Genomic DNA, 70,793 nt, shown 5'->3' with positions numbered 1-70,793 from the left:
GAGAGACAACACAAGATCAGAGGATCTGAATCTACAGCTTGTGAGGCAGCAACAGATATGACAACATTCTGAGCCTCCAGCCTCTGAGGAAAGAGACATTAACCAACACTACGTTCAGACAGCACGTCCCGAGTCTCCATGCTAAAGAGACCAGAGCAGATTGACCAACTTCTGAGTGTCTGGTCCAAAGAGGCAGAAGACACACAGAGACATTTACAACAAGGTTAAGCTCAGGAGAGCAAACCTTCACTTCAAGGTTCCTTCGTCTGCGTGTTCCAGATTAAGGACCTTCTGCACCTACTTCAGGGCCTCATCTGCTTATTTCAGATTTTAGGACCCTTTGGTGCCCCAGGAGATCAGCATCCCAGAGATCTTCGTGTTCAAGGCTGTTGAAACAGATTCCAGCTCCTTTCTTCACTGCACTGTCTCCCAGCAAAACCAGTGGAAGAAGTCATTACCATCAGACTGCTTACTCAACCACGTGGAACGTAAATATCACATAACCAAACCTCTTTCTAGAGACCTTGGCATTGTTGTATATTCTCAGTATATGATTTTCTAATTTACATTACAAGTAATATAACTGATGCTTGTTAATAACAAATAACCCTAACCCTAACCCTTCCCCTCTCAACCCCTTCCCCTCTCTTCCCCTCTCAACCTCTTCCCCTCTCTTCCCCTCTCAACCCCTTCCCCTCTCTACCCCTCTCTTCCCCTCTCAACCCCTTCCCCTCTCTTCCCCTCTCAACCCCTTCCCCTCTCTTCCCCTCTCAACCTCTTCCCCTCTCTACCCCTCTCAACCCCTTCCCCTCTCTTCCCCTCTATTCCCCTCTCAACCCCTTCCCCTCTCTACCCCTCTCTACCCCTTCCCCTCTCTTCCCCTCTCAACCTCTTCCCCTCTCTACCCCTCTCAACCCCTTCCCCTCTCAACCCCTTCCCCTCTCTACCCCTCTCTTCCCCTCTCAACCCCTTCCCCTCTCTACCCCTCTCTTCCACTCTCTTTCCCTCTCAACCCCTTCACCTCTCAGCCCCTTCCCCTCTCTACCCCTCTCAACCCCTTCCCCTCTCTTCCCCTCTCTTCCCCTCTCTTCCCCTCTCTTCCCCTCTCAACCCCTTCACCTCAGCCCCTTCCCATCTCTACCCCTCTCAACCCCTTCCCCTCTCTTCCCCTCTCAACCCCTTCCCCTCTCTTCCCCTCTCAACCCCTTCTCCTCTCAGTCCCTTCCCCTCTACCCCTCTCAACCCCTTCCCCTCTCTACCCCTCTCTTCCACTCTCTTCCCCTCTCAACCCCTTCTCCTCTCAGCCCCTTCCCCTCTCTACCCCTCTCAACCCCTTCCCCTCTCTTCCCCTCTCTTCCCCTCTCAACCCCTTCTCCTCTCAGTCCCTTCCCCTCTCTACCCCTCTCAACCCCTTCCCCTCTCTTCCCCTCTCTTCCCCTCTCTTCCCCTCTCAACCGCTTCCCCTCTCTACCCCTCTCAACCCCTTCCCCTCTCTTCCCCTCTCTTCCCATCTCAACCCCTTCCCCTCTCTTCCCCTCTCTACCCCTCTCAACCCCTTCCCCTCTCTTCCCCTCTCAACCCATTCCCCTCTCAACCGCTTCCCCTCTCTTCCCCTCTCAACCCCTTCCCCTCTCTACCTCTCTACCCCTCAACCCCTTCCCCTCTCTACCCTCTCTACCCCTCTCAACCCCTTCCCCTCTCTACCCCTCTTCTCCTCTCTGCCCTCCTCTCTGAAGACAGGGGAACTTACCTTTTGCCTTTTTATTAAATTGCAAGGAAATTACATAATGATAAATTACCTCATGATAAATTTCATCCTGATAAATTACCTGACAGCACCTGTTAAGTAACTAAACATACCGTTTGATTGGTCATCTGAGATGTGTGAAACTCCTCCTTCATTAGTCAAGTTTTAGTTTCACCTGACTGTCAATTGCTGTAATAAATGTATCAAATGTTCCAAGGGATCCATATATGGTATTCATAGTATTATGTTCTTGACAAATTTTGACAATTGAACAGACTATTGTGCATGTGATGACTTATACAATGAAAAGACGCTGATACGTTTTGGAGTAAACGACCATTAGACTGCGAATCAAACAATTAGTTTAGCTCAACCAGACCTATTCACTTGGAAATTGTGCTAAATGTAGGCTTCCTATATTTAATCATATGCAAAGAGGGTCTGAGACATTGAGACATGTACTAAGACATTTACAATTTGATGAAATGAACGAGAAATGCTATTCTGTTGTGAACAATTGCCAATTGGTTTGGAGATTAGTCCATGTTGTTTTGAGAATGTAATTTCTGTTTCAAGAAATGAGCCAAACCAATGGAGAAAAACTGTAAAACGTGAATGAAATGTAACTACATTTTGCAGACATGCAATAGAGTTCTGATGTTCCAGCAAACAACTGTGACAAGTGAACTTACAGTTTAGAGAATATTAAGACTGTTTCGAAAAAATGTGCCAAAGCAAATGAGAGAAACTGTAATTTCCCAGATTGCATTACAATTGTGGAATCCAACTTCCTGTGGCATGTGGCCAGTTTAACTGAAACCCACACTCATCAGTATCTCTGATTTAGAATTTTGTACAGGGTTCCCCTTATTTAAAAAAAAAAAAGACTAATTTCTGTATTAATTGGCACTATGACGAACGATAATTTGTCTTTTACAGTGAAATCAAATCCTTAAATGATCCCCAGGCCAGTGCTCTGTTCTGACTTGAAATTTGTGCCTAATGGCAGATTCCCATAAATACCTCTGAGCATATCTCTCCTGGCCGAGTTTCTGAACCCAAGCACAGCTTAATTCAGTATCTCCCTCTTGAAGAGCCAGCATTCTTCTGACTAATGCCCCTTGACACCTTGAACTCCATATTGTGTGTTACAAATTCCCTCCTTAATTTCTGAGAGAGGAAAAAGAAAGACAGCTCACCATAAAACATCAAAGCTCTCTTCTGCCCTCCGAGAACCCGAAACTAATTTCTCCATACTTAAATTGCTTAAAGCCTTAAAATGGTCCGAACGTTTATTTTAAATTAGCCATAAATGGAAGTTTGTTGAGCATTCCCGAGACTCGACAGCACTGACATAGACAGAGCAGTAGATTTGAAAGGTGAAAGCGATTTCATTTGTTCTGGGTATCAATTGCAGCTGACCTGCCACCAGGGCTTATTGCTAATAAAGACAGTGTCTTAATAGCTTAAATGCATAGATAGATAGATAGATAGATAGATAGATAGATAGATAGATAGATAGATAGATAGATAGATAGATAGATAGATAGATAGATAGATGGATAGATAGATAGATGGATGGATGGATGGATGGATGGATGGATGGATGGATGGATGGATGGATGGATGGATGGATGGATGGATGGATGGATGGATGGATGGACGGATGGATATTGTTAGACAAGTGAACTGAAAAAATTATAACAGTAGTGATGATGATGATGATGATGATGATGATGATGATGATGATGATGATGATGATGATGATGATGTTATCTTGGTAAGAAATTAGAACACTTTCCTGTTAATAGACAACTCTATGATGGGATGCAGTTGTCAGATTATGTAAATCATGCACAAAAGCTCTTGGCTCCCTTGAAGACTTCAAAGTAGCGGGGTTAGAGAGGGAATTAGTTTGCTGGCTAATCTCAGCTGAAGGAATGGAAGTTTCACTTTGTTAATATAGCTGCATTCTTAATGGGAGAGAGGGAGAGAGAGAGAGAGAGAGAGAGAGAGAGAGAGAGAGAGAGAGAGAGAGAGAGAGAGAGAGAGAGAGAAAAGAGAGAGAGAGACATCAAAGTGGAGCAATATTAATTTTTTTTTCCCAGAGACCTTCCCTTTGATTTGTGAATGAGGTTGCTCACAGGCAGCATTTCTTATTCTATAACATTTATGCTGCCACTGTTAAATCTAGAAAAATATTATTTTATGTACAGGATTTAATGAAGGATTTTAGTCACAGCTAATCTAATTGTTAATCTTACAAATTACTTATGAAAAGGTCTGGAGCCAAACTGATTTTTCCACTGTATTCTAAATATTCATGCTACAAAATAACCAGCGTTTCACAAAGTATCTGTGTCCTAGAGGGCCATTTTCATTTTCTCTTTGTGCAATTTATAAAGAGCCCCTAACTGAAATTATTAGAAGGCCATTTCCATGTAGCTAGAACAACACAAAAATACAGACTTTTTAGACGCAGTTTCAATGTTCCTGAGCATAGTTTTAAGTCTCCAGTTGTGAGATAGACACTTGACATTTTATTATATGAAGAACATTTTCTGTACAGGGTTGAGGCAATCCATTAGATAATCATGTGACCAGTTTAATAAGTTTGACCCTTGAGTTCTAGTTCTATAAATTAGTTTCACGAGTTCACACTTACAAATAATTCAGATAGAATAAATAGTATGCGTATTTGGCGTGCTGTCCGAGGAGAGGGCTCCGAGCTCGGTATTTGGCCCGAACCCAGAGTACCCCCCCCGTATCTCTGGTTAGGAAAGTTAACCAGGTGCGTGTGAGGTAGAAGGGGTGGTGGAGGGATGCTGCAAACTTTGTCAAGGAACATTGGTGAGTTGACTGGCTATTTATGTGATCCTCTACTTGAGCTGATTGGTAGACATGATGATTACTGATTGTTGACAGCTGGTTGGAATGACATCATGATTAGGTAGATCATTTGCACGTGCTTCTCCCGAACTTAGTTTTTTAAGAAACATCATTTAATGGCAAGGACAGCATATGGCACCTCTATGTGTCATTTCACTATTATGAAAGTCCAGTCTGATTGTGCTTCAAAAATGAATATTGAAATTACATTTTAAAACTACATAACATAGTTCAGGCTATATTCACCCTGGTATCCAGGTTTCTGTGGCAATGCAATGAGTTGGTGAGCATACGCCAAAAACAACAATATAAAACAATATAAAAAACAACAACAATATAAAATATTTGATATATATAAAAAAAGGTCATGGTAATATAAGAATGTCCTGTAAGTTTCAGAGCTGAAAACTTCATTGTTAGTTAAAGAAAAGTTTTTATAGACACAAGGACCAGAAAACGATCGCGCATGCATCTTTGCGTCATCGCGCGACGAAACACGCCTCTACAGAATGATAAGCATGTGTAGTTCAGTAGCCCCGCCCACGGACTCATGGAGGTGATCGGCTCGCGCTAGCCAGCAGCAATAAACGTGCCGAAAAAGAACACAGTCGCTGCATAAGCTTCCTTCAGGTCCTAATATTAGGAATGTGGGGTTAAACTTTATTTTTAATGAAGTTCAAAGCTCACGTGGGGAAGACATGTTCACCTAATTCACTGCGGAATCGTTTGTAAACAAATCTCCAGTTGATGCTGGATTTGGATTTGACAGGAATAGTGCAACACACTTATGTGAGTAAAACATGTTTTTAGATCGTTTTGCTCATGTGTACTTGTATAACAGAAACATACCTTTAGCACACTGGACTCAGACACGTATGGGCCAGGGTTAGAAAAGCCTAATGTCCCAGGGCTGTGTGTGTGTCCAGATGGACGACCAAAATAGAAGCCCCTCGGCAGGCCAATGAATCTCATAATATTCCTTCCTTGATCTGCGCTATTCAATCTCTTTTGACTTGACATTTGAAGGGCGCATGCGGTTCACGCTTATATCGACCGATCGTGCAGGCCATGTAATACAAAAATAATAGTCCAATCAATCGCGGGTGGGTGAGAAATAAATCATTGTGTTTGTTTGATAAAGACGTTTACGAGCCCTGTGATTGAGATAATCAATCTGGTTGCCACTTTCTCCCTCATCCGAACTGAAAGGGGAGCTAAGCTCATTAAATATGCAAATCTTATCCAATCCTAGACGTGGGCGTTTACTTCCTAGTCTACAGTGAGTTACGCCCATCAAAACCCAGCGTTTTGGAGAGAGCCTCAAAACCAGTGTAGAAAATAGCCTATTACTTATTAGTTTTGATGTTTTTGAATGTAAAAACCACAGAAACATCATTAGTTGGCTCAGTTCAACAGTTTAGAAAAATTAAAAAAAGCCAGTTCATGACATCTTTAACATGGCATGAGAAAGTCACATAAACTACGCAAAATCCTATCAGGGGGTCAGACTGAAAAATCTGATTTTGGCTAACAGTGTCAAAGTAGCCTCAGACTGTCAGTCCAAATTCGATTTTTGTGCATATCCGATTGAAATCCGATCAAATTACAGCAAAAAAAAAAAAATCATGACATTTTTACAAATACGTTTTGATGTGGAAATTTCACATTTCTGGTTTCATTCTGATAAAACAAATAAAACAAAACCACATGATTATTACATTTAATTTTTGTATTAAATGTTTTTTATTTTTATATTTGTAATCTACTAAAGAGATTACAAATAACTACCATTCTCTTCTCTGATGACCTTTACTGGTGCTCGAGTGGGACAACCTGTTACTCACCTGAGGTCACAGTAATAGCAAACCTGAGGTGCGTTTCCCAAAAACATTAGCATATTAGCATTGTTAGCATATGGTTGCAAGTCCCATTGAATTATATGACAGAATAATCCAATCAATTCCTTATGGACAAAATTAAGTCCCTACATGATTTCTTGTTCGAGAAGCCATTTCACTTGGATATAGACTGATAAGGCATTATGCCATTATTGTGTTGGTCCCCCTTTTGCTGCCAAAACAGCTCTGACCCATCAAAACATGGACTCCATTCGACTCCTGAAAGTATGCTGGTACCTAGATCCAAGATGTTAGCAGCAGATCCTTTAAGTCTTGTATGTTGTGAGATGGGGCCTGTTCACCACATCCAATAGAATTTGGAGGCCAAGTCAACACTTCAAACTCGTTGTTGTGCTCCTCCCATTCCTGAACCATTTTTGTTTTGTAGCAGGGTGCATTATCCTGCTGAAAGAGGTGCATAGTCTTTAGTGCATCCTGGTGCCATGTGTTCCCCAGGTGAGCTACGCACATGCACCCGGCCAACCACAGGATGTAAAAGAAAACATGACTCATCAGACAAAGCTACCTTCTTCCATTGCTCCGGGGACCAGTTCTGATGCTCATGTGCCCACTGTTGGCCCTTTTGGCAGTGGACAGGGGTCAGTATGAGCACTCTGACTGATCTGCAGCAGCCCCATACGTAACAAACTGTGATGCGTTGTGTATTCTGACACCCTTCTATCAGAAACAGTATTAACTTCTTGATTTGAGCTACAGTAGCTCGTCTGTTTGATCGGACCACATGGGCCAGCCTTCGCTCCCCATGTGCATCAATGAGCCTTGGCCGTCCATGACCCTGTCGCCGGTTCACCACTGTTCCTTCCTTGGACAACTTTTGATAAATACTGACCACTGCAGACTCAGAACACCCCACAAGAGCTGCAGTTTTGGAGATGTTCGGACCCAGTTACAATTTTTCACAAAAACCTTGTCAAACTCGGTCAAATCCTTGACTTGCCCATTTTTGCTGCTTCTAACAGCAACTATGAGGGCAGAATTTTCACTGCCTAATCCCACCCACTAACAGGTGCCGTGATGAAGAGATAATCAGTGTTATTCACTTCACATAATGTTATGCCTGATCGTTGTATGTCACAATAGGGAAGAAAATACTATCGCGACTTCCGTTTCATGCAGACTTTAACAACAGATGGAAAAAACAACTCATATGATCTAGTCTGAAAAGATCATGGAATATTTGGTTATTACATTAACCTTAAATGAAGCAATGTGGAACAAACGATACAGTCATTATGAGAGGACACATCAGAACAATTTTGTTATTGCATAAAAGTATGTTTTCTGAGAACTTTGAACTGTAACCAATTCATCATTGTTTTGACATTTAACAAGTGCCAGGAAAAAAGCTCTGCAGTCACAACTACAATGGGCTGCGACACTATTCTGTTACATCATTTCATAGTCATAATTAGAGCAAAACTGACAGGAGGGATGTCTCTTTTCATTTGTGTGTGTGTGTGTGTGTGTGTGTGTGTGTGTGTGTGTGTGTGTGTCCTTATTAGTCTCCCTAATAGTTCATCATACAACATCTTGTCAAAGCACATGGTGGCTAGAGTCTTTTTCAAATCCATCCTGGTTAAAAAAATCACACACACACACACACACACACACACACACACACACACACACACACACACACACACACACACACACACACACACACACACACACACACACACACACACACACACACACGTACGTTTGTTTTTGTAAATGTGGGGACATTGCAAATGGTTTTTATATTGTACAATCTGTATTTTCTATCCCCTTACACTGCCCCTACCCCTAAACCTACCCATCACAGGAAACATTCTGCATTTTAACTTTCTAAAAAAAACTAATTCTGCATGATTTATAAGCCTTTTGAAAAGTGGGGACATGGCCAATGTCCTCATATTTCACCCTCTCCTTGTAATAGCCTACCTATGTCATACCCATGTCATTATACCCCCCCCCCCCCCCCCCACACACACACACGTTAGGTTTTTGTGAATTGTGGGGACTTTCCATAGGCGTAATGGATACCCCTAAACCTACCATCACAGGAAACATTCTGCATTTTTACATTTTCAAAAAACATTATTTAGTATGTTAATAAATCCATTTACATTGTGGGGACGACCACTGTCTAGTGACATTTGGTCCCGATATAAACAAGTACACACACGCGCGCGCGCGTGCACGCGCGCACACATTCTGTTTTTCCATTATTTTGTTTTGTATGAATGGTCATTTAAATGTCCTCATTTGCATGAGTCTGTCCTTATCATCAGAAGGGGACTTCGAAAGCAAGGTCAGTAGTGCTCTCATTGTCACGACTCGAGGCACTTCAACCTTCACCACAGTATGCAGGAAGCCGTTATAACTCCATTTTTGTTCTTTTATTCCGGGCAGTGTGGAAGATCCAGTCGCCATGGTTTCCCCCATCTGAAATAAAGGTAGACTAAAAACACAGGGAAATGTGACCATTTACAGACACGGACAGCTTAAAAGCCTGTCACATAGCATAATTATCTATATTATGTATAATTTTCCACAGCAATAGAAATAGGAAATAAGTCAGAAACAAAGTGTCTGTAACTACATGAGTGTCCACCCTTATAGGAGTTGTAAACCAGTGTCACCCCCCCCCCCCCCCCATCCAAATCTGTTTCTGTCCTTAGACCCCAAAACAAGATACAAAGATTATTTTCAAATCTCTCTAATGTTCACTTCTGTCTCCAGGGGGAATGTTTTTGTATTTGGTCCCTCCATAATGGCCTTGTGATGCATTAGATGACGCACATTAGAAAAAGGCTAATAAGGCCGTGACCCATTTTCACTCTTTTTTTTTTAGCAACTTAACTTCTATTCTACAGTACAATTCCCCATAAACTGCGCTCTGTCTTCTAAAGGATGTGTTTTTTACCCTAATTCCACTGAACAATGAGAACCATGAATAATCTTCTTTAATAACAGATAAGACTGTTCGATTGTTATCACGAACACATCCAGGAAGCTAGCTAAATTTCCTGCAGAGAAAGAAATGGGAGGTGTGCTAAGATTTGATTTAAATAAAACAATACAGCTTTATTAAGGAACATACTTTGTACTCATATCATTTGTATTCCCATGAATGAATGGGTTTATGAAACATACTGAGACATAAAGAGAATTGAGAGAAAGAAAATTAATTTAGACCTAATCAATTTAGTGACGTTCATATTTGCTCCTCGACTTTTGATGCTGCAGTGACATCTGCTGGTTAAGTCATCAAACGGATTTTTCATGCTAAACTGAGAAACATTGACTAATTGAGTAACTGATTTCATTCAAAGAATACAGAAATGGTACACATTATATATGTTTATGTAAGCTTTATGAGGGACATAAGATTCATCATATAAGATCAAGTTCTATTGGCAGCATGAATATAGTAAACATATAGTAACTCATAATGGAATAACAGCATTTAATGTAATAAGTACATTATTATTGTACTAAAATGTTGATAATGTAATAATTTTCTCTAAATGTAATAAGACCTTGAGCTCATAATGTAATAAAAAATTTTACATTATGAGAAAATTGTTACATTATAAACTCACATAGAAATTAGTATTCCCTTACAGTATTTTAAATAATATAATAATTGTATCATAATGTAAAAAAAAATGTATGAGCTCCACTTTTTTTGGAAAGGTATTAAATTATGAACATTTTATTACAATAATAATGATATACTTATTACATTATGTGCAGTTATTACATAATGAGTTGCTACACACTATATTATTAATAGCTTTCACATCTTCTGACAATCCTGCACTTTGAATGACACTGCATTTCTTTTAGCTGCTATAGACCTCAGTGGCAGACTCTATCAGACAAATCTTAAGGCCAGGAGTTTTCCACGACAGAATCTATTATCCTAATTTTAAGACACATAATTTAGCCAGACTCCTCCCCTTTGCCTCAGGGTTGTATAAATGAAACATTGGCACTGCCTGCAACACAGCCTGAGAGGCCGAGACTGTAAAACTATGAAGAAACTTGGCATGATTCTGTTTGTTACGTTGCTTGCACTTTTTGCAGCGGGGAATGGTAGGATTTCTTTGTGGGTAGGGTGGTTGCATGTGTGTCTTTGTGGATCAAAGTGTAGGATGAGATATATGAATTTATAATACAGAGAAGACTGATTTTATACATTTATTATAATAATGCTTCTTAATGAGTTTGTAAAAACATTGCTTATTTGAGACAAGTACGTTTGTACGATTGTGTTTTTAGCCATGACATTAGTTTGTTTTAACCAGTAACATTAAGACTTGTGTGCACAAATGATACTAACATTTTATACATGTACAACAATACATTTTGGATATGATTTTGTCTCAGTGCATAATGCTGAAGAGCAGATTCAGAATTGGACTTGTGGCTATGGAGGACTCTGCCGTCGGTTCTGTTTTGACCAAGAATACATTGTTGGTCACCATGCTTGTCCACGCAGATACAGGTATAGAAAAAGACAACAAATAACTGAAATGTATTATATAAAATAGTGGTAACACTTTAAAAGTTTCACTTAAAGATTTATTTATCTTTGTTAATGTTTATTTTAACACATTACTAATACATTATTAAAATCTGGTTAACATATTATTTTAACTAACATTAACAAAGATGAACAAATACAACAAATGTTATTGTACTGCTCATCATTTTAGTTAATACATTAAATGTTTACTAATGAAACCTTACTGTAAGTGTTACCAAAATAGTATATAAATATGCAATATATAATATTATATATGGTTTATAAACACAAAAGTTTAGGGTTTAATTATTTAGATTTTTTTTTTAAAGAAGTCTCTTTTGCTCACCTAGGATGTATTTATTTGTTAAAAAACTCAATATTCAAAACTTAAATTGTTGATAACAATTTAAATAACTGCTTTCTGTGTTGATATATTATTTATATCATTTGAATTTTCAGAATTACTCCAGTCTTCAGTGTCACACAATCCTTCAAAAATCATTCTAATATGCTGATTTGAAACATTTCTTATTATCATCAATGTTGAAATTTCTTTTTTTTTAAATGGAAACCGTGATACATTTTTCAAGACTCTTTGATGAATAGAAAGTTCAAAATATCAGCATTTATTTGAAATATAAATCTTTTGTGAAGTTATTTACTGTCACTTTTGTGTTCAGCATTTATTAAACACAAATGTAAAGGTCATAATTCCTAACAATGATTTATCCGTTATTTTTTCAGATGCTGTGTGCAGTGCGTTTTGCACAAAAATAATCTTAGACTTCAGCTGGTGATTGATTTAAAAAACGACATCCTCAGAAGAATGACGTCATCACCAAAGACATCTTTATTTATGTTTCAGTGCTGATATGATTAAATAAACCATGTCTTTATCATTTAAAGTGGTGAATCTTTTTGTATTTAACAATGATTTAGATAATGTGCTTGTTTGAGAAGTGTGAGACTCGCAAAATAAAAAGCAGATGAAGTAATGAGGTGTGGAACAGTGCAGTTACACAAGGGAACGGTGTTTTAGCATAAATATAAACGGAGTAAAGCTGATGGGACAGCTAAAGCATGCCACCACTGTAAATCCAGGATTACAATTAATACATGGTTCTTTTTCAAGAGAGGCATGCCACACATTTCCAACATTTAACTCTATTCATTCTGTGTTTATGAAAGTCAGAGGTTTAAGTGGAGCCGGCTTTGCATTGCATTGCACAGCAGCCACTATAGAGACAATAACAGCCAATGAAGGGTCTGACCCAAATAGCTCTTGTGGAATGCTGCTTTTGTTAATTAAATGTTTGCCAATAGTTTTTACTCTTGTTCAATATCCTGAAATTTTCTTTTTTGGTTATGTACTTTGGTTCTTTAAGACAAAATAAACCAGAATCTATGGTTTACAACAAGTCAGTGGCCATTCACTGTGTGCTCAAATCATCTTTTATTATTCATTAAACTAGGCTATATCTTTTTTTATTTATTTCTTGGGACATATCCAATGTGGAAATATCCAATAGTGTTTAGCCAAAGATATAGAGGTTTTCATCTTGTTGAAGACATTAAAGTTATTAAAAAACATGGTCTATTAAACAATCACTAATAAAGGATTGGTATCAAAGCCACACGGTGTAGTTTTTCTCTGCTGGATGCCGCCTTTTCAAAACAAAGGTGTAGCTTGATGACAGAGATTGAGTGCAGATTCATGGGAGATGTCATCATCTCACCGCTGCATGGTGGAAAAGAATCAGACGGGACTCAGTATCACAGACACGTGCGTACCTATGTCCTTGTAATTGTTTTCTTTCATTACAACCTTCATTACAACCGTCATCCATCAAAACCTTTTAGCTAAATTGGTTTTCTTTATCCAACTGGATTGTGTAGTTTGCATATCCCGTGTTCCTGAAGCGGTTGGGTGTTTTGAGCCGCAGTTTAGTCTGCTATGAGCGAGCAATGGAGAGGAGGAGCACTGAAGTAAAACCCTGCCCACTATTCAATATTCCCTTTCACTTGGAAATAGGCCTTCTCTAGCCTAGAAATCTAGACGCACTCTAGCGGCAGCAAATCTAATCTGCCACGAGTATCGTCTAGCAACTCTCAATACACATCTGAGCTGTAAAACACCAAACTCTAGGCTAGACCTTCCCAACCCCAGAGAAAAGTCAGTTGCAACTTCCTGTTTCACTGGGACTAATTTGAAGTTACTTGCGGCCCTCCGGAGCGTCACTGAGTGTCCTGGTTAAAATAGCTTATTTCTCTGAATTTACACATTCTTTAAATCCAAGTCAAGACCGAGTTCAGAGAGAGCTGAGGCCGAGTCGATACGGAGACCAGAGAAAAGTCACAAAAAACATTAGAACTTAATTTGATTACATTTTTAGTTACGGAGGGCATGCAGAGAATGACTGCATAACAATTGCTGCCTTTTTAAAGCAATATGAATGTGCCGGAGGGAGAGAGGGCAGACGGCCTTCCGTCAGACGTTTTTGGGGGAGATGCTCAATTGTTGAGACTGTCATCTGTCATCGTATCTGTATTCATTTTTATTATTTAATCAAGATTTGTTTTTCTTTGTGACATTTTTGTCCTACTTTTTAAACAGTAAATTATATTAAAATTACACAGTTGAAACACATAATGTAACCATGTGACTTTCTGGAAAGCAGGATCACTACAGGTTGATGGCAGGTGAACCCGGCGTAAAACAGAAGCGAGAGCAGGCGGTGGGAGGGAGAGAACCTGGTGGGAGGCTTTAGACTAACATTAATCATGTGCAGTTGCGCACAAGAAAATCCCAATCATTGGACGTGTCAATCAAACATCAATTTAAAGAATTATTAACATACAGTAATAATCATGAAATATTTTGAATGGGACTTGAGTGGACTCGGAAATAAGTCCAGTTCTTAATATGTTTGACTACGAGTCTACAGAGTCCAAATGCAAACGAGTCCATGACCAGACAAAGACCATTAAAATATGGTTTTGAGACTGACTCAGAGTTGTGAGTATACAGCATTGCAAGTCAACAAAATATATAAGACTGTTCTAGGTATTTTATTTTAGTCTAAAAAATCTTACATATTGCGCCTTGAAGAAGGAAATCTGTATCAGCCATGTCTAAACCTGACAGACTGATAGACCTTAAACCCTATCATGAATTTATATCAGCCAATAAATGCCTTTCAAATTACAATACAAAAGTAATTTTAAGCCAAAACAAAAGTAGAATTATTGATGATTATTTTGAAAGCTTAAAAATCATCTTAGTAGGGGACCAGAATGTGTCACTTTAACCTCGTGCCGCCAGATGGCGACAACGCAACTTGGATTTTTAAAAAACGCATCAGGACTACAGAAGAACATGTCCCGGAAATATGAACCTTTTTTAAATATCTCCAGATGAATAAACGTATGGAGGACTGAGAGGTTTAAATTTTTTTTTTTTTTTAATTATTACTTCTTTGTTCTGTAAGAAAACAATCATTTAGCATGGACATATCCTCCGATGAAGCAGAAGACTGGTTTATGGAGTCTCTAAGCACGTGAGTCTGACTGCAGTACGTTAGACCTGTAACGTTATAGCGGTTGTGTCTGAACGCTCAATTTGTTTCCTACCTAGACAGCATTTTTGGGGATTAGGGGCGCGTTTAATCATCGACTAAACTCTGCATTTTGATTTCAGATACAAAGACCTGCATGTATTTCAACTGGAGCACCCGACAAAAGTTATAGAGTGGACGGGTGACAAAAGTAAAGCATCTCATTGCTTGAATCATGTAGTAGACCATTAAAATATAAAATCCATTGAAGGCAGTTTTCTCTTTTATATTATATTGCAGGTATTTGTGTTGCTGGATACACTGGAGCAAAAAGTGAAATCTTAGAGTTACTTTTGCCTCTTAAGTTATATGCTGGCGACAACCAGGTGAGTGAAGAAATAAAAAACAAAACAAATTCTGGTATGTATTTTGAATGCAATTCAATTCTGCCTATTGGTCACAACTTTAGGGTCTTTGTGCAGAAAGAGACTTCAAAGTACAGCGTGGTGGCTTTTCAGAGGAACCTGTTGAGTGTTTGATACATATACCTAGAACGAGGTAAGAATTAGATTATCTGCGAATGGGCTTAATAATACATTTATCTATTGTAACCATCTAGTTCAAACTATTGAGTGTGTTTAAATACTGCAGGGCGATTTGGCTTAGAAATGTCTGAGAAGTGTCTGATTTATTTATTTTTTTTAAATGAGTAGGCCTTTTTTGTGATGTATGTGCATGATTATATGATTAGTAACATTTGTCTATTTGCATTAAAAATAGCTTTTTCCACCTTTGCCGCCCACTATTCACTAGTTGGGAACCAGTGGTCGAGACTTATTTTTTTCTTTCGTAATATATCAGCTGACTGTTCTTTACAGGTGTGTGGTGACTAGTGGAAGTTCTAGTTCAACTTTGCAGATTTGGGATATTGGAGGCGATGATAATGGTAGGATATCTGTGTAGTTAAAGGGATAGTTCACCCAAAAATTTAAATTTTATTTTTATCTCCTTACCCCCAGTGCATCCAACATGTAGGTGTCTTTGTTTCTTCAGTAGAACACAAATTAAGATTTTTAACTCCAACTGCTGTGTGCCAGTCGTATAAGGCATATCAATGGGTAACGTTAACAATTCTATGAGAGCAAAAAAAAAACATGCTTAGATAACATGCACAAAGAGCCCTGTGACTCATAATGACACATTGATATCTTAAGACTCAAAATGATCAGTTTGTGTGAGAAATCGAGCCGTATTTATATAATTTTTTTATCTCAAATACAACGCTAGAATGCGCTTCACTTCCGGTAAGGTCAATATCCACGCTCTAGCATCATGTACGAGATTCACTTTTGCTGTTGGTGTAAACTACGCCAGATCATGTATACCGGAAGTGATATCTTTACACTTACACGACGCCAGAGCATGCCTAATGACCTTACCGGAAGTGAAGCGCGTTCCAGGCTGTTGGATATAGAGTAGTATACCAATATAATCTATTTTATTTTTGTAATTATTATAATAAATAATCATACGTTTTTGGATTCATGGAAAGTGTCATTTATATCTTACCTCATTTTTAATATAGATGTTATAAAAAGGACTGGAGTCATAAACCTCAAGAGCACATCTACAACAGCCATTAAAATAGCACCTGGATTGACGGACGATCCAACAGTTCTTCATGGTTCTTGTATAAGTGATGTTCAACTGACAGAGATCGCAACAGGACGGGGTCTGTATACAGTAGGTAATATCAAACCCTTTTACTTTAACCTTTTTTTAAATGAGTTTCAAAAGATATTTATTTATTTAATTAATTTCGAAACACATTTTTACATTAGTTAATTAGTAGAGGTTTAATTAAAATATAAGAGTGTATGTATATATATATATATATATATATATATATATATATATATATATATATATATATATATATATATATATATATATATATATATATATATAACATTTTATGCTTGTATAATTATAATTATTATTATAATTGCTAAGTAAACAGTTAACAAAATAAGAAATTACTATTACAATAATATTTTCATTAAAAATAAGAGTATTCAAGAATAAAATATACACTCCTGAACAAAATCTTAAGACCAGGGGATTCATTGCAAGTTTTACACATTTCGCACTAGTGGATCATAACCAGGTTGTGAGTGCTGCTTCAAAATGCCAAAAGAAGAAACAGGAGCAAGAGAAAAAAAATAGAGAGTAGGCAATTTATTGAAAACTGCATTTAAACTGAAACAGGCCGTTCATCAGCTGATCAAAAGTTTAAGACCATAGCCATAAAAAGGTCAAATCTGCACAAAAATATGGCTTTCATGGCATTGTCCTTCAAGCAGTCATATTGTCAAGATCTCCTGATGGCAAAGGCAAAAAGGCTTTCTCTCTTTGAACGTGGTAGGATTGTTGAGCTGCACAAGCAAGGTCTTTCGCAATGCGCCATCGCTGCTGAGGTTGGACGTGGTAAGACGCAGTAAAAAATCCTAAAAGTTATGGGACAAAAAAGTCAAGTGGTAGACCCAATAAGATTTCACCTGCACTGATCCGCAGGTTCCGACGGGTTGTCCGTTAAGACACAGGTCGATCCTCAACCCAAATTAAGGCCCTTACTGATGCTGACTGCAGCCCAATAACCATAAGACGTCATCTGCTAGAGAAGGGCTTCAAGAACAAAAAACGTCTTCAAAAGGCCACGTCTCCTCCCACGACACAAACTTGCCCGTTTAGAATTTGCAAAGGAGCACCAAACATGGGACATTGAAAAGTGGAAGAAAGTTTTATTCTCTGACGAGAAAAAATTTAACCTGGACGGTCCTGATGGCTTCCAACGCTACAGGCATGACAAGGAGATCCCACCTGAGATATTTTCTACGCGGCACAGTGGAGGAGGCTCCATCATGATCTGGGGTGCTTTTTCCTTCAATGGGAAAATGGAGCTTCAGGTTGTGCAGGGGCGTCAAACGGCGACTGGCTATGTGGATCTGTTGCAGCGGGCAACCCTCTTGACCGAGGGCCCCCGTCTGTGCGGTAATGACTGGGTCTTTCAACAGGACAACGCTGCAATTCACAAAGCCCGCCTGACGAAGGACTTCTTCCAGGAGAATAACATTGCTCTTTTGGACCATCCTGCGTGTTCCCCTGATCTAAATCCCATTCAGAACATTTGGGGATGGATGGCAAGAGAAGTTTACAAAAATGGACGTCAGTTCCAGACTGTGGATGCCCTTCGTGAAGCCATCTTCACCACATGGAGCAACGTTCCCACCAGCCTCCTGTAAACGGTCACATCAAGCATGCCGAAACGAGTTTTTGAAGTGATCAAAAAGAACGGTGGGGCTACTCACAACTGAGTCCTTTTTTGAACCTTTTAGTACTGTTGTGCGTTTATTTTTGGTCTATGGTCTTAAACTTTTGATCAGCTGATGAACGGCCTGTTTCAGTTTAAATGCAGTTTTCAATAAATTGCCTACTCTCTATTTTTTTTCTCTTGCTCCTGTTTCTTCTTTTGGCATTTTGAAGCAGCACTCACAACCCGGTTATGATCCACTAGTGCGAAATGTGTAAAACTTGCAATGAATCCCCTGGTCTTAAGATTTTCTTCAGGAGTGTATATAATAATAATAATAATAATAATTATAATTATAATAATAATATTTTACAGCACTTGACAAAAAAGAAAAAACTGCAGGGTTACCTATTAACATGCAGGCAGCCTATGACCTTAAAATCATTAGAAAGGTCTAAGGATTTATTAAAACATATTATATTAATAATTATTATTATAAAAATGTGCTTTTTATCTGTGGTATCAAATTCTTAATTTCTGTCAGGAGGTATGCAAAATCAAGAACAAGTCTGTCTTTAAATTAGTTATGAGTCTCTTATGCGTCCCATGAGTGGGAAAAAAAACTTCTATACACTGGATAACATGAATTGTCAAATTGTCATATACAAATATTTAGAGAGAAGTATTAGTTGTTTTTTTTGTTTTTTTGTTTTTTACCAAAATAGAAAGTAGTAAGCACTCCTGGTGAAGGAGACGCGCTGCTGAAGTGCCGCTCAGTGACAGCTAGGGCTGGGAATCGATTCCAAAAAGAATCGATTCCTCGATTCCAAGGCGTTGGGAATCGAGAGTCGACATCTCGGGGAATCGACTCCTCTTTATTCACTTGTCTCTCGCTTACTAATAATGATTGGAAGTCTATTTATTTTTTGCAAAAGGTTCTTTTGAACACTTAGTTTCAAATTACGAGTTAAAAATAAAGCAATTCAGCGTTTTTTTGCGTCATTGTGTGATGACGTCACTAGAACGTAATTCTAACTACTTATTTTTATGGTATGAAACGTTCAAATCGAGCCATATGAGAACGCATATCGCTGATTATTACTATACCTTTCCTTCACTTAGTTTAATAGTGTTTATTGTCATTGTTTCCTTCTGTGATGCTGCATCGTGGACAAGTTTGCTACATTTTGCACACAAAAACTCCATAATTTTAAATTGTGAAATGGTTCTGTTATCCACAACGGTAGGTTTTGAGCGCTGCTTACAGATGCAGATGTGAGGGTCTTATTTTAATTTTCTATTTTCTTTTATTTTCATTAATCCATTGATAACAGAAAGAAAATGCGCCTAGTACAGCATAATGACCGAGTCTATGTTGCTATAGTAATGAACGCAACTTGCTCGCGCATCTGATTGACAAATAAACTGCGCACTCTTATATAATTTTTTTTCTTTAATATTGTGGTTATTTTACCTCGTACATTCTGTGCAAGCACTTATTTGAATGTAGTCATTTAACTTAACTGTGCACATGCATTTTAGACATGTCATGTAGTTTTAAACATGCAATAAATGCACATCCATGAATAATGTGCTATCCTTTTGATTTATTAGGCTAAATCGCATTAACTTCTGGGCTAAATGGGCCATTTCAGGAGAATCCATCATTTAAAATGCATCAGAGTTATGGAAACGCATCATCATTTTACAAATAAAGTTTCGGAGAAGGATACTTTCTACATCCTTGTATCCTGCGGTCACTCCGGAACTAGGTTCACCATCGATTTTGTTAAAAAAAGAAGAATCGAAAAGGAATCGAAAACAACAGTGGGGGATCGATTCTTGGAATCGACTCCGTCGATTCGGGAAACAGGAATTGGAATCGGAATCGATTCCAAAAATTTCGGAATCGACCAGCCCTAGACAGCAGAGGGCGCTGATGAACTGCAGAATGCAGCCGGTTACCCCGGAAACCAGCAAACAAACAAATAAACGCGTTTAGTTTTTAAAACAGCCATTTGTTTTTGTAATCGCGATGTTGTTCATCACAGCACCAAATACTTAATACTTAAATACTTAATAGGCTTTTTATTTTCAAATTTAAACATTTTTATGTTTTAATCTGGACTACAACATACCCTAATAATTAGAACTGTTCTAATTATTTGTTATTGTTCAGTATAACTTTGAGATACGACTTCATTAGTTAACATGTTAATTCATTATTACCAAACTGACAAAGAATGATTAATTCTTTATAAGTATTTTTCAATGTTAATTTCTTAGTTACTTTTTAATAACATTAAAATCAAAATGAAAATAACTTTTTATGGACCTAAGATAAAACTTACAATGATCAGTATTTCTTAACTAACATTACCAAAAACATTATACTTTCTGCACCAAATGTAGCTATTGCTCAATCTTAGTTAATGCATAAACTAATGAGACCTTATTGTAATTTGTAAGCCTACCTGTTGTTCTTTATAGCCTAATTCTTTTGCACTTGCTCTGAAAAAAATCAAGAGACCACTTAACATTGATTTCTCAATGAGGGGTCTCTTAATTTTTTTTCCAGAGCTGTATATATTTGGTGCATTATTGTATTTAAATATTCAGTTATTTTTGTTCTTACAAAAATAGTTCTTAAAGCTGTTATGCTATGGCAACACTTTTTTTTGCAACTTATTTCAATATCGTGATAATATCGTATATCGTGATAAAACTTCATCAATTAATCGCAACATGAAAAATTGATATCGGCACATGCCTTATATATATATATATATATATATATATATATATATATATATATATATATATATATATATATATATATATATATATATATATATATAATGTATGTAAAAGAGAGCGAGAGAGCTCATTCCATTTGATGTATTTGTTTTTTGTTGTTTATATTTACAGGAAATGAGTCCTTAGATTCAGTGAGTGGCTTACAGTTTGTGAATGCTCATGCATTTCTCATTTGTGCGAGCAATGGCACTCTTCTCATGGGTGACACAAGAGATCCGTCAACTAGTCATTATCCTCTGGAAGGTAGTAAGAGTGGTTTGCACTGGTCATTCGGGTTAAGGACTGATGGCTCCCAGTCTGAACCTTCAATTGCAGCAAGACTGTCATCCTCCGCTCACGTTCTGCTGTCTGACCTAAGAGATTTACAGAGTCCAATTTGTCAAACCAGACTAAATATCCAACACAGTCCACCAAACAATGAGTTTCTGAATGTTTCTTGGGCTCCTGTTCTCGACAGCTGTCTGTCTGTGTCTGGTAAGTAGAGCTTTTTTCATTTCTGAAATGAGCTCAAATTTAGTCTTGCAAGACTGTGTTTGATTGTATTTATGTTTCATAATTTCGACCTATGTAAAGTCCATTGATTACTCGCTGATGACCTGACAATTTTCTTTTTTGAAGGGTTTGATGGAACAGTACACATTTATAACACAACAGATTGGAGCACAGAGGCCCAGAAGCCTCAGCCAATTTTTTCACACAGAGGTCATGAAATGTCACATGATGCAAAATACAGTGGCTCCCCAGCTGTTATCACCACCCATTCTTGGCATCAATCACGACCAAACACTCTTCTCTCAGCAGCTACAGATGGATCTCTACATGTATGGGACTGGGTGGACAAAATCACTGACAGATGATGATGCTGATCATTCAACAAATCTGTTCTGTGATGCATACTTGTACCATATTCATGTTTTTAATAGATTTGCATACTGTTTTTCTGTATGACTAGGAAGTGATATCAAACAATAAAAAAAAAAAAACTAAGTTTTTATAATGCTGAATGAAGTCATAGTTTTTGTTATTTTTGGACCAAAATGTATTTTCGATGCTTTAAGAGATTCTAATTAACCAACTGATGTCACATATGGACTACTTTGATGATGTTTTCCCTTTCTGGACATGGACAGCGTACACTTTCATGAAGGAACAGAAAAGCTCTCGGACTGCTTGGTGCTTGCAGTGGCAAAACTTGGCACTTGGTTGTTTCTAGGCAGTTGCTAAGGTATTCTGGGTGGTTGCTAGGGTGTTCTGAGCGGTTGCTAGGGTATCCTAGGTGGTTGGTAGTTGTCAGGTGTTACTATGGCGTTCTTATCATGTTCTTTTCCTGATTTAGCACTTAGCTAATCACTGTTTAAATAGCATGTAATTGTTCACTGTTTGTATGTGACTGATTTCTATGGCAGTTCAATAAACAAGTGATTAAATCAAATATAAATATACAGCAATACTCAAACATTTCCGCGCTCACTATTAACAAACCACATCTGTTTAAAATATTTAAAAAATCTGAAAAAGAAATTATTTTTATTCAGGAATTATGTATTTACAAAAAGATAACATGATAAAAATAGCCTATTGCTTTGCCTATTGACACAAAAATTGTGCAAAGATGCAAAGGAGTTGTTGAAGGGAGACTGGATTGTCCAGGGAGGGCACTAGGGACTCACAGGGCGGGCCAGGCCCCCCAATGCCTGCCCATGGCCTGATTGCTTTTCAATTTACTGCTTCAGTAATTTTCCATATAATTAGCAGTGTATTTTGTGCTTAATAAAAACACAGCTGGTGTCATCTTGCATCTCAGTTATGGACTTCAGTGTTCATATTATGTAATATTGTTCACTGTTTGTCCAGTCTGACTGATTTGATGTCGTTGTGGACTGTTTTTGTTGGCAAGTATGCAAAACAGAAGAGACCCCATGATATGTGATACTTATTTATAAAGTTTAAAAATGAGGAAACACCTGTTCATGTTACACATTTGAATGTTTATTCTAATATATTTGCTGCAATTTATTGCATTTTAGAAGTCAGTTGCATTTAGCATGAACCAGAGATGAAACATATGCTTTAAATGGCCCATTATATGAATTCAGTGTCTAATAGATCTGTTCAAGAATTTTACACAACATCATTTAAGTTGCTGACAGTGACTATTATGTTGACACCAAAAAGATCCCATTTCCAGATCAGTATGAAGCAGTTTGCAACAAATCAAGAAATAAAAAGTATGTAAAGGGAAATATTAGGAAATTATATTTTCTAGAAGTTTTTCGGATGACATATTATGAATGAAGAAATTAGGAGATACTATCATTTTCATGAATAATATTCTTTTAAAATTGGAATTAAATGACAGAAATTAACCTTATAATAAAATACAAATTTTGTAATAGCTCTAGAAAGTATGTAATGTTATAAATGGGGGGGAAAGGTTACATTATATCCATAATTAATTTAAAAGCACTTAAGACTCTTTATTGACACATTCACATTTTTTTCTCAGGAAGCTCGAACAGCAAAAAGGCTATTTCTTCATTCTCATGTTCTGTCCCACACTCCAAGAGACAGGCGAAATGCCCAGGCTCATACTCTACCAGATCTGAATATGCACTGGGACCATTATGTAATATAAGTAAAGGTTCATCCGACCATCCAGAGGAATCCAATGGGGATTTGTTCACGTAGAGACCAAGATCCACTCTCTTATTTGGATTAGATGGATGAGAGTAGAGCAGCCATGTCTTTGGAGGACTACTCTGGTCAAGAAAACTCAACACACTGCCTTGGCAACCATTACCCGTCTCTATTAGTTTATTTGAGGTTAAAACTGTGTCAAAATCCTCTCCAGAGTTGTTGCTTAGTGCCTCCGTTCTGTGGCCAAGGCGGGTTCGGGCATTGCAATACAGAATACTGGTACCTTTGTCATCTATGATCTCGGCCATCAGACACTCGCATGACTCAACTTCCATTTGATTTCCTGCTTTCCATGTGTGTCCTTTATCATCACTGTAAAATGCTAAAGCATAAGGTGTGAAGCAACAAAATGATAAGCAGCAAAATGATGTGCAAACAGTGTTTCCCGTGTATCGATATGCATAGGCTGGGATAATCAGCCTCCCGCTCTTCATTTGAACACCATGTCCTGGTCCAACAGCAAAGGTGGCCCAGTCCATCTGCTCACCAATCACATCCGCTGTCAAATCAGTAGTTTGGCTCCAGGATTTTCCAGCGTCCTTACTGGTTATGTAACAAAGTCTTCCTTGGCTCCTATTTGTCCGTATTTGTTCGTATTCAGAGACCCCATTGGGAACACAGACAAAAAACAGAAAGAGGGTCTTGGAGTCTCTCTCATAGACCGGACAGGGATTCATGCTGCGGTGGTCTGGTAGACAAGCTGAAGTGAGCAACTCATGACCGCTGACCCACTGAAATAAAAAGCATCATGACAGCGTTCATGGCAGGTTGTGTAATGCATGAAATAGCAAAGTTGTTATAAAAATGATTTTGTACCTCAACTTCTTTAATCTTCTTGCCATCATTCCATGTTCCTCTTCTCATCACAAGCACTTCTGCACTTGTGTCACTTAGTGATTTTCTCTTTTCAGCAAAGGCAAGGAAGGTTTGATCGTCGCGGAGATACACGAGAGCTGGAATTCTGTATGACACTTGTTTTTTACAAAGGCAACACCAACTTTGAGGCTGTTCCTGTTTGTATATTGTTGTTTTGTTTAAGATTTTAAGACAATCTGAACTGCTTCTTGATGATGTCTTGTTACCCATTGTTAAATTTGAGCTGTAGAAAAAGAATAAACAGCATCAGTATCAGCAATTAGACAGAAATCGTAAAAAGATTTGAAGTGCTGTCACTTTATTAAATAATTAACTAGATTAATCAACAACAACAAAAATTCTGTGGTTAATTGTAATTATTAGACAACTGTCTGCGCACAATAGTGGCGCACGTCTTTCTGTGCGTCGTGTGTGTCAGGAGATTCACAGACAGCACACGTTCTCTTTTGTCTTGTCTGACTTAAATGGTTTAAAAGCTTTTACATAAATAAGAGCACAAACATATATTAGGGCTGTCAATGTTAACGCACGCGATGTATATAAGGGCTGTGATAATTCCTCCCGTTTAATGCATAAAATATATTTAAAGAGATCCACATCTTGCAGCCCCAGTAGGTCTTAAAGGGGTGATGAATTGAGAAATCAACTTTCTCTTGAGCTTTTGATGTATATAAAAGGTCATGGTAATATAAGAATATCCTCTAAGTTTCAGAGTTGAAAACTTCCTTGTTAGTCCAAGAAAAGCTTTTATAGACACCAGGCTCAGCAAATGGTCCTGTGCTTCATACTTACGTCATTGCGCGACGAAACACACCTCTACAGCACACCTAATTTATTTTAAAATATGTATAGCTTCCAATTACACTGTATTGTTGAATGGCTACAATTAAAATTATTTTCATCAAGACATCAATAATAGCTGTATTAGAAGGCCTTCATTCATAAAAAGACACCATTAAACAAGCATTTAAAAAATATACAGGGCTTGACATTAAGCATGTTCATGTGCTTGTCCTTCGGACAAGTAAATCGGTCATTCACTTGTCAGAGTAAAAAAATGTGCTTGTCCGGAAAAAAGTTTGATATTTTTTTAATTTTGTGTGTGTGTTGTAACTATAATTTATTCTGAAACAATATCTCACCAGTGTTCAATCAGCTTTGACATATTGAAATCTGCATATTTGTGAATTTTATTTTTTTATTGAATCATTTCAAATTTGTTTATTTTTTTAAAAAAAGGTTTATTATTTTTTACCTTTTATAAAGGGCATTTCCCCCCTAATCTTATTAAATATAGGCTATGCTTCAGGTTTAATTTTATATTGTTAAATTTGATCAATACATTAAATTAAATTAAGACACTATAAGGGCTGTTAACAATACAATGTAATAATTTACACTGAAAAATTACAACTGCATTAAATAATGTTTTGAGATTTGTAGTTTTGAATAGACAAAAAAGAAATGTTGGAAAGTATGTTTAAACATGAAACTAAACCTCCAGTAGGTGGCAGCAGGTGGCCGTCTTAATGAGCGAGTCATTGAGTCGTTCATTCAAACACTAAATCGTTCTCGGATCTGCTGTGTGTGAACGATTTTCGCTGCTGAAATTGAACAAAAGCACTCAATATAGCATCTAAAATGTAAGTGACTTTAAGTGAATGTAAATGTAAGTGAATTTTAATTAATTGTTTATGAAACTGTCATATGAAAGCAGTGTCATTTTCAGTCGTGATCAGGGCTGTGCAGAGACCCTTGGAGGGACAGGTACTCAAAGTATAAAAGGGGCACTTGGAACAAGGCTTTTAATCGGGCTGTGCTCAAAATATCAATACAGCAATATAGTCACACATTCCTTTCTGATAGACGTTTCAATCAAGCCTGCAGTCTCCCTCTCATTTACTGAAGCTTTCGCGCCTCAATCGCCCCCCGGTGACCGGTCCCAGTATAGCCGCCCCTCTGTGTTTTCTAATGGACGCGAGACAAACTAAACAATAAAATTACACTTCAAATATTTTTCCCCCAAAGTTAGTTTATGTCATTGAAGGCAGTTATCATCACGATGATTTCATTTCAAGTGTTCGTTTTTAAAACAAGTTTAGTTTTTAGTTTTAGTTTTTAGTTAGTTATCTGCCGCTTTAAAAACGGGGGGTATGACGTCATGATTGACAGCTGAGACTGACATCTTCTCTGAGTGAAGTTGTCACTGAGGCACTAACGGACTTTTTTCGGAATTTTCGGGAGCAGATTGGTGCTTTAGCTTTAATTTCTACATTTCCATAACTGTTTATTTCACACCAACAATTGTTCTGCATCTGCGAGAGTGTGGGCAGGCTTTTGATATCGCAGCTGTCCTTCCTGCTCTACTTCCTGCGCTCTACTGCGCAACTCCGGTCCCGAAATCGCTACTGCGCAGACTCGGTCCCAAGATGTCAGCGCTGTGCACCCCCGCCTGAAAGCTTCAAATATGGCAAGCGGAAACGGATGATGTCGAGTCGTCCATATTTTTTTTACGGTCTATGGTTTCAATACAGATGTTTCTGTATTGATATGGCAGCAAATGCTGTGATGCAGTTTTGATAAGAAACCTTTAAAAGGTCAAAAGTTTAAAAAAAAAAATAAAGTAAAAAAAAAAAAAAAAATCCACCTATTAATAACTCTGGGATTAGAAACTGTTATACTTATGATTCTGTTATACAGAATAGTAAAGAACAGCTGTTATAGTAAACTGTAGGTAGGACATGGTCATTATTCAAAATCAACGTGGCCCGTTACGTACAGTACAGAATAGTTTTATTTAACGTCATGTCAGTATCTGTTTTCATGGCAAATATGTGTATAATCAAGATAAATCATGATGTAAAAACATGGGCGTTTTTAATATTTCGATATTGTAATCATTTCAGTTACTCTCCAAATTAATGTAGAAACAATTTAAAGATAACATATTGTAAATATGTGTTGTATTGGCATCTTTTTATGAATGATGGTCAGTATCACTGATACTAATGTCTCTATGAAACATTATGACGTGGCATTACAGTATAAATGAAAGCTACTAATTTCAATATTCATTAGGCTTTAAAAAAACACTTAATTTAAGTGAACTTAAAACAATCTTTATATAAACCCATTATAATAAATGTTATATTTACCGGTGGCCTTTTAGACAGAAAACATAATAGTAACACCTTTCTGAACTGCACAAATAAATTAAATACAGATGAATTATGATTAAAGCTACACTTTTCTCTGTGATGAACATTATTGACATGAACATGATTGAAACCTGTTCTGAATCTATATAAAGTTATATTTTTAATGATAATAAAAAACAGATATAGGCTAATTCAGAGGATGAAAAATCAGTATGCCTTTACCAGTGGTTTTTAAATAAATACTAGAATAAAATAATAGGTTAAAGTAAAAATAGTTTTTAGTAAAATAAAGACAAGACTGTGTAACTGATAATAGCGTGTCATTTTCTCACTCAAACCACTGCCACCGCTTCTGCTTTTAGAGTGAAAAGCTGCCCATAACTGCTTGTCTGTGATCTGTAATCCTCTGTAAGAATTCGTAATAATAGCATATATTAGCGAAAAGGAGCTAGCAAAAGATCCAGTGTGTAGCTGTAATTGCACTCGTCAAATGATTACTGAATGATTTCCAACGTGTTTCCGCCTCGGTGAGTAATGTAGCCAATACAGACATGTTTGTAGACTTCTCAAACGGAATTGGCCAATCACAGGTGTTGAATTTGGAATCACTCACCGCTTGAACGTTTGTCCAGGCGCTGAGTTCAGTTAAACACGCGCAGCAATCCTCAAGCAGGGCCGTACCCACCATTGAGGTCCCCGAGGTTCGGACCTCGGTAATTCTCTGAGGTGTACATAATAGCAGGTGCAAAATAATAGCCTATTAAGGCGGCGTAAACAGGTGTTCTCGTCTCGCCCGGCGTATGTTTTCAATTGTTTCCAATGGATGCGCCGCACTTTTCAATAGCGCCAACAGCTGGCAGGTTTTGTCCATTTTTACGCGTTGAGCGTCCACAGTTCAACTTTGGGTGAACATCAATGTCCAATCACAGTGGAGGAGAGGCGGGACAAATGCCACAGCCACCAACCGGCGCTTCGAACCATAGTTATCCATAATAAAGGCTAGATGTCTCGTGCGCGCTGTTGGCCAATGGAGGTCGGCGTCCGCAACTGGCTGCCATCTTGTCACAGGCAGCTCGCTCACTCGTAACAGTGTGTTTTAATGGTGCATGTACTTTTAAATAACCAAAACTTGCTCAATTTTCAACCGATTTTCAAACTGTTTCGTTTGTTATAAACGTCAGAGATGTAGTTATGACACTACATACTTGTGAATAATTATAACCATGGACTTCAATATGAAAGTAACATTGAACAGAACAGATAGGTGCAATGAATATACACACACACACAAGGTATTTATGTTACATCAATATATAGGCTACTAAAACTGTGTACCGAATGGCAACATGAGAAATTATATATATTTATACACATATACAGCTCTGAATTTTTTTCCAGAGCTATATATATATATATATATATATATATATATATATATATATATATATATATATATATATATATATATATATATATATATTTACACAATTTTATAATAAGAATATTACTATTATAATAAAATAATTTGTATTTTAAAAAAAGAAATTAAACAAAAACAAACAAACATGCAAACTAAGTTTATTTTAACTAGACAAAATATTGGTTGTCATAAAATCGTTATTGGTGTCAATAAAACCTATTTAATTGAACAGCTCGATTGTGGTCTCAGCCTTGATAACGTGCACGTAAGTTAGCCGTGATACACAAGCTGCACGATTAAGTCGTTTATCGAAACGAAAAGCTGCAATTTCAACGTGTTAAAGCATCCAGAGTTGTAGCCATGTTAATAACGTTTGTAAGAAACCAAACCATTTGTAAATCCGTCAAGATTTCAGCGAGATAAGAGTATTTATGTTCGTACAGATCACTCATCTTACATCAGGTTCCACAGAGCCCGACAGAAAGCTTGCCTGTGACAAGATGGCTGCCGGTGATGACGATGGTGACTCCGCCGTAAGATATCTAGCCTTTATTATGGATATCTATGCTTTGAACAACGACTGATGTTTGACATCACAACACCGTGAAAGCGCTTAATAATCAGGGATGCAAACTAACAACATTTTCTTGACCTGGTTTTCTTGAAAGCCTTCAGTAAATTTACATTTACAACTTTGTTTTTACGAATACAGACGAAAATGTAAAGACTGCTTCAAACAAAGCTCAGCTTTGAAAAGAGAAAAGGGCAAGAGTAGGAGACTGGGGAAAAAAGAAAGAGAGAAGATGATGGCGATGAGACAGAAGAGCAGGTAGCCCACTGTGCTCAGAATAGAAAAAGCATTAGCCTACAATATATTCCTAATTGCTATGTACATAATGTGATTCTTGTCTTTGAAATCCAGGCTAAAGTCTCATAATCTAATATTGAGATTAGGCGCATAAAATTTAGATTTCACTCATTGGTTATATTTTCACATTGATTTCAATCTTTGACATGATCTTACTCATTCAACATTAAATATATCAAGGTTCCCTATCTGGGAACTCGAGCTGCATCAAAACCATAGACTGCAAAAAAGGTGATGTGTTAGAAGCAGGAAAAATCGGCAAGCATAAGGGTTTTAGCGAGTTTTACAAGGGCTAAATTATGATGGTTGCATGACTGGGTCAGAGCATCTCCAAAACTGCAGCTCACTGCCATTCTGCAGTGGTCAGTATCAAAAGTTGTCCAAGGAAGGAATAGTGGTGAACTGGCGACAGGGTCATGGGTGGCCAAGGCTCATTGATGCACATAGGGAGCAAAGGCTGGCCCATGTGTTACGATCAAACAGACGAGCTACTGTAGTTCAGATTGCCCAAGAAGTTAATGCTGGTTTTGAACAAACAAGTCCGATCCATGGAGGCCCCACCTCACAACTTACAGGACTTAAAGGATCATCTGCCAACATCTTGGTGCCAGATAACACAGCACACCTTCAGGGGTCTAGTGGAGTCCATGCCTCAACAGGTCAGGGCTGTTTGGGCAGCAAAAGGGGGACCAACACAATATTAGATCATAATGTTATGCCTGATCGGTGTGTGTGTGTGTATATATATAAAGCTTCTGCTGCCACAATCTCCTTCGCTCCTTCCAAAATGCACAATACTAAATAAAAACAGTCAAGGGAGACTTAACCCGAATAAGCATGCCTTTCTATACAGGTAGAACAAAGCACAGGAATCACGCATTAAAAGCTTTTTGCACATCTGCAAATTCATCGATTCTTTTTGTTATTATTATTATCTAATCTATTCTTAAAATTCAGTAAATTAAATGTTTTGTTTATCATAGCATATGGGGAACCGCCATGGTTTTTGACCTTGTTGATAATTCTCTATTAGACTATAAGAAGCAATACTCACAGAAATGATTTTTCCTTTTCAGCAAATTATTCTCACAGCTAGTTTGTCACCACAGACACTACATGTACCTCTCATCAGGTCTAACCAAAACATGCTGAGCGTCCTGTATTTATAATATCAGCAGCACTAGTTGGCTAAACATTAAACAGCAGGATAATAACTAACAATCAACATGTGGCCATATCATTATTTATTAAGCCCATATAATGTTAAAAAATAAGGCTTTATATTATGTTTTTTTTTCTTCTCTACAGTGTGTGATGTTATTGCTTTTTAACATTATTATCTTTTTTTTTTTTTTTTGGTAAGAAATACTTTGAAATGTGATGTAATGGATGTTTTATTTCTGGAAATGGTAGGGAAAAGACAAAATAGATGTATTGCATTAGTTCTCCTGTTTGACTATTTTAAAATGGTTGTGTTGGATAAAAATACAATTAGGAAAAAAATGCCTTCTTTTTTTTCTTCTTTTTTTATTGTTTTATATAACTGTTGTTTATTACATCCAGTCATCTTGCATGTCATATGACTATTGTCTGGCAAAATCGGATTCTAGGTTACCGCCCATTGATTTGAACTCTCAGATGGATCCATCGTGTTTACTGTTGGATGGGCAAAGTGTTGACAGATAAGAATATATTTTATCACTATAAGTGCACAATGAGTTGAGGACTTCTGTCTTCATTCTAATCTGTGTAATGAGCTTTTGATGGTGACATTTGGTTTAGCTATTATTATAAGAGAAAAATGATAAGCAAATGCAGCAACTGAGGCGAATCAGACACATAATCTGTGCTTTGTGCTTAGTATCAGACCCTCCCCCAACACAGATAAAGATCCTCAGTTACCCTGGAAACCAGTTGATAAGATGTTTTATGGCCCAAAACAATGTGTCCACATGAAAAGTCCACAGTTAAAGACACAAAGCTTGTAAAACACACGCTTTTGCCTCAAGTTATAGACAAACCATCTATAAATAAACATGCAGCACAGGACATATATGTACATATATAACTTTCTTGTAAAATGTGTTATTTTATTCATGCATGTCTTATGAACAACTTACTATTTCATGTTACCTCATATATGTCGTTTCTCCTATCAGATTAATGCTCACTTCGCAACTTAGACTTTCACGTATGTAATGTCCTCATAGGAGGCAACGTGTGTTTGTTGCATTAATTTTCCCAGACCCATTTAATTCATATTTGAAACAAATAACCATAGAATCTCCGGGGAAATTTCTTGCCAGGAAATCCCAACAACCTCATTGGTCAAGTCTATCCCAGGAGGGTGTGACTACTGACTTGAGCTTAAAAAGAGACGGCTCAGATTCCCTCCTTCTCTTCTTATTCTCCCTCGTGGAAACGACATGCTGTCGAACGACATGCTCCACCAAACATGGTGTGCCTCCACACACACTTAAGGCCTGTGCGACTTCCCCAACCTTGATGGAGTTCAAATAACCACCACAGCTCATCATTTCTTCTTCAATCGATGCAGAAGAAGTCGATCGCCACTTCAATGCCATCGGACGGAACCAGCTTAGGCTAAATGAAAGTAAAGTACGAAACAGAAGTTAGTAAAACTATAAACCCCTTTGTTCAGACAAAAGAGTTTCCCAAAGATGGTTCTTCCAAAAGTTTAGACTCTGCAAAACTTCATCCATCTGTTCTGACCCTTTTCCCTCCATCCACTTTAAGCTCGCCTCTAACCATGTATATGTTTTGTGTATGTATGTCTTCTGTCAGTTTAGTCTTTGCACAATGTTGGCTCTGACTCCCTGCCTGAGTTATGAGTAATTAATATTTCCCCTCAGAGCTAATTCGCTACACAAATTAAGAGCCTAAACTTGTCAAATGCATGTCAGGTGCATGAACTATAAACACAATAGGTCACTAAACATTATCTCTCATTATCTCTCAAAAAATGATTTATGGTCTCCGTTCCCTGTGCACAAATTTATCAAAACACTAGGCCTTTATCTTTACTGCCCCTCTCCCCTTCAACGTGCGAGCATAGGCACGCATCTAGAATGTCTATTTATAAATCCAGCCTTGGCTTAACACCATTTCAACACTGGACACAAACAACGTGACGGGCCAAAACATAGAGAATTCATTGTAGTCCATTTAAAGTACTTTATTGCTATGATTGTGTTTACATTACACTAACGTTACAAGAATGCTTACTCTTTCACCAGAATTCAATCCTTTTTAGAACAAAAGGGATAAGTACAGTTATAGTTGATGTTTTTTTTAAATCTCAGATTTGAAGTTATTCCTTGATTCAGTAAAAAAAAAAATGAATGCACTGGCCAACCAACCTTTACTGATCAAAGGTTTTGGTCTTAGAATGGATGATTTTCTCAGCTGAGAATGTAACTGCATGAAAGGAGGAATGGGATGGGGATTTTTTTTTTCTCAGTCATGAGAGTTATAACAGTGATAACAACAATATCTTGAGGAAATTATTGAGGGTCGCTTGTTAAATTTTAAAATGTAAAATTGACTTTCATCAATGTATATGTTTGACTGTAGGCAGCTAGGCACAGAAAGAGTGGTCTAAATACAGTGATGGATATGTTCTTGGGTGGTTATTTTAACTGTACATGCAACTTGAGATAGAAAACACCCAGAACCACGTGGAGCCAGTAAGAGATATCATGTTAAATTAATTGTGGCAAATGATCTGTGATGTTTGGACCTTTTCTTATTCACGGTCAATATGCTTGGGCTCATGTAAAAGATAATTCTTTCTCTTTGGCTAATATATCTATTAGTAACTATATATATATATATATATATATATATATATATATATATATATATATATATATATATATATATATATATATATATATATATATATCCCCTAATCTCCTTGTGTCTGGATTGTTGTCTTCTGTCGTCTGTTCCCTGTTGTGCTCAGGGCTGTTTTGCCAGCAAATTGAGCACCAGCAGAATATTAGGAGGATGGTCATAATGTTATGCCTGATCAATGCCTGATGTGTGCCGAACAAAAGGAACTAATGAGATGATTAACGAGATGATTCATGAATAACATCAGGCTAATCAGAAAACTGAGAAACTGGGTCAAGGAAGACCAAGGTCTCAATCAGGACGTTCAACTAACTCTAAGTTAAACTTGAACTCTGAGTTGACTTACCCTGAGATGGGAAACTGAATTTTGGGTTTTTGAACAGCTGAACTGAGGTTGTTCAATCAACTATGAGTTAAGCTTGTGCACCACTGCTATGAAAAGCTATAATCAATAGAGACAGAATGATTTCTTAATGTCTAGTGACATACCAGGGCCATTTTATGATTAATTGAAATACATTTCTTACATACAGTTCCTTTAATCTCCTTTCTGAAACGGGTCCCAGGTCTAAAACACAATGAAAACAAAGTTAAAACAAGACATGTTACATCAGTCAAAATCTGCTAAGGGGTAATGTAATGTAACAAATTATGTACAAATGTATAATGTATTACAGAAATATAAAACAACATTTTATCAAACTTTGATTGCCTTAATCTTTTAATAACTGAGAAGATTTTTATTTACATTTTATAAAAATCACTTGTCAAGTTCAAAAATCTTATAAACTTGACATGTTCTAGTCAACACACATGAAGAGGTTCTAATTTGTACGTTTTTAATAATTAAATAAGAACACAGGAGATCACAGGGGAATACAAACAAACAGAAACACTCAAAGTAGATGATAACCAACACTGAATAAAACAGGAAGTATAAAGGTGCAAAAAAGTATAAAAATACTTCCTCTGGGTGGGAACTTCGTGCTCAGCTGCAGTACATATTTCAATAATTTTCGATTTTTTATAAATTCACTACATTTTGTTACAGCCATGATGCACATGACTGCTGTGATGATCCCTCATTTTACAACAAAACAACTATGAAGTCAATTGGAAGTCTATATAAACAAACCCTTTAACTTTTGGACCATAGTTGCTTAATTTAAAATAAATACAGACTTTTGAGTAGTAGGGGAAATTTAACAAAATGCAAATCTCTGCCTCTTTAATTCTTTTAATGCATTTATAAAGCAAAGAAGTAACATGGAACAAAGGGAATGAATAGAGAAGACTGCATTATTCCATTTGTAGAAGTACTTTTAAAAAATGGAGCTCATTGCCAGAGTACAATAGGGAAACTAACCCTTACTGTCCTTTCACTGTTAAATTGAAGGTGTGGCCTGTCAATAATCAACCATGAGTGAACTAGAATATGATTTAATTTTTTGTTATCTGCTTATCTTGCTATCTGCCTTTTTTACTGCATTGTATTTTAAAGAATAAAACATGAATTGCAATAAAATGTAATAAATGTAAACAAAGACATCACTTTACTTTCATATATTCATCTATCCACCATAGGGACATGGTGTTATATTGCCTGTGGACTTCGCTGACAAGTATGCAGAACAGAAGAGAATTAAATGTGATATTAATAATCATTTATAAAGTTTAAAAATTAGGAAAGACTATGTGTTAGGATATGAACGACAGGAGGGATAAGTATTAACACAGCGCTTTATTTGCACTTGCAGGACAATGTAAAACAGGTACAACAAAATTCCAAAAAAGTTGGGACACTGTACAAATTGTGAATAAAAACAGAATGCAATGTGGTGGAAGTTTCAAATTCCAATTTTGATCAAAAATACAACAGATGACATATAAAAATAAACTGAGAAAATGTATCATCTTATGGGAATCATAAGTTGATTTTAAATTTCATGGCATCAACACATCTCAAAAAAGTTGAGACAAGGCCATGTTTACAACTGTGTGGCATCTTCTCTTCTTTTTATAACAGTCTGCAAACGTCTGGGGACTGAGGAGACAAGTTGTTCAAGTTTAGGAATTGCAAGGTCTTCCCTGAAAGAAATGATGTCTGGATGGGAGCATATGTTGTTCTAGAACTTGAATATAACTTTCAGCATTGATGGTGCCTTTCCAGATGTGTAAGCTGCCCATTTCACACACACATGCAATCCTTATACCATCAGAGATACAGGCTTCTGAACTGAGCACTGATAACAACTTGGGTTGTCCTGTGCCATTTAGTCTAGATGACATGGCGTCCCAGTTTTCCAAAAAGAACTTCAAATTTTGATTTGTCTGACCACAGAACAATTTTCCACTTTGCTGAAATGAGCCTTGGCCCAGAGAAAACGCCTGCGCTTCTGGATCATGTTTAGATATAATGTATTTTTTGACCTATAGAGTTTTAGCCGGCAACAGCGGATGGCACGGGGGATTGTGTTCACCGACAATGTTTTCTGGAAGTATTACTTAGCCTGGGTTGTGATTTCCATTACTGTAGCATTCCTGTATGTGATTCAGTGCCGTCTAAGTGCCCGAAGATCACGGGCATTCAGTATAGTTTTCCGGCCTTGATCCTTACGCACAGAGATTGTTCCAGATTCTCTGAATCTTTGGATGATATTATGCACCGTAGATGCAATCTTTACAATTGTTCTCTGAGAATCTCCTTTCTGATATTGCTCCTATTTTTTGCTGCAGCATTGGGGGAATTGGTGATCCTTTGCCCATCTTGACTTCTTAAAGAGAGACTGCCACTCTAAGAGGCTCTTTTATACCCAATCATGTTGCCAATTGACCTAATAAGTTGCAAATTGGTCCTCCAGCTGTTCCTTACATGTACATGTAACTTTTCCGGCCTCTTTTTGCAACTTTTTTAGAATGTGTACCTCTCATCGAATCCAAAATGAGCCAATATTTGACATGACATTTAAAAATCTTTCCCTTTCAGCATTTTATATGCTATCTATATTCTATTGTGAATAAAATATATGTTTATGAGATTTGTGAATGATTGCATTCCTTTCTTATTTACAATTTGTTCAGTGTCACAACTTTTTTTGGAATCAGGTTTGTAAGTGATGATAACTGTTGAGGTTAACATTTTGAGGGGCACGTAGTAAATGAAACAACAAAACAAGTGTTGGCTTTCTAAATATATTTTGGTTATGTGTCTTTTCAGAATGACTCATGGGAAGCAACCTTTTTATTTTATGTATGTCATTTATGCCTCACTTGACTAATGGGGGGGGGGGGGGGGGTTAATAAACCCTTGCTGAATAACAGTATATCTTTTTTTTTTTTAAATCTTAATGAACTTTTGAACGGCAGTGTATGATCTTCATTTTGAAGATCTGAAATGCTTAATATCAAATTTGGGAGTATTGATCATTATTTTTAGCAGTGACTTAATCATTTGCAAACTGAAAGAAATCAATCTTTTTTTACAATCTCATTCAGCCTAAATTATGTCGCTGAGTTTAAAAAGGACAAAGGCTAACCCTTCAACCTCACTTATCTCTCCACATTCCATGAGACAGGCAAAGTGTTTTCCATCCCCACACTGCGTCAGATCAGAGTATCCACTTGGACCATCATGGATGATTAATTTATGATTCTCCCATCCAGAGGCATCCCAAGGAGTTTTATTCAAGTAGACGCCAAGGCACATTCTCTTGCTTGAATTCGTTGGATGGCAATAGAGTAGCCATGTTTTTTCAGGTGCACAATCAGAGACAAAACTAAAAACACTTCCTTGGCAACCATGTCCGGTCTCTGTCAGCTTATGTGCAGATGATAGCTTGTCAAAAGCTTCTCCATTACTCTCGCTTAGAGCCTCGACTCTGTGGCCGGATGTACTTCGAGCATTGCAGTATATTTTACTGTTACCTTTGTCATCTATGATCTCAGCCATCTGACACTCACAAGACTCAAAATCCATACGTTTCCCTACATGCCAAGTGCTTCCTTTATCATCACTGTAGAATGCAAATGCATGCGATGTGGGCTTACAGTTGAGTAAGTGGCAAGGATACACATAGGCCGGGATAATCAGTCGTCCACTCTTCATTTGAACACCATGTCCTGGTCCAACTGCAAAGGTGGCCCAGTCCTTCACTTGCTCACCGATCACATCTGCTGTCAAATCTGTAATAGGGCTCCAGGTTTTGCCAGTGTCCTTACTGGTTATGTAACAAAGTTGTGCTTGATTCTTATTGTTATGTATTTGTTTGTGTTCAGAGACTCCAATGGGAACAGTGATGAAAAACAGAAAGAGGGTCTTGGAGTCTCTCTCATAGACTGGACATGGATTCATGCTGCGGCGGTTTGGTTGACAAGCTGAAGTGAGCAACTCATGACCACTATTCCACTGAAAAAATAATTATAAAATAATAGTAATAATACACATTAGGAGAGTATTCATGTATTTTAAAAATCTTGTATTAAAATGCAAAGCTTATGCTTATTACACTGTTTGCAGAATAGGCACATTTTTCTAATTACAAACCACATTAATCTTAATAACTATTAATCATTTTGTATTTAATAATTTATAAGTTTTATACAATTGTTCATATTGGCTGGAAATGAGAAACGCCTTATATTCAGGTGTGCAAAATTATTAGGCACGTTTTCTTTTACAGATAAAATGAGCCAAAAAGAGATTTCAGTCAGGTCAACTTAAGTCAAAAACACCATTCACAATTTTTGTCAACTTTTTATTGGCATATTTTGCAACAAAAATAAATCAATTTTGACGATATGGCACTGTCCTAAATTCCCCATCCTTTTTATGAGCTCCATGAAAAGCCAAGACAGGGAACAGCAGCAGATTCTGGGGACAACCTCCCATTTTTTTAAATGGGAGGGCAGTGAAGTCCCCCATTTAGAACAGAGTATACATAAATGACAACAAAATGACAATGATTAAGTTAAACACCCTTTAAGGAAAATCTGGGATTTCTACTAAAATTAGTATTTTCTACTAATACAAAGCCATATGCTAATCACTGCAGTAACCCTTTAAGTGGGGGTCATTTTTTAAAATTCTTTACCTTACTTAAGTCTCTGAGATCCTGACACCTTGCACTTCTGGAGTGAAAATGCTGGCAGTGGAGACTAAAGTGTTCCTGATGTTTCACACCTTAAGGTTACACACTGAAATCTCAATTCTTAATTCTTGGCCTGTTTTGTCTGACCCTGCTGACCCAATGAGCATTTCAGTGTCCAATGATCATGCCTTAACTGCAATTGGTAGAATTGCATTAGTATTGTATTTGTATCCTTCCCATGGGAATGTAATAATTTTTTGGCTCATTTTATCTGTCAAAGATAATGTGCCTAATAATTCTGCACACCTGAATATGAGTGTTTATAAGGTGTTTTTATTTCCAGACTTCATGAACAATTACTTATCACTTACAAATTATTAAATACTAAATTAATAGTAGTTATTAAGATAAATGTGGCTTAGAATTGGTAAAAAGTGCCTCGAAACAAATATGATAAGAAAAGCAACATGCCTAATAATTCTGCAGGCAGTGTATATGCTACACACAGTGCTACATACAAATCAAGAAATGGACATGAAACATTGATTTGAGTTGAAATTATCTTATTTTACCCCTTTTATTACCATAAAACACCCACTAGTAAAAAAGTGTACATTAAAATATACCAAACATTTGACTGATTAAGTATTAATGAAAAGTCTCACCTCAACTCCTCCATCTTTCCATATTCCCTTTCTCATCACAAGGACATCTGCATCCGTGTCATCAACAGTTCTCCGTTTTTCAGCAAAAGCAAGGAAGGTTTGATTGTCATCATTATAAATAAGAGCTGGAATTCTGTATGTCACCTGCTTTCTTTCAGAGTTTTGATGCTCCTGTTTGAATAATGTTGTTAGTGGAAAGTGTCTTGATTTGTTTCCTGGTTGTGTTTTGTCCATTATTGCATTTAAGTCCTGGAAATAGAAAAAGCTGTTTTATATGAGCACTTGAAGTGAAGTCTTAAAGGGGACTTATTTAAGCTATATTCCATGGAGCACTAAATCAAATATTTTTGCTGTGTTTTTGTATTGTTACCCTGGGCAACTCTCTCCAGCTATATGCACAGAGACTACATTGTGCAATGTGTGGGTTTATTGGAGTTGGAGATTGTGTATTCCCCTTACTTCGATCAAATTACAAGCAGTCATAATGCTAACCATACCATGAAGCATATGAACATAAATGAATGCTAGTAAATGATAACAATAGCAAAAGTGACGGTTCGACGCTTAAGAGTTACTTTTAGCAAAATTGCCCCCGTTGTTTTTCAGTCAGTGACTATAGCTGCCTTTTAAATCGTACATCAGCCAGAACTAAATAGCAACGTGACTCAAGTTAATATTATATTGCATTATTGAAAAACATACTCACAGAAATGCTGTCTGCTACAAAAGTGAAAGTAGCCTACGTTGCAGTCTAGGCTAACTTCACAGACCTCCACTCGAAACAAAACTTGATACAGCCCCCTGGCCGTCGCTGGGTCTTTTTTTAAACTCAATTTGTACACATGGAGACGGGAAATAGACAATATAACCTCGCTATCCGTGTGCTTAAGTGTGTTTATTTATACAATACCAGTTTTACTGTACAACGTCATGGTAACAGGGCTGACATGTCATGACATAAATGCATTTAACATCGCCAGCTATACTGACATACCCAACAAAACATAAGAATTGGTAAAATGATTTCTCCACTTTCTTGAATGATTGAACTTGTTGGCTGCAGAGTATATCAAACACAAGTCAATTTTTATAAACAATAATGACCACACTAAAATTATTCATATCATAAAATAAAAAAAATAATGACAGTATTTAACAAGCAATTTGTGCTCTTGAACTATTTTAAATTAAAACACTACAATTTATTCAAACTAAACCACGGTTGAAATTAAAATATGTGTGGTAATTATTACAGATGCAGCTATTCAAAAAAATAAAAATAAAATCATGAGTGAACACTACACTAAAGGTACAAATGATGAGCCAAAGTAAGGTTTGCTCACCAAGCCAGTTGTAGGCGTTATACTTAAAATTAGTAAAATTTGAAACAATTAAAAATGTCTACAGTATAACATAAAAATCAAACAGACTAGAATCATATTGTTTTTAATTCAGTAAAAAAAAAAGTGCTTTAAGGAGCTACCAAGAATATTTTATTTAATCAGTATATGGTGTATGTACATTATGGTAAACCTTTTTTTTTAGTCCAGGCATAACCAATATGTTAACTTTAGCATGCACAGTTCGACACTTTATTTCAGTGAATACTCTCAAAGAGATTACATCCAAATGAGCAGTGACCACCATTCAATCCTACAACTAAGGTCAATATTGGTATATAATATAGGCATTTTTCTTTTTTGCTTGCATCAAGCCAATACAATAAAGGCATAATGAAATTATCACAATAAGCTTACTTTATTATATAATGACAGTTTCATGATTTCAAGATCTATGGTTCAACTCACTACAAAACACTGCTATTTTCTCACCTTTTTTTGTAATCAAAGAGAAAGATATAAATCTACCCCAGAAGCAAATTTTATTAGGAATTCCTGTGGGATCTATTAAAGTTCATGTAATATTTTATCATTTCAAGTGCACAATACATCGCTTAGCTTGAATTCCACAAAAGCTATCTCCTCAGTCTCACTTTTCTCTCCACACTCCATGAGGCAGGCAAATCGCTCCTCACACTGCGTCAAGTCCGAGTATCCACTTGGACCTTTATGGATGATCCATGGTTGACTCCAACCAGAAGAATTCAAGGGTGATTTATTCAAGTAAACTCCAAGATCCTTCCTTTCCTTTTTATTAGTTGGATGGGAGTAGATTAACCAAGTTTTTGTGTCTGACTGCATCAAGCAATCACTTGCTTTCTTCTCCTCTTCCTGCAATGACTCAGGCACAGGTAAGCTCAATACACTACCTTGGCAACCATTACAGGGCTCCACCAGTTTCTTTGCAATGCGAGGGTTGTCAAAAACTGCTTCGCAGCTTTCACTTAAAGCCTCAACTCTGTAGCCACATTTACTACGTGCATTGCAGTACAAATGACTCCGATCAGCATTGTCTATAATCTCAGCCATCTCACACTCACAGGATTCCATTTGGATTTTCCCTCCTATCTGCCAGGTGACACCATAATCATCACTATAGAATGATAAAGCATGGGGACTGACTTTACATGGAAAAAAATTAAAGTGAAAACACTTACAGTAGTCTATGTAATAAACATAAGCTGGAATAATTAGTCTTCCACTTTTCATCTGAATCCCATGTCCTGGTCCAACTGCAAAAGTAGCCCAGTTGCAAATCTCATCTCCAATAACACTATTTAAATCTGTTAACTTGCTCCAGCTCTGGCCATAGTCTGTACTAGTGATGTAACACAGCCGGGCTTGGTTTCTACATGTAGAAATCTGTTGCTGTTCTGTGATTTTGTCCAGTATGCAGATAAAGAACAGATAGATGGTTTTGGTTTGCCTCTCATAGACTGGACAAGGATTCATAGGGCGATGATCCGGCAAACGGGCAGAAAAGAGTGGTTGAACAGGAGACCACTGCAAACAATGACAATTCATTAAATTGCGTATAAATATTGCATTATGAAATTATACATTATTGTACAAAATTTTGGGGTTGGTAATATTTTTAAATGTTTTAAAAAGAAGTCTCTTATGCTCACCGATGCTGCATTTATTCAATCAAAATTACAGTAAAACAAATATTGTGAAATATTAAATTATAAAATACTGTAATACATTTTAAAATGTAATTTATTCCTATGATGGCAAAACTGAATTTTCAGCAGCCAAGTCCTCAGTGTCACATGATCCTAATACTAATATGCTGATTTAGTGCTCAAGAAACATTTATTTTTATTATCAATGTTGAAAAGGGTTTATGTGAAAACCATTATATATTTTTATTTGATGAATAAAAAGTTAAAAAGAACAGAATGAAAAATGTTTTACACACACACACACACACACACACACACACACACACACACACACACACACACACACACACACACACACACACACACACACACACACACACACACACACACACACACACACACACACACACACACAATTAACTAATTCCATTCAAAAATGAAACTTGTATATTATATTCATTTATTACACACAGACTGATATATTTCAAATGTTTATTTCTTTTCATTTTGATGATTATACCTGACAACTAAGGAGAATCCCAAATTCAGTATCTCAGAAAATTAGAATATTGTGAAAAGGTTCAATATTGAAGAGTTGGTGCCACACTCTTATCAGCTAATTAACTCAAAACACCTGCAGATGCCTTTAAATGGTCTCTCAGTCTAGTTCTGTAAGCTACAAAATCATGGGAAAGACTGCTGACTTGACAGTTGTCCAAAAGACAACCACTGACACATTGCACAAGGAGGCCAAGACACAAAAGGTCATTGCAAAAGAGCCTGGCTGTTTACAGAGCTCTGTGTCCAAGCACATTAATAGAGAGGCGAAGGGAAGGAAAAGATGTGGTCGAAAAAAGTGTACAAGCAATAGGAATAACCGCACCCTGGAGAGGATTGTGAAAAAGAATCTTGGTGGGCGATACATATAGGGTCAGTACTACCGATAGCAATACAATGCTTTTTACTTACAGTTTTTCTCGATTGCTTAAACACATTTCTTGAAACTATGCCTCATATTCTCAAAACTATAAACACAAATCCATAACGTCTCACCCAGTTTCCCAAACAACCTATTTTCAGGTCAAAATGATGCTCTAAACTCAAAACCATTCACTCTTGCTGAAAAACCAAACTTTGCCCTCAGACAAGACACACAAGCCCTCAAAATCACACACACTACAACATAGTCTAACACACTGGTGCAATAAATTCAAAACAACATTTCCAAAACTGGTAAGTTATGTTACTTGTGGTTCCCCTCCTCACAAACCTTTTCACATGATGAACAAAAGACACAACCAATGGATACATTGGCACATTTTTATTCATTCATTCATACTACACAGTTCAAAAAAAAAAAAAAAATTTGTATTCCGCCTCAGCCTCCCGTCTTTGGTCTGGGTCAGGCCAGAGAATCTCATCCACATCACAGGCTATATTAGCCCTAGCCTGGCAGCGGGGGTAAAATCCTCTTGCATGCCTGATCCACCCCTGGCACGCATCTACTGACACATGGCCTGGACGAGGTGAACAAGCATATAAGGTTCTCGATCATACACTTTCCACTAGTGCTGTAGTCAAGACCACCTAAACCGAGACCAAGACCAAGACTTTGAAGGGCCGAGACCGAGTCAAGATCATGACCAGTGCATGTCCCCACACTTACAGTATGATAAAATGTGGAATATGCATATGATTGGCACTTCTCTCGTATAATCAACTAAACTGGCTCTAATTTCATCCGAGACTGCTTGTCTTCCTCCTCCTCCTCCTCCTCCTCCTCCTCCTCCTCCTTCACCACATCCTCTTCCTCTCCCTCCTCCTTCACCATGTCCTCTTCCTCCTCCTTCACCATGTCCTCTTCCTCTCCCTCCTCCTTCACCATGTCCTCTTCCTCCTCCTTCACCACATCCTCTTCCTCTCTCTCCTCCTTCACCATGTCCTCTTCCTCCTCCTTCACCACCCACGTCCTCTTCCTCTCCCTCCTCCTTCACCACGTCCTCTTCCTCTCCCTCCTCCTTCACCACGTCCTCTTCCTCCTCCTTCACCACCCACGTCCTCTTCCTCTCCCTCCTTGAACTCTTCCTTCATTTCTTTGTGGATCCATTGTTCCAAAGCTCAAATGAACTGACTCTGGCAATTTTATGTATCTTGAAAGTTCTGATTGATGTGTGTTAAATTTTGACTTTTAGTGTTTTCACCTGGGTAATTGTGTGCTAATTGAGCTGAAACTATGCTGACTTGAGTGAACAATATTGAATGCTAGTGCTTTCTAAATGACCACATGGTCTAGGCAATGAGAAATTAAGGGATTTGTGTGAAGAGTTTTGCAGTGACAGTTCAACAAATCTGACTTATGTGTCAAAACAGGGAATAGTGTTTATAGTTTAGTGAAATGGGTGTGCTTTTTGATAAATGGCGTTATGGTTTTGAAATTTTAGTTCAAAAGCCTGGTTATAGTGTTTAAGCAATCGAGAAAAACTGTAAAAAAAATACTTTTGTGTAGGGGAGAGCAGCATGTATTTTCTTATTAGGTAAATTAATGATTAATTCTTCAGGCATTTTGTTTTTATTAATGTACTGAAATTTAGTTAATAGGCACTGTAGAATGAATTATAAAAAAGCTTAGTATTTTCCTTGTCTTGTGTTTTTAAGTGTTTGAATAGGTTTGTAGTGTTGCCACAGTATAGAAGGCTTTTTTTACACGGCATCACAAGTTGCAGTATTATTATTTAGTGCCATAAATAGCTCCACACAACGCTTCTTTTCTTCTCGGCCATCCGGATCTCTCATTCAATGTGCTATCAGCTTCACTCACTCAGTTCGCTGCTCCTCGGCGCGTTGTGTCAGTGAGTCATGTGACGACACAACGACGAATCACAACAGAGCAGCAGGAGGGGGAGGAGTAGCAAAGTGGGCCAGGATGTGAAAGCAACGTTTTTGCTCAGGATTGTAGAGGTAGAAGACGAGCAAAGTATAATGAACGTAGAGGAGAGATATTTAAATTAAAATATTAATTCAATTACAACTGTACAATGATCTGAAACCAATACCAGTATTGGCATCGATACTATCGATATTTAGATCGATCCGCCCATCCCTAACAGAAACCCATTAAAGAATGTGGTTGGAGATTCACAAAGAGTGGACTGCAGCTGGAGTCAGTGCTTCAAGAACCATTACACACAGACATGTGTAAGACATGGGTTTCAGCTGTCGCATTCCTTGTGTCAAGCCCCTCTTGGTAAATGGACTGCATTTATATAGCGCTTTTATCCAAAGCGCTTTACATTTTTGCCTCACATTCACCCATTCAAACACCGACAGCGAAGTCAGCCATGTAAGGCGCCAGCCAGCTTGTCGGGAGCAGCTGGGGTTAGGTGTCTTGCTCATGGACACTTCGACACTTGGTCAGGTGGAACCGGGGATTGAACAACTAACCTTCTGGTTTGTAGACAATCTACATGAACCACTGAGCCACTGCCGCCCCTCTTGAGCAACAGACAGCGTCAGAAGCGTGTCGCCTGGGCTAAAGACAAAAAGGACTGCATTTTGCATTTCCTTTGGGAATTGGGGTCCCAGAGTCTGGAGGAAGAGAGGAGGGGCATACAATCCACGTTGCTTGAGGTCCAGTGTAACGTTTCCACAGTCAGTGATGGTTTGGGGTCTAATATCATCTGATGTGCTGGTGTTGATCCACTGTGTTTTCTGAGGTCCAAGGTCAATGCAGCCGTATACCAGGAAGTTTTAGAGCATTTCATGCTTCCTGCTGCTGACCAACTTTATGGAGATGCAGATTTCATTTTCCAACAGGACTTGGCACCTGCACACAGTGCCAAAGCAAACCAGTACATGGTTTAAGGACCATGGCATCCCTGTTCTTAATTGGCCAGCAAACTCGCCTGACCTTAACCCCATAGAAAATCTATGGGGCATTGTGAAGAGTAAGATGTGATATACCAGACCCAACAATGCAGAAGAGCTGGGCTCTCATAACACCTGAGCAGTGCCACAGACTGATTGACTCTGAGCCACTCCGCATTGCTGCAGTAATTCAGGCAAAAGGAGCCCCAACTAAGTATTTCAGTTGGCCAAGATTTCTAAAAATCCTTTTTTTGTATTGGTCTTAAATAATATTCTAATTTTCTGAGATACTGAATTTGGAATTTTCCTTAGTTGTCAGTTATAAATCAAAATTAAAAGAAATAAACAACTAAAATATATCAGTCTGTGTGTAATGAATGAATATAATACACAAGTTTCACTTTTTGAGTGGAATCACATATAAACAATGTAAAAGTTTTTACTTTCAATCAATTTAATGCGTCATTTCTTAATTACCCCCTAAACATTTGTACAGAAAAGTACATAAAATATTAATGCATTAATCAAATGAATATATTGTAAAATATTTGAATTACTTGAAGGGATCCATTTTGCAGTGATCCTCTCCTCATGACCAACGCTTCTGCATCACTGTCACGTGGAGAGCTGCGCTCTTCAGCAAAGGCAAGGAAAGTCTGACCATCACTGATGTAAATAAGAGCAGGAATTCTGTATGTTTTACCATCCTTCTGTTGGAATAATGGTGTTCGTGCAGGTAGGGCTCCCTGGGGTTCTGGGTAGCTTTTTGATGCCATGCTGTCAATCATTCCTAGATAAACAAGAAGGCAAACATATAGGTATATAACATTGTTGTAATGCAGTACTGTGAAATTTCAGGCGTGTTTATGCAGTCTAGCCCAGGGGTGTCCAATCCTGATCCTGGAGGGCCACTGTCCTGCAAAGTTTAGCGCTAACCCCAATTAAACACACCTGGACCAACTAATCAAGGTGTGTTGAGCTGAAATCTGCAGGACAGTGGCCCTCCAGGACCGAGTTTGGACACTCCTGGGGTGCTTCTAAATATCCCTCCTCGTTTCCTCACTCCTCCATCCCAGAAACCGATGGAGCTCAGCCATCTTGTAGGAGATCTCAATTCTCTAATTGCACTGCAAGATGAGGAATGAGGAGTGAAGAGGCTTCCTGAGGACTCATGAGCGAGGATACGCTGAAGTATCCTTTGCGGAAGTGTTTTATCGACTAAATGTGACGCACACATTAATTCTCCTCCCCCTTCACATAGGGCCACAGTTTATTTGTTGTTATTATTATTATGTTTACATGTAGCATACAAGACAAATGTTTGTCAAATAACAACACCTGACAGTTCCAGAATTATATCAAAGCACAAGAAACTGAAAGAAACTAATAGAAACTAATAGTATACAACGAATAAAAAGCAGTTAATAACTGAAATTCGTTGTTAATAATAACTGGTAATATTAATTCAAATATGGACAAATGTGGTATTTTGTGGAGGCTGAAGCTCACAATATAAATAGTTATTTATAATGTTCAAGAATCCCGACTAAATGCAGCGGTGTAGATTCATCATTAATTGACGACGCTTTGAAGTGACGTTAAAAGGAGAGAATTATTTCACTTGATTCAATTCCTCCGTCCTCGCGTCTTTTCCTCGCGTCCTTTCCCTCGCATCCTGAAGGGGTGGAGCTAAGGCGCGAGGAAAGGAATCTAGGAAAGGAAACGGATGCACTAATAACTCTTGGTTTAGATGTCATGAGAAAATACTGGTCCTGCTTAATTAACAATAAGCATAACAATCTCACAAGTCATTAACAACACTTAAACGTCCGGAACGGGATATTAGTAAAAGCTCAGTGGTCGCGCATGCATAGTTATGGCATGCGCGACCATAACTATGGTAGTTTGACTATAACTATAACTATAAGTTATAGTTATAGTTATAGTTGACTATAACTATAACCATAACTATAGTTTGAATACGACGATACGACGTCAAACATTGTTTACTTATAAGGCGAAAACTGACAATACACACTGTTTGAATACGACGTCAAACATTGTTTACTTATAAGGCGAAAACTGACAATACACACTGTTTGAATTCACCTTATTTCATTTAATCTCATTAGCAACCCGTTTAAATCTACAGTATTGCAGCTCTCCTCCGTATCTAGCTTCCTCCACTGCAGTGCGGAGTGGCGAGCGGACAGCTGAGCAAAACGAAAGAGGAAACTAACTACACGCTGTGCATTGTGGGACATTGTTGGTCAGTTCCGAAACCAACAAGCACGCTTTCATTATTTAATTTACTTGTATTAACTCAGTGGGGTTTTAAATAACTTTTTATTCTATTAATTTACTTTTCTTTAAAAAATCATTGATTTAAATTCTCAACAGTGTCAGTATAAATGCTGTAAACAAATGACTACATTTCCCACATCTCTTAAATACATACGGTTGCCAAGGAACCATGCAAGACAGACTTCTTGTAATGTTTATTCGAGACTGACTGTGTGGTAAAAGGTCTCAGTGGTTCCGAGTTAATGTAAGTTACGTTTCTAGAGTTACTAAGTCTAGTCTAAAGGTTACTTCTTCTTAACGTTTCTGGTTAATGGTTTGTTTGGTGTGTAGGCTAATTGTTCCCAACTTGTTATCTATGAGATAACGACTCACTGAAGAAGATGGCAGGACTGGGGATTTACAAATTTGACAATGGAGAAAGTTACCCTTCAAATTGTTTCCCAATAAGATCATATTTTCATCCAAGAAACGAAGGTGATTATTATTATTCCTGTGATGGCAAAGCTGAATTTTCAACAGCGTCATATAGGCTACTCGAGGCTTCAGTGTCACATGATCATTCAGAAATTATTGTAGGCGCTCAAGAAACATTTCTTATCATTATCAATGTCGAAAACAGTGAAGCTTAATATGTTTGCTTTATAATAGCTTTATTGATTCTTTATGGTTCTTTGATGAATAGAAAAGTCCAAAAGCACTATTTGAAACAGAAATCATTATTCATTTATTTTATTAATCTTACTGACTATGATCATAGTGGCAAACATGCCTCTGAATTATTAGCATTTAAAATAAATAACTGTATTTATTAAACAGTGCAAGCTGTGTTATTTATTTTTAAAGGGGCAGGACACTGGCTCGTAGCACACAGAAATACATTGGAAGAGGGAATATCAAAAAGGACAAAAGTTTCAGGATCATGTTTTGAAGTGCACTCTGGGAAACATGAAAAGAGAAGACCAGACAGTGCAAGCAGCACTTTAGATGCTCAACTTTTAGTAAGAATGCTTTCACATTTATAAATGGGTCTGCTATTAATTAATTAATTAATTGGTTTCACATGTGACATTGATGTTCAATGTCTCCTGCTGAACAAAAATTTCCACTGTACTTCAGATGACACTGCATTGTGTGGATAAGCCATCTGATCTCTGTTCTATTAACATCAGTGGCCAGCGTTTGCGAAAGGTAAGCACTGGATAAAACACATTTAAAGTTAATTTGTTAATTTAAGCCAGTGGTTCTTAACCAAGGGGGCCTCAGGAAAACCATCAAGATGACTTGAAATGTTTTAAAATAAGAAAATAATAAGCTAAAACAATGTAAAGTTGTAAAACGTATAGACATTATTATCTATGGATATTGTGAAGTCAATGTTTGAGAACCAGTTTTTTTTGTTGTTGTTTTTTTAAACAGGTCACACTTGAGGGTTTGGAACAATTTGATAACATTGCTTACATAAATGCCTCTGATAACCATTTAACTTTAGGTAATAAAGTATTTCTTATATTCTTTTGAAATTTCTTGTATGACAAAAATCGTGCATATACACACACACACATGTATACTCCCCTAGAACCTTTTGGCAGGTTTCCTGCACTGAGGGAACTGGAACTGTCACTGAACAGTCTCCATAATTTTGAGATTCATGCTGAAGAATTCCAGAGATTGGAGGTGAGTTGGCTTGGGATCATTGTTTGCTCTTGAACGATTGATGCAGATGTGAATATTGTGATTTGACATTATTCATTTGTTTCAGGTTTTGGATTTATCTTTCAATAACATAACAGGAGAAAGTATATTAAATCTAGGCCTGTTAGCATGTCTAAAGGTGCTCCATCTAACTGGAAACCAACTGCAGATGCTTCCACTTAATATGGCTGGACCTTGTACTTGCCCTGAAGAAAAGTAATCGAAACTTTAGTTTCTTTTAAGACTTTATCTAAGTTCTTAAGACATGCTATGCTTAGCCTTTATTTTAAAAGCTTTGACCATTAAGTCACAAGTGACCTTTTGCCTAAATTTATGAACACATAATCCATCTTTAGTTTTGTAAAATAACTACAAAAGAAAATTCAGTGTATTTTTGAATGTTTGACGTTTCCTTATCACAAAATTCCCCCCTTTCTTAGGAGCACACAACAGGGTTCCTTGCAATTTCAAAATCTAGAGGTATTGATGCTTGATGACAACAAATTATCATCTCCAGGAGTGTTTATAAGTCTTGCTAACTTACAAAGGTTAGTAAGCTTTTTCTAGAGCAATATGTGGCATAACTTTGGAGTTTCTGAGTGTTCAAATGATTTAATTTCATGCAACAAGACACATAATTTGACTAGTCTTGCATTACATGTGGCAGGGGCTTAGGTTTTTTTTATTTTATTTTTATTTTTTATCTGCATTTATCTATGTAATAATAACTTGCCAAAATAGCAATATTATTTAGCGCAAAACCAACTCTGGGATTCACCATACCACATAGCATTTGATACTGAAGATTACGAATTCAGTCATTCTAATTTTCTAAACAAAATGTGCACTCGCTACAATCAGTTATTAGTAACATTAGGTAGTCTATCAAATCAGCCTCAGTTTGTTTCATTCTTCTTGGTGGACACTGACCTCTTGAGGTACAGCCACAAAAATGTTCTTTTAGAATATTAAACAAAACAGTGCTGTAGTGATTAGATGGCTCTGTTTTGTTTTTAAATTGATAAATGTATATACTAATGAGTTGCGAATAAGGAAAATGCAAAAGTATGATTGCATTTGACATTTTATTGTTTAGGAACCATTTCAATATTTCTTACATTCTCTCTTAAAATACTTTTTGTGCATTTAGGCTTCGTCATCTAAACTTACAAGGAAATTGTATCTCAGAAGTCCCATTCTTAGAACAAATGGCTACGCTACAAGATGACCAGACAGGCATTATTCCACAGAGCATCGGGCAGGGTGCAAGCCTGATAAATGACAAGAGGATAAAGTGTTAGTATATTTAAAATAATATAATAATAATAATAATTTAGGTTTGAAAACAAATTGTTTATCTGTTCATTTTTTCCTTTCTTTACCAAATAGTCTCTGAAATCACTATGAGCCAGCAAAAGCCAGAAAAAACTTTGGAAGTATGATTGGAAATCCTGTTTATTTATTTTCCCCACTTAATATTATCGATATTCATCAGCATTTTATAATGTAACCTGTATATCCAATAGGAGGACAAAGCATGTCTTAAAATGCATTCTGGTCCCTTAAAATACTGTGCTGATCAGAGAAAGGAAGATGGATGCCCTCTGGATCTCTGTCTACCTTTTCCAGAACTTCGTCATCTGAATTTGGCCAACAATGAGGTCTGTGTATTTTCTACTGCCGGTTAAAAATACGTTCAATTTTCTACAAACATAGACAGCTGAATTAAGTCGTTGACAGCAGAGCTATTTGCCACTTTTCCCTCTAGATAGCTGAGGAAGAGGCATTGTTGCCTGTGGCATTGTTTCCAAAGCTCGATGAGCTTGTTATTCACTCAAACCCCTTGACAACACAGAGAAGTGGTAAGCTCACACGTCTTCAGGCTCATTGCTAGGGTATTAAATGGACTACTGTAAATCTGAACAAAAATGCGCATCTTCTTTCTGTGTTTTTCAATACAGGTGACCCACCAATGCTGACCTGTTTTCTTCAAGACAAGCTCGGTATTAACATAACACGCAAAAAGACAATGGATCGCATTAAGCAGCATCTTAAACTCCCTGTCAATCATAAAAGAAAGGTGTCACAAATGTAGAACTTTGGATTAAGCACATAGGTCTGATTTCACAAACAGGGCTTAGACTAAGCTAGGATTAGTCCTTAGTTCAATTAGAGCCTTTAAAGTAGCTATTGTAAATTTACCTTAGAAAAAAACCATTACTGGCGTGGTGTGCATGTTGAGTTAAAACAATGGCACTGGTATATTGCATATTTTAAAGGGGTGATGAATTGAGAAATCAACTTTCCCTTGAGCTTTTGAGATATATATAAGGTCATGGTAATATAAGAATATTTTCTTATATTAAGTTTCAGAGCTGAAAACTTTCTTATTAGTCAAAGAAAAGCTTTTCTAGACACCAGGTTCAGCAAACGGTCTTGTGCTTCATTCTTATGTCATAGTGCTACCAAACACACCTCTACAGCACGTCCAATCCTGTAGTCCCACCCACCGACTCATGGAGGTCGTCGGCTCGTGCTAGATAGCCAACAACAATAAACATGCTGAGGAAGATAGAATATTGCGCTATTCCTGGTTGTGGAAGAACACAGTCGCTGCATAAGCTTCCTTCGGATCCTAATATTAGGAATATGTGGTTGAACTTTATTTTTAATGAAGTTCCATCTCTTGTGGGGAAGACAGTGGTGTTCACTTCATTTCACTGCGTAATCGTTTGTAAACAAATCTCCGGTCGATGCTGGATTTGGATCCAACAGGAATGGTGCAACACACTTATGTGAGTAAAACGTGTTTTATGTGTAATAGAGTATTGCATTGTTATAGATTGTTTTGCTTATGTCTACGTGTCTAACAGAAACATACCTTTAGCACACTGGACTCAGACGCGTATGGGCCAGAGCTTGCAAAGCCCGGCAGGCAGATGAATCTCATAACATCTCGACTTGACATTTGAAGGGCGCGCGCGCGCGTGTGTGTGTGTGTGTGTGTGCGCGCGGTTCGACCGATCTTGCGGGCTGTGTGTAATATAAAAATAATAGTCCAATCAAAAGCAGGTGGATGAGAAATAAATCATTGTGTTTGTTTGATAAAGACGTTTACGAGCCCTGTGATCAAGAAAATCATGGTTGCCGCTTCTCCCTCAATGTTTCCTCTCCATCATGTGAACTGACAGGGGAGCTGAAGCTCATTAAATATGCAAATCTTCTCCAATCCTAGCTGTGGGCATTTACTTCCAAGTCTCCAGTGCAGCACGCCCATCAAAGCCTCAAAACCAGTGTAGAAAATAGCCTTTTACTTATTGGTTATGGTTTTTTAAAAAATGTAAAAACCACAGAAACATCATTAGTTGATCTCAGTATAAAATAAAAAAAGCCAGTTCATGACACCTTTAAGATACATCGGTGCAAGTTTAAAGAGTTAAACCACCACAAACATGCATTGTAGTCTAGGACCAGCTTAAGCCTTGTCTGTGAAACCGGGGGTTAATGTTTTCGAAGTCTTTTCAGATGCAGTTTACATTCCGCTTACATTTTCAGGAGAGAACTACAATTCCAAACATACCAAAATTCCCTTCGATCATGGAAAATCAACATGCTACAGAACCATTCAGCCCAAAGAAATATACTGGAGAAGAAAGTCCTCTACCCTCAGAATATGGGTTAATGCATGTATTTGGCTTGCCATCTCAAACAAGCATTAAAGACGAGGAAGACATTGCCATGGGCCAGGAGATTTTTGACTTGACAAGTGCAGACATATCCTTTGAGACGAATCCAAATGCAGAGCCGTTCTTTGTAACAGAGGTATTTTATTTGTACCTAAATCTACATATCATGACTTGTATATGACTTAAATATGCATGTTAGAAATCTTTTTTGTTTTATTTAATTTCCAGATTAATGGCCTAAATGAATCTGAATACCAAGAAGAGCTGGATGATGCAAAGCAAACCAACCTGGATATGAAAGCCAGTAAAGCATATCCAGAAAAACTGATTGGTTACGAAATCTTACTTGATGACACATCTGAGCCAGAAATGCCAGAGATTTCTGGTAAGAATTTTCCTGAACTCTTCGTTTGACCTGTTGCTTTGTTTGAATCAGTCCTGGATTGTTTGTTTGTGTTGTCACTGATTTCTCTGGACGCAGGAATTCAAAAAGCCGTTAGGGTTTTGGAGCACACGCTCAAGAACCTGCTTGTGTATAGAGATTCTAAAGCAAATCTGGACCTTCCTCAGAAGCCGTATGTCGAAAGAGAGAAAAGGGTCAGTGGTCATTCATTGGCTCTGTTCATACAGTGTGGTTAGCATCTAAAACGAATAAAATATTAAAGGCACAATATGTATGATTTTTTTAGATTAAAATATTCAAAAACCACTAGAACAGTTTTATATATTTTGTTGACTTGTGTTTTTACATTATCCCAAACATTTCCAACAATGTTTAAACCCAGATAAATCAGCTGTAGTGTTACAGGCCGTGTCCTTGTGTCGCCTGCAGTGTTGGGAACATTACTTTAAAAAAGTAATTAGTTATAGTTACTCACTACTTGTTCCAAAAAGTAACTGAGTTAGTAACTGAATTACTCTATAAAAGTAACTCGTTACCAGGGAAAGTAACTATTTGCGTTACTGTAAAAAAAAAAAAAGTTGCTATAAGTCATATAATTTAGATTTTTTGAAGTTGAAATGAGTCGAACAGACAAGTGTTTATAACTTTTTTTTAAATGTTCAAATATGTAAAATAACTTGGATGCCCAAATTTTAAATGTTAAATGAAATGGACACTAAATATAATTTATTATTATTATAAAACATTGTACACTAATCTACACTATTTTAATGTTCCTGTGGGACAATGTGAGAGACACCTATCAAATTCAATACATTATTGTAAATATCAGTACTATAGTGGAACAATATAAAACAAAATATATTGTTTAGAACTGTAATATTTATTGCAGAGACCCCAACTGGCCATCAAATAAATCTAAAAATAAATGATGCTCCTTAAGAAAAGTATACCAAAAATAGAAAATAATAATAATAAATATATATATTAGCCTAATTTACATAGACTCTTTGTAGTGCACATTAAAACTCTAAAACTGTCACACAACTGGTAGACACTGTAGCCTGTTTGAAGTATTTTCTTATTCACAACAAAAAAAATAGTCTTGTTTGTATGGCAGGCTTACACACTTTCTCGCAAGAAAAACCTAGTTTTGGTGTCTTTAATGTTGTGGCTCTGTCTCCTCCTTTGGTAGCGGAGCTCACGTTATCAATTGCGTTCACCAATGAGGAGAGACTCTTCTGGGCATAAGCTGCACATTATAAACATTCTTACCTTTCACCCCAACGAGGGAAAAGTAGTGCTTATACTTCCAGTTTGTGAAAGCTACCTTTGAAGTCATTGGACATGTCAATGACATCATAGAAACCATGGAAACATCAAAGACGCTGTATGTATTTTATTAAACAGGTGAGCAACTGTTTGGATATACATTTATCAACATAAAATTAATCATGCAGCGCAACATGGTTAGTCTTATTGTTTGAATCGCTTGTTTTCTTTCTTGATTCACTGCAATTAATGTTTTTGCCATGCAAGAGACAACACTATTGTGTCAAGTGGCTAACATATTATAACAACATATTGATAGCTTTCTCTATCAAAAAATAATTTTTTTACAACTAATTGCATGTCATTTAGCAAACACTCATTTAGTCACCCTGTTTTAACAATATGATATTCTAATATCGATCTAGATTACTGCAAAATGCAACAAATGTCTTATACCAGCCCCCGACAGAATGGTGGTCTGTGTGATACAGCAATAGTACTATTTATCCAATAGTATTGAGACACCACATGTTGCCAGTTGCTGGAAAACACAGCGTATTGCAGCCATGGAAGCAAGCAAACAAACTGGGTAAGAGAACGCAGATTCTACCCAACCTAAAAAGCCTTAGCATTCATCTAAAAATCTCTATGAACGAGAGCATATAAAAAAAAAGATAAATCAACTCGTCCATTTACAGTGTGGCTTTTATTGTCAATTGCGCTCACTCCTGTTGCGTGTCCTCAAGCTGGCATCCCGTGTGAGCATCGAGTCTGAGGAGGAAAACAATGATCTCCAATTTGGACTGCGGTACTCATTTCAATCCTACATACCGCACCTTTAACATAACTTTTAACAGACTCAAATATATTTAGTATGATTGTTTTAACCATGTAAAACAGCGCTGCATTACCCCACGTACACAACGGAAAGAGCGGAACTCCCATGATTCCACGCTCATTCGCGGCATCATCAAGCTAGGTCTCTGTTTTGAAAAAGTGACCTTTAGTGGCGAAACTTGCATATTGTGCCTTTAATGTTATTAATGTAAAGTCATCTGTTATGAATAACACACCAGAAGAAAATTATTTTCACAGATTAGAAATCTGCCACCTTTGGGACCAAAGAAGTCGAAGGGAGAAAAAGTTGAGGAACTTCTCACCCAAATAAAGGAGACGAAAACAATAAGCAAAGTTCCCTTAGGTAACAGATGCTTCCCTTGTCATTTTGAAATGTCCTTAATTCACTTATATATTAAAATGACTAAACCGAGATGGAACTCTTATTTAGCAGGAAATAAATGTCATCATCCACTAGCAGGTCAACTAACAAGCACAATACAGAGATTTTCTAGTGATTGTGCGGCACTGTTTACTTTGAAATGCTCTATTTGGCTCTGCAGCTGTTCTTCTATTATTTCAACACTTAACAGATTGCTAGTGTGTTGGACTGCGATGCATAAGTGAACTTCAGTGCAATGACTGTGGATATGCCAACTAGGAAACCTCCAAACTAAATTAAATTGATATTCATAGAATGCAACTTCATGTATTCTCTATCCAGATAATGTACTCAAAGGAGGGAATGATATTTGCAAGAGAGAATACAAAGAAGCACTAACTCTGCTGAAAGACATGAAAAGGAAGTACAGGATTGCCCATTTGAAAAGAGTGGAACAAGCAGCACAGATTGAGAGTGAGAAGACATGTAATCTAAACTAACAGGTGCTTTCCTTTCTGCTATTACTACAACAAATCACGATTAAGATATTGAGATGTGACAAATTGTGATATTTGTGTTAAATACAAATAAACAATATATGACATTGCTATCAGATATATAGAGTTTGTGTTCAATTTATTCATGTGCTGAAAATGCTTTTGTTTTACATGAACAGTATAGTCCCAGAGGGATGGCCTCAAAGAAGCCTTTTTCACATCAAGAATATTTCAACTTTTTTTTTTTAATATGGCAATGGATAGGTTGTTAGGTCGTTGAGTGTTTTGACACAATAAAATAAATGCATCTGATTGGTAAATTTCAGAAAGTATACTTTTTAAAATTATCTCATGTTTTACCTGAAATATTTTAGTTTTGTCCTTATGGAATGTCTTTCAATGTTTTGAAAGATAAAGAGGGAAAAATTAAATGAATTTGAGAAAATATATATTTTTTTAATATACCAGTGTCAATTTTAATGTTAATATATTTACAACAGGACTAACAATGCTGCTCCAGAAAATAATTAAACCCTTACAAAATTTGACATGTAATACATTTTTTATTATTATTATTAAGTAAAAGCTTGTATTATTTATTACATCAAAATATCAGAATAATAACAGATTTTACATAATTAAATCAAAATGTAAAGAATACTGATATGTGAAGCATTTTGCATTTTTCACATAAATTATTTTTTTATATTACTGTCATCACACACGTTGTATTTTAATATATTTAGAATAGGACTAACATTAACAACGGGTAAGCTGCTCCAGAAAATAAATAGGCCTACATAATTAAAAAAAAGCGCATGCAAATGTGCCATGCTTGCTTGTTCATCTGTATTACACAAAAGCTTTTATTATTTAGTAAATTAATTAAATGTTATTTATTAAATCTTATTCTATTAGCCTATTATTTATTTATTTATTTATTTATTTATTTACATATCAGCTTCTATCCAAATGTATAGTTTGCTGATAATATCCAGAAGTTCACATTTTTCATACAAGACGGCGAACAAGTTGGTTTTCCTGTAGGAGGCGCTTTTGATAAAACCTAGAGGCGCTTTAGAAACTCCCACAGACCTTCGTAGTTATAAAGTGCGGAGAAGTTTGAGAAGACAAATCCTGCATGTCCATAGTTTTCTGGAATATGAAGAAAAGAATGACCTACTTGAGACATCTTTTCATTTTGGTCACAATGCGATGCTTCGTTCAGAGTGAAACAGAGGCAATACGACCAGGAAAAGGTAAGTGACTCCATCAAAGAATATTGTATTAGTAAATGGATGCATCACACTTTCTGTATTGACAATGCTGTGATTTTCAATTATATAATAACAGTGCCTTTTTAACGGTGCTTTAAGTGTTTTAAAGTCATGAAATGATGGGTCATTCCGTTTAAACATGTATATTGTACCCTACATTAACACACAATTTGTGTAAACAACTAGAATATTATTGACATTTTTTTTTAAAGGAAAACAACAAAAATAATTTTTACGTCGTTTTGGTCTCCCTAGCCATGTTTGCTAATGTATTTATTCTCCCTCAAAATATTTCATTTTAGTGAAAATATTTTACAGGTTATCACACAAAATCAGTTATAAACGCCCTCTTAGTGTACAATTTGTGTACAATAAAGCTGTCATAAGGACATTATCATCATATGAAGGTGATTTCAATTGTCCCCTTCCATCCCACTTTTTTATATTTTGCTTGTATGGCTCAATCTTAAATTCAGTTAACCTACCCTGTTTTTTCTAGGAGACAACTGATTTTTGATTTGTCCTTTTAATAAATATCTCATAGTGCCATGACCTAAGCTTTATCAGAATATCTACTAATTCTGGAAGTAAAAAATGTATTATTGATAACATTCTTGATGTAAATCTCAGCAGACATGATCATGTGTTTGTGTTGCATGCAGTGTCAGGTGTGTTTTGCACTTTTAAAGAGAAGTCATACAGGCCAGGTGATAGCTGGCATCCCTATTTGGAGCCCTTTGGATTCATGTTCTGCATGCGCTGTACGTGCACAGAAGTATGTATCGACCTTTCATGCCTAATTTACTGTTTTAAGTGTTAAAATGCTCTAGCTTTTTAGTTAAAGGATGCATCATTCATAAATTGCCCATTAATTTGAATGTAATTTTGTACATGCACTTGTCAGATGCACACACTATGGGTAATGTATCAGTGTTTTTGTCTACTCTCATGTGGGTGTATGTATAGTCTGGTCATGTGAAATGCAGCAGCATCAAATGCCCCGTTCTTCGATGTGAAAATCCAGTGACCAACTCACAGCAGTGTTGCCCTCGTTGTGCAGGTATCACAACCCAATGAATTTATATGCATGATTGTGGTACATTTTTATTTGAACTGTCTGACTTATGCATATTGTTGCTTTTCTCTTAATCAGATGAGCACAGAACTCCTGCTGGTCTGCGGGCACCCATTAAAACCTGTAGGTATAATGGAAGCATTTACCAAACAGGGGAAACATTTGCCAATCATGAGCTTTTCCCATCCCGTCAGTCGAACCAGTGTGTCATGTGTACTTGCTCTGTAAGTATTTTTTTTGCATTCATTGTTGTTGCATTCACTATAGTACATCTCTCAGCAATAACAGAATGATACTTGCAAACATAGGAATCTAACCTCAAACAGTTTAATAGTTTTTTGTAGTGTTCTGAAATATAGTGTGAGAACGCAGAGCTTAATTCTAGCAATGCCAAGGTCATGGGTCTCATGTATACCTTAAATGCAATCTAAAATGTTAAAATGAAATGATAATACTACGCTTATTAAACCATAATGCTTTCACCATAGTCATAAATGCAGATGAGAATTAATTTGCTTACTATTCCCTGCCTAACTACATAGTTTCAATAACACAGAGAGAGAAAAAAACAAACATTAAACACTAATGTCTTCATAGTTTAAGTTTTGGTTGCAATCTTATTTACAATTAATTAAATATTGTATCATTTTAAAAGGTTATGTCTTCTTCCTAAGTTGCATACTGTATATTAGAGACATTTTCTGGCCTCATTTGGCCTCATGAAAAAAAGAGTAAAAAACATCACAATCAAGAGTACAATATTGTCATGCGCTGATATTGTGATGCTGTTTTTAATTAGTATGTCAAGAATAATTAATATTCTTTTTACGTTTGTATTATTTTTCATTAAAGAACGGAAATATATTCTGTGCATTGAAAACCTGTCAGCCCATTACATGCTCCTCACCAGTGTCAGTCCAGGATACTTGCTGCTTGGTGTGCAAAGGTGACAATATATTTGCAATTTCTTTTTTCCAATTTAGAGAATTGTAGCCTATTTCAGTTATATCATCAAATGCAAATGCTGCTGAGAAGTATGTATTCTATGCTGAAATTGAAGGTGCATTCATATTTGAATCCCCTTATTGTGTTAATACCATTTTCTCCTTTGAATGAACAGAAAGTGCAATTGATATCAATTCTGCATCATTTGAGGATGGAGGACAACAACTGAACAGAGGAGTTGTATGTATTTTCTTTTTCAAGAGACTCACTGTACTCTTTAAAATGTGTTTTATTCTTTCATTCATGCTGCTCTTTAATAGGATGGTGTTTAAACAAGTGCAGTTACAACATTTGTTTTATGTGTCCTGAAACACAAGAGGCATTCTGTGGATCACTGTGCTGCGGAACAGGTCAGGGGTCGCTCAGTTAGGGCCACTCCATCGACACTCCGGGGGTCTCCCAGAGGTCTCAACCTGCAGACACTACACCTTAAAGGAGCTGCCGAAACTACTGTTAAAATTCTTCTGCAGCGCAAACATCAGAGAGGTAAACAATAGGGCTTTTCACACTTGAACTAGTTAACCCCGGGTCTTTCTACACTCTTGTTATACGGATTACAAACCGTAACGCTCTAAATATTTAATTGGTTTGAGTAGGAAAAGCATAAAGGGGTGGTAAAACACATTCTTTCGAAGGCTTGATTATGTTTGTGGGGTGCACTGTAACTTTGTTTCTTTAAAAGCGAATATCTCCCTTTGCTTTAAACTTTGAACGTTGTAACATTGCAGATGTTGTTAATGCTCAAACAGCAACATTACACACTAGCTAAAGTTAGAAAAGTGAAATGGTGTTTTGCCACCCCTTTAAATAAACTAGGTCAGTCAAATAAACTCTTATGAGTATTTAGCACTTTCTTTTCCTTTCAAGTTCACATAACTTATATATTTTAAGTAAACTGAATTATTTAATTGTATTACATTTTATGAAATTGTTTTCTTTTAATTTAGATGAACTTAAAGTCCCAGTGAGCTGGAAGTAGCAAGTGAGTTTTCTTCAGTGCTGTGACGTATAAGATCGATTTTGATTTCATGAGGAATTTAAGTTTAACTGAAACTGGGCTGGGATTTCTATTTCCCAGCATGCTTTGCACATGGCACTCGAAAGGGAGAGTAGATGCTCAAAATAAGTTTCATACGTTTTTTTTTTTGTGTGTGTGTGTGTGTGCAAAAGTAATGTTAAGAGGGATATTTAGTAGTGATTAATGTTTTGTTATTCTAATGTAGATGAGTTAATGTGTTAATGTGGGTTTTTGAAGAGTTGTTTTGATGACAAGTGGTGTATGTGGCTTTGTTTGAGAGCGTGTGTGTTAAATGTTTTATATATCTGTACTCATTCAGCAAGTCCTATACCATGCCATAGTTGACATGTTAGCGAATTTACAAGTTAGCGTTTTCTAAATTGGCTTGTTATAGCTTGCTGTTTATGCTAATAAAATGTTCATGTTGAGGTTACATAAAAATGTTAAGTTAAATGTATAAATTAGTGCACCAATATTTCAAGTTAAGAACAATCAAATGCCAGTGGTTCCCCCAAGATTTTCCTATGGGATTTTACTCTGTAAACCCGAATAAGTTAAGATATTCAAAGTTGAAGTAAGCATAACTGGCAAATTTTCATTTTTTACTCATGCATTTAAATTGCTCTTTACTTTAAATATTTGCTAATATTAATAGCTAATTCATACATTTCACTTAAAATGATCATGTAATCTCATTTTAAATATTTTTAGTTGTGGAACTTGCCTAGCTTTAACTAGCTAATTCAGTAAATGCTAACTTGCTAATTAGTAACATAATAATTATTTAATAGCATTAGCATAGCATAGCAGATGTTGAATGAGTATGACAATATAGCAAATAAAACGCATCTCTTCTCAAACCAAGCTCATGCAACACTCATCAATCATGGTAACCCCCAAAACAAACCACATAACAGAAACGCTTCTCTATTAGCGTAGCAAAACATTAAACACTACTAAATCTCTCACTTAACATTAATCTTCCATGAAAACATTATAAAACACTTATTTTTAGCATTTACTCCACCTTTCGAGTAGCATGGCAAAGCATGCTGGCAAATAGAAATCCCAGCCCAGTTTCAGTTAAATTTTAGTTTGTATAAATTAAAAGAAACACGTTAATAACTCAAAACAATGGAAGGATTCAGACTACTTAAAATGTGTCAGTTTTGTGAACTCATTTGCAAATTATTCAATCAAATTCATTTGGTTCGAGTAGGGTGCACTTAAATAAAAAATAATTATTATTTTGATCATTAGTGGTGTTTTTTTTACATTTATGAGTAAAATAAGGTCTGTGAAATACATATACATTTTACTCTACAAATTAATTACACACCCATATCAATAGCATGGATTTTGAAGCTGGTATTGTAATTTATTGAAACACAAACCTTATTTTACTCGTAAATTGAGAAACCCAATGCCATAGGAAAATTTTGAGGAAATCACTGGCGAATTAGTCTTCTGGGTTTTGATGGCATGCCTGCAGCACTTTATTTACCCGGGTTAAAAATACTGGGTATTTATAAGCTGCTGTTTCACATTGTACATTTCTAAACCCTAGGTTAACATTCGTATTTGCGGTGTCAGTGTCATTGATTGGACGTTCACATCATGCGACTCGTTTACATAAAGGCTCTAGCATTGAGCATCTTCATATATTGCCATTGTCAATTGCAACCAACGGGTCGAAGGTCCAAATCAATGCAGTTTCAAAGGGCTTCAGAGGGCTCAGCACGATCCCAACTGAGGAATTGGATCTTATCTAGCGTAACCATATGTCATGTTCTACTATAAAAAATAAAAAATAACTTTTTAACCTCAAATGTGCAACTTCGGTGTTATTATTCTTCACGTTCTTCAGGTTCACGTCATCACGTCACACATGATGTAGGTGGAAGTACCGACCCACTGCCAAAGAAAATTATCCTCCAACTTTAAAATTGTCTGACATCGTTGTTTTACCTTGATTTTGGTAAAAGGCGTTTGAATTAACCTTTGCAATTTGGTTTTAACACTGGGTCTGCACTTCCACATACATCACAGCCGTGATGAAGTCACACTTAATGCAAAAGCAGAACACAAAGGCATGTATTTCAGGTTAAAAAGTATTATTTTTTTTTGTTGAAAATGAAAGATGGTTTCGCTGCTAAGACCCTATTCCTGGGGTCGTGCAGAGCCCTTTGAACTGCACTGATTTGGACCTTCAACCTTTTTGGTTGCCACTAAAGTCCATTATGTGGCGAAAAATCCTGGAAGGTTTTCCTCAAAAAACATCATTTATTTTCGACTGAAGAAAGAAAGACATGAACATCTTGGATGAGATGCGGGTAAATAAATTTTCAGGAAATGTTTCATTTTGAAGTGAGCTAATCCTTTAAAGGGTTAGTTCACCCAAAAATGAAATTGACGTGATTAATGACTCACCCTAATGTTGTTCTACACCCGTAAGACCTCAGTTCATCTTCGGAACACAGTTTAAAATATTTTATATTTAGTCAGAGAGTGTATGGAAGTGTATGCACACTATACTGTCCATGTCCAGAAAGGGAATAAAAACATCATCAAAGTAGTCCATATGTGACATCAGTTAGTTAATTAGAATCTCTTGAAGCATCGAAAATACATTTTAGTCCAAAAATAACAAAAACTACGACTTTATTCAGCATTGTCTTCTCTTCCATGTTTGTTTTCAAACCTCAAATAAAGATTCAAACGGTCATGAATCAGCGGATTGATTCATGATTCGGATCGTGTGTCAAACTACTGAAATCACGTGACACTGGTGATCCGAATCATGAATCAGTAAGCTGATTCATGACCGTTTGAATCTTTATTTGTCACATATGGGCTACTTTGAGGATGTTTTTATTCCCTTTCTGGACATGGACAGTACAGTGTGCATACACTTGCATACGCTCTCGGACTAAATATAAAATATCTTAAACTGTATTCCGAAGATGAGCGGAGGTCTTTACGGGTGTGGAACAACATTAGGGTGAGTCATTAATGACATCAATTTCATTTTTGGGTGAACTAACCCTTTAAGCTAGCCTGACAAGCCAGACCCACATAAAGATGTTGGGTCTGTGAACCCACCATCAACAAGGCTCAATCTGAGGGGCGGGATAAACGGTTGTCTTTAAAATTCCCTCTGCACGCGATAGGATAGCGCTACGACCAACTAGACAAAGTGAAGCGGAGTTAGTTGACAATTAAACTTTCAGCGTATCCATTCTTAAAAATGATTTCAGTATTGTTCTTTGTTCTTTTCTCAGAGAAAAGCTTAACTCCAAGTCTTCTAGAGTCGTGGCCAAAGCCGATGTGAAATACCACTGTTCGCCAGCTTCTTTGTTTACAAGTATCATGCAGAACCTCTGCAAATCTGCCATCATTATGTTAAGCCCTCCCACCGACTCTATATATGATATGCTTGGCCTGACCAGACTTTGGTTTTTCCAGCTCACAAGTCTATGGAGAGTTGCTAGACGAAACTCACTGCAAATTAGATTTGCTGCTGCTTGGGTGCGTCTAGATTTCTAGGTTCTAGTTTTCTACCTTTAAGCATCTAGCTGTAATTGCCAGTTTACTCATTTGGCAGCCCAATATGTGGGGATATTAACCCCGGGTAAAAAGCAGTGCTAACTTCACTTCCGCATTACAAGTGTGAAACGTTCCTTTACACAGGGTTAAAAGCAAGGTTTAGAATGATGATAACCCGGGGTTAAACGTAGTATAAAAAGACCTTTTAATGCACCACTGACTAAAAATGTGGAAATTGCTTATCAAAATCCAATAAAGTCATATCCAGTCAGTAATGTAGGGTTTCTGACTTTGTCTAAGCTTGTGTGTACAGTGGCAAGACCTATTCTCATGGTGACGTGTGGCACCCGGTTCTGGGGAAGGTCTTGGATTGCATTCTGTGCACCTGCAGGGACGGCTATCAAGAATGCAGGCGCATCACGTGTCCTAACCAGTATCCATGCCAACATCCCATAAAGATAGAAGGGAAATGCTGTAAGATTTGTCCAGGTAGGCATATCAGTGATTTCATATTTGCAATTAAACTTTCATGTTTTATCAATGTGTTTTTTTGAACATGTTTCCAGAGCTCAAAGCAGAGAGCAACAGGACAGATTGTTACCTTGCTCAGGACAATCACAGTCTCCTGATTTATAAGGTTGAACCCTCATCAGCTGCGCAGTCAGAAGATAGGGTACGGATGATTGCCATCGAGAGACAAGGAGCCACGGAAGTTGAAGTGCAAGTCTGGAAAACTGTTGAAGGTGATGTTGGTGATTTAAATACGTTATAATAAAGATAATACTTTGTTTGGTTGACTATTATAGTGTTAAACACATCATTTCCATCACCCCTGGAACAACCTATTGTTGGAGAGCAAAACAGAGAGAAAAATTCTTTCACTTTAACAGATTTCATCCAAATTTCTAGTCACTGACCTAGATATGCAATTTTATAAATCTTTGCCAGCTCTCAGCTGCAAGATAAGGTTGCATTATTTTAGCTCTATGGCACCAGATTTAGGAATCGCTTCAATACTATTGGAATGACTCATTTTATGATGTTAATTATTCTAGTGTTATTCCTTTAAAACTGCCTTCTAATCTTTGCAGGTGTTTTGCATTTGATGAAGACAGGTGACATTCAGAAGAAAGACCTCATAGAGCATCCGGAAAATTACATCTTGCTGACCACATTAGACGAGGGTTTGTTTCATTTTTTTCAATTCCACCAAATTAGTTTTACATTGGTTTGTAAAATATGACATTTAAACATTCAACGGTGTATTTCTAAAGTTAAAAATGAGTTTGACTTGAACACACTAAACATTTAGGTGAATAAAAGGTAAACTTATTCCTCATACTGGTATGTATGTTTTAAACAGCCATGAAAAGAGACTTCTAGAGACAACACTGAATATTTGAGCTAGGAGGATTTTCAGCTGCCAGGAAATACGATACAGTAGAGGAGACCAGAGGAAATTGAACATGTCTAACATGTAGATTTTTGATTTCCTTTTTACAAATTTTCTGTGTAACTATTTCAGCAAGTCACTCTTAATGCATTTTGTGTGCATCGTGTGCAAGTACCAGACAGACAGGCCTGATTCACACTGGACGCTAAAGCAGTCTGTCTTGAACTGTCCTTCTTCTGTTTGCACAGACACTTGGAGAAAGTTCAAAGAAGAAGAGGACAAGCAGAAGGACTTCAGTAAGATTAGGAGCTGTGAAGTCGGGATCAAGGAAGTGGTGAAGTACTTAAACCCTGAACAGCTGGACAGTCTTTGCACTTCTTAGTCTCCTCCCCACTCTAACACTGTGCCATCCCAGTCTGACACTCATTTTATTACCAGCAGAACACACACACACACACACACACACACACACACACACACACACACACACACACACACACACACACACACACACACACACACACACACACACACACACACACACACACACACACACACACACACACACACACACACACACACTCACACTATGTGTATTTATGTATTTAGTACAAAACCAGATGCTGGCAGCAGGTAGTCTAAAGATCTCGTTTATTACTATGAGTCAGTTTATCGCGAGTCTTTATGAGTTTGACATCCCAGAATTCATTCTTTCTTCTTTTTTTCCAGAAGCCTTGAGGTCAGTCATTTTTCTTGCATTGCTAAAAAAAAAATGCACGTTTAGTATGGAAAAAAGTGAGTGAATATATTATATTTGGGCTGGAATTTTGAGGAAGAAAAGGTTTATCATTACTAAAGGAAATGATGTATTATGTATGAAATTATGTTTAGCAGGCATCCACTGTGTGTAAATAAGAGAAAAAAAACCAAGGATGATATAGACAGCTTATTGGCCGGAATGCTTTTATAAAGTTGACGTAGGCCACATTTCTTTTTCCACTGTATTTAGTTAAACGCTACTCATATATGCAACATGGATAAACTGAAAGTACACTATTTATTGTAAAGTGAAAGCAGCCAACATCGTCATTACTTCGATAGAATTTCTTCTATGCAGAAAATGTTTTGCATCGTGATGTATGTAGCGTGTATATTGATCTGGTTATGTATAACTCGTATGCACGAGTTGATGATGACAAATGATGACAAATATATTGGGCTGATGACCTGACTAAACAATATAAAATCTTATTATGGAGCTGATATCTTTGCGGTTATTTTATAGACTCTTGTTTTCAAAAAATTGCCTAATGCAATAACTATAAAAGGGTTTTTACATGTAGTTTTTGCATGCGTTACGTGTCAAGCTTCCATGTACTAAAGCAGGTCATTAGTTCACACAATCATTGATGCTGATGAGAATCTTTTCATAATGTCGCAAATGAGCAGCCGACGTGATGGGATGTTTACTTTGAGCAGAAACTAACAATCCGTTGCGGCATAAATGAGTAGAAACCTGTTGCGGCCCGTCATCATGATGAGCTCCTGACATCGTTTGTTCTTCGGTCGTGCTAATCACAAGGAACCGAGACGGGCCACCGAACCCAGATTGGCGCAGTTCAGGGAGTTGTGAGTAATATCCCTTCTCTCCAGATCCCAAAAGCCCACTTTCCTCCTCTGTCACAATGAGTCATTGTGCTGGCCGCACACAAAGTGCCAGACGGTGCTGCTCATCTCTCACTGAAGGCCTGACAAAATATTTTGAAACAGAAGCCCCTCAGTTGCAGACCTTAATAGTCACACAATGAAGCTGTGAATTATTTCCGCTGGCTGTTGGATCTAACAGTTTCTGGCAATTTGTTCTCTTTGAACGGCTTTGGAGGGAGACAAAGGGGATTTTACTGTGCACTCCTATTTCATTTTCTCTCTTTGTGTATGTTAGTTTAAGGGGATGGTCGGACATCCCGTTTGATCCATACGCTGGCTGTCGTTTCACAAAGAGAGCCTTTTGTTACGGCGAGAACCTTTCAATTTGTTATGTCCATGTTGATTTGATGGAGCCTGAAATGGCTTCAGCTCACCGGGGTTCAACACTTGCGAAGTTGATTTTAAACATAGCCCTATTGGCACCTTCGTTTTTTTTAGCTAAAGGTTGTGAATTTCCCAATAAATATAATTCAGCTATGCATGCTTAGTCTTGGCTCTGGCAATCTGAACAGCTGGGGGCAATCACTGAGTATAAATCAGGTGAATGGGTCAGTTCTCTGTGTGAGTTTTCCTGCTCAGCTTTACTTCCAATTGTTGCACATAAAAGTGTAAATGGAGTTACGTTTCATATTGGGGTGATGATCGGTAGCTATTTGAAAGCCAGCTGTATTACTCTTTAATTTGTACTGTATTCCTAACTTGTAGCACGTCCTGATAGAAGGCAGGTGATGAAACTAAACAAATATACAGTGGTGGACAATGTACACTTGAGTAAAAGTACAGATACACTAATAAAATATTACTCCAGTGAAAGTGCAAGTACTCCTTTGAAATTTGACCTTTTTCATTTAATTGTATTAAAAAGAACTAATAGACAAATCATGTTTATATATACATGTTCATATCTTACAAAAAAAATTATTTATTGATTAATATATTTTATTTTATTACCGAAGCATACTCTGTTAAAACATTAAACTTCAATATACTTAAATATTCAATTTAATTTTCTGAAAATTCAAGCTTCAAAATAATTGAAATAACAAAATATAAAAATATAAATATATAAATTTATATTTTTAAATATAAAAATTAGTGTTGTTAAACGATTAATCGCATGCATGCATATATATATATATATATATATATATATATATAGATATATATGTGTGTATATATATATATATATATATACACACATATATATCTATATATATATATATATACACACACACATATATATATATATATATATATATATATATATATATATATATATATATATATATATATATATATATACACACATATATATATATCTATATATATATATCTATATATATATATAATATACAAATTTAACATATTTTTGTTAAATAGATAAATGCATGTGTATATTTGTATAAACATAATAATTATACATAGTACACACACACATTATGTAAACACAAAACTTTTTTCCGGATGCGATTAATCGTGATTAATCATTTGATAGCCCTAATAAAAATATAAAATATAGTATTTAAAAATTATGAAAAACAAAATGCATGTGAATCGTATGAACAATTAGCTGTATAAGCATGTTTCTCTTCTGCTGTAAAGTTGGGGATTTTAAAAGCGGACTCAATGAGATTCTGCTCTCTTATGGAGCCTGCCTCCAACTCCCAACCATCTTATTAAATATAGGCTATGATTCAGCTTACAACTGCATTAAATACTGTCATGAGATTGTTTTAAGTATTTTTTTGAATATACAAATATACTTTAAAAAGTTAAAAATTAAAATGTACTGGTAGTTTTCTGCCAGTACATTATCTAGTAATTTTACGGAAATTTCTGTTGACCCTCAAAACACAAACGAATGCAATGTGTAATTCAAAATACAGGTAAAACACCTGAAAAAATACATATTTATACAGTACATTGTGCCCTATTTTTACAGACTTTTTTTACATTAAATGTTGTAAGGAATGTTTAAACATAAAACTAAACTGCCAATAGGTGGCGGCAGGTGAGCGTCTTATGAGTGAGTCACTGAGTCGATTCGTTGAAATGGCTAAATCATTTAAAATGTTGAATCATTCAGTAACACACTGTTGCTGTTAGATGTTCTGATGTGATCTGTGTTTGGAAATATTTTTGCTGCTTAAATAGAACAAAAACAGTCAATATGCATTTAAAATGTAAGTGACTTTATTATAACCTTTATTTTACCAGGAAAAGAAGCACATTGAGATTAAGAATCTCTTTTACAAGACTGTCCTCGCCAAGAGTGACAGCATCAAATCTAATGTTTAACTGAATATCCATACATACATATTTACAAAAAAATGAATTCATTAATTTAAAAAAAAAAAATCCATACATAACTAGTCAAAACATCTACAATCCAAAGTTTCTGTCTTAATGTT

The 70,793-nt window shown here is 36.8% G+C and overlaps 7 protein-coding genes across 11 annotated transcripts; 4 read left to right on the top strand and 3 right to left on the bottom strand.

Moving 5' to 3' along the window:
• The first annotated feature begins 10,577 nt into the window (after positions 1-10,577).
• defbl2 (defensin, beta-like 2) lies at positions 10,578-12,332 on the top strand. Its single transcript, XM_067423077.1, has 3 exons — positions 10,578-10,638; positions 10,933-11,050; positions 12,260-12,332. The coding sequence occupies exons 1-3, from the start codon at positions 10,578-10,580 to the stop codon at positions 12,330-12,332; spliced, it is 252 nt and encodes an 83-aa protein (XP_067279178.1).
• A 2,117-nt stretch (positions 12,333-14,449) lies between these two features.
• Positions 14,450-22,210, top strand: wdr73 (WD repeat domain 73). Its single transcript, XM_067423027.1, has 8 exons — positions 14,450-14,628; positions 14,769-14,836; positions 14,926-15,011; positions 15,095-15,183; positions 15,504-15,571; positions 16,211-16,372; positions 20,864-21,226; positions 21,371-22,210. The coding sequence occupies exons 1-8, from the start codon at positions 14,576-14,578 to the stop codon at positions 21,607-21,609; spliced, it is 1,128 nt and encodes a 375-aa protein (XP_067279128.1). The 5' UTR covers positions 14,450-14,575; the 3' UTR covers positions 21,610-22,210.
• A 493-nt stretch (positions 22,211-22,703) lies between these two features.
• LOC137046002 (sialidase-3-like) lies at positions 22,704-30,894 on the bottom strand. 3 transcript variants are annotated; one of them, XM_067423058.1, is made up of 3 exons: positions 30,826-30,894; positions 24,266-24,548; positions 22,704-24,180 (listed from the first exon to the last, which is right to left on the bottom strand). In XM_067423058.1, the coding sequence occupies exons 2-3, from the start codon at positions 24,533-24,535 to the stop codon at positions 23,242-23,244; spliced, it is 1,209 nt and encodes a 402-aa protein (XP_067279159.1). In that variant the 5' UTR covers positions 24,536-24,548; positions 30,826-30,894; the 3' UTR covers positions 22,704-23,241. The 3 variants fall into 3 exon arrangements, with proteins under 3 accessions (XP_067279159.1, XP_067279160.1, XP_067279158.1); XM_067423059.1 differs by lacking the exon at positions 30,826-30,894 and adding an exon at positions 27,816-27,993; XM_067423057.1 differs by lacking the exon at positions 30,826-30,894 and adding an exon at positions 28,097-28,413 and having other exon boundaries at positions 22,706-24,180.
• A 6,044-nt stretch (positions 30,895-36,938) lies between these two features.
• Positions 36,939-40,178, bottom strand: LOC137046434 (sialidase-3-like). The gene is made up of 3 exons (XM_067423644.1): positions 40,106-40,178; positions 39,400-39,648; positions 36,939-38,052 (listed from the first exon to the last, which is right to left on the bottom strand). The coding sequence occupies exons 2-3, from the start codon at positions 39,631-39,633 to the stop codon at positions 37,144-37,146; spliced, it is 1,143 nt and encodes a 380-aa protein (XP_067279745.1). The 5' UTR covers positions 39,634-39,648; positions 40,106-40,178; the 3' UTR covers positions 36,939-37,143.
• Positions 40,179-40,419: 241 nt separating this feature from the next.
• neu3.1 (sialidase 3 (membrane sialidase), tandem duplicate 1) lies at positions 40,420-48,528 on the bottom strand. Its single transcript, XM_067423643.1, has 3 exons — positions 48,398-48,528; positions 46,846-47,078; positions 40,420-42,302 (listed from the first exon to the last, which is right to left on the bottom strand). The coding sequence occupies exons 2-3, from the start codon at positions 47,074-47,076 to the stop codon at positions 41,334-41,336; spliced, it is 1,200 nt and encodes a 399-aa protein (XP_067279744.1). The 5' UTR covers positions 47,077-47,078; positions 48,398-48,528; the 3' UTR covers positions 40,420-41,333.
• Positions 48,529-48,598: 70 nt separating this feature from the next.
• Positions 48,599-57,659, top strand: xrra1 (X-ray radiation resistance associated 1). Of its 3 annotated transcripts, XM_067423982.1 has the most exons (19): positions 48,600-48,836; positions 48,923-49,066; positions 49,436-49,590; positions 49,709-49,780; positions 50,009-50,081; positions 50,169-50,266; positions 50,352-50,500; positions 50,725-50,832; positions 51,435-51,580; positions 51,674-51,720; positions 51,811-51,945; positions 52,053-52,146; positions 52,246-52,364; positions 53,840-54,106; positions 54,199-54,355; positions 54,452-54,567; positions 56,741-56,846; positions 57,207-57,367; positions 57,541-57,659. In XM_067423982.1, exons 2-18 carry the CDS (start codon positions 48,973-48,975, stop codon positions 57,362-57,364), a joined length of 2,094 nt encoding a protein of 697 aa, XP_067280083.1. In that variant the 5' UTR covers positions 48,600-48,836; positions 48,923-48,972; the 3' UTR covers positions 57,365-57,367; positions 57,541-57,659. The 3 variants fall into 3 exon arrangements, with proteins under 3 accessions (XP_067280085.1, XP_067280083.1, XP_067280084.1); XM_067423983.1 differs by lacking the exon at positions 57,541-57,659 and having other exon boundaries at positions 57,207-57,479; XM_067423984.1 differs by lacking the exons at positions 56,741-56,846; positions 57,207-57,367; positions 57,541-57,659 and adding an exon at positions 55,569-55,720 and having other exon boundaries at positions 48,599-48,836.
• A 385-nt stretch (positions 57,660-58,044) lies between these two features.
• Positions 58,045-67,233, top strand: chrdl2 (chordin-like 2). Its single transcript, XM_067423985.1, has 11 exons — positions 58,045-58,620; positions 59,301-59,413; positions 59,605-59,698; positions 59,792-59,937; positions 60,566-60,659; positions 60,834-60,898; positions 61,036-61,204; positions 65,583-65,771; positions 65,849-66,025; positions 66,374-66,466; positions 66,924-67,233. The coding sequence occupies exons 1-11, from the start codon at positions 58,503-58,505 to the stop codon at positions 67,055-67,057; spliced, it is 1,392 nt and encodes a 463-aa protein (XP_067280086.1). The 5' UTR covers positions 58,045-58,502; the 3' UTR covers positions 67,058-67,233.
• The last annotated feature ends 3,560 nt before the right edge of the window (positions 67,234-70,793 follow it).

This window comes from Pseudorasbora parva, chromosome 18 (assembly GCF_024679245.1).
Source record: "Pseudorasbora parva isolate DD20220531a chromosome 18, ASM2467924v1, whole genome shotgun sequence".
NCBI classification, from domain to species: Eukaryota; Metazoa; Chordata; class Actinopteri; order Cypriniformes; family Gobionidae; genus Pseudorasbora; species Pseudorasbora parva.
Note: the sequence above shows the minus strand (reverse complement) of the source record. Positions and strands in the feature narration are given on the sequence as shown.

What these genes read in the sequence shown, in the direction of transcription:
- chrdl2 (XM_067423985.1), top strand. Translation starts at nt 58,503, where the DNA reads ATGTCCATAGTTTTCTGGAATATGAAGAAAAGAATGACCTACTTGAGA. An exon ending in TTGCTGCTTGGTGTGCAAAG is followed by an intron (nt 60,660 to 60,833) that starts GTGACAATATAT and finishes TTGAATGAACAG; the next exon opens with AAAGTGCAATTGATATCAAT. An exon ending in GCTGACCACATTAGACGAGG is followed by an intron (nt 66,467 to 66,923) that starts GTTTGTTTCATT and finishes CTGTTTGCACAG; the next exon opens with ACACTTGGAGAAAGTTCAAA.
- LOC137046434 (XM_067423644.1), bottom strand. Translation starts at nt 39,633, where the DNA reads ATGGACAAAACACAACCAGGAAACAAATCAAGACACTTTCCACTAACA. An exon ending in GGAAAGATGGAGGAGTTGAG is followed by an intron (nt 38,053 to 39,399) that starts GTGAGACTTTTC and finishes TTATTTTTTCAG; the next exon opens with TGGAATAGTGGTCATGAGTT.
- neu3.1 (XM_067423643.1), bottom strand. Translation starts at nt 47,076, where the DNA reads ATGATTGACAGCATGGCATCAAAAAGCTACCCAGAACCCCAGGGAGCC. An exon ending in TGCAAAATGGATCCCTTCAA is followed by an intron (nt 42,303 to 46,845) that starts GTAATTCAAATA and finishes CATTGTTTGCAG; the next exon opens with TGGTCTCCTGTTCAACCACT.
- LOC137046002 (XM_067423058.1), bottom strand. Translation starts at nt 24,535, where the DNA reads ATGGGTAACAAGACATCATCAAGAAGCAGTTCAGATTGTCTTAAAATC. An exon ending in AGAAGATTAAAGAAGTTGAG is followed by an intron (nt 24,181 to 24,265) that starts GTACAAAATCAT and finishes TTTTTATTTCAG; the next exon opens with TGGGTCAGCGGTCATGAGTT.
- defbl2 (XM_067423077.1), top strand. Translation starts at nt 10,578, where the DNA reads ATGAAGAAACTTGGCATGATTCTGTTTGTTACGTTGCTTGCACTTTTT. An exon ending in ACTTTTTGCAGCGGGGAATG is followed by an intron (nt 10,639 to 10,932) that starts GTAGGATTTCTT and finishes ATTTTGTCTCAG; the next exon opens with TGCATAATGCTGAAGAGCAG. An exon ending in GCTTGTCCACGCAGATACAG is followed by an intron (nt 11,051 to 12,259) that starts GTATAGAAAAAG and finishes TGTTTATGAAAG; the next exon opens with TCAGAGGTTTAAGTGGAGCC.
- wdr73 (XM_067423027.1), top strand. Translation starts at nt 14,576, where the DNA reads ATGGACATATCCTCCGATGAAGCAGAAGACTGGTTTATGGAGTCTCTA. An exon ending in TATATGCTGGCGACAACCAG is followed by an intron (nt 15,012 to 15,094) that starts GTGAGTGAAGAA and finishes TCACAACTTTAG; the next exon opens with GGTCTTTGTGCAGAAAGAGA. An exon ending in ACGGGGTCTGTATACAGTAG is followed by an intron (nt 16,373 to 20,863) that starts GTAATATCAAAC and finishes TTATATTTACAG; the next exon opens with GAAATGAGTCCTTAGATTCA.
- xrra1 (XM_067423982.1), top strand. Translation starts at nt 48,973, where the DNA reads ATGGCAGGACTGGGGATTTACAAATTTGACAATGGAGAAAGTTACCCT. An exon ending in CTTTAGATGCTCAACTTTTA is followed by an intron (nt 49,591 to 49,708) that starts GTAAGAATGCTT and finishes ACTGTACTTCAG; the next exon opens with ATGACACTGCATTGTGTGGA. An exon ending in AAGAATTCCAGAGATTGGAG is followed by an intron (nt 50,267 to 50,351) that starts GTGAGTTGGCTT and finishes CATTTGTTTCAG; the next exon opens with GTTTTGGATTTATCTTTCAA.